General features: G+C 45.8%; 1 protein-coding gene across 1 annotated transcript; it reads left to right on the forward strand.

The window, feature by feature from the left end:
- The first annotated feature begins 30,402 nt into the window (after positions 1-30,402).
- On the forward strand, positions 30,403-31,248 carry LOC136480719 (uncharacterized mitochondrial protein AtMg00810-like). The gene is made up of 2 exons (XM_066478184.1): positions 30,403-30,798; positions 30,880-31,248. The coding sequence occupies exons 1-2, from the start codon at positions 30,403-30,405 to the stop codon at positions 31,246-31,248; spliced, it is 765 nt and encodes a 254-aa protein (XP_066334281.1).
- Positions 31,249-72,089: the final 40,841 nt, after the last annotated feature.

A 72,089-nucleotide genomic window follows, 5' to 3' on the forward strand; every position in this document is an offset into this window, starting at 1 on the left:
TGACAAAGGCTGCCAATTGATGAACGCTGCTGCTAGACGAAGACTGCTAGATGATGAAGGCTACCAACTGATGAAGGCTGCTGGCAGACGAAGGCTGCTGAATGACGAAGGCTGCCAACTGACAAAGGCTGCTGAATGACAAAGGCTACCAACTGATGGAGGCTGCTAGCAGATGAAGGCTGCTGAATGACGAAGGCTGCCAACTGATGAAGGCTGCTGAATGATGAAGGCTGCCAACTGACGAAGGCTGCTGAATGACGAAGGCTGCTGGCAGACAAAGGCTGCTGAATGATGAAGGCTGCCAACCGATGAAGGCTGCTAGCACATGGAGGTAGCTCAGAATTGCTGCTAGGGATAATCATCAGTGTTTTCAGGAAACAGAGACCAGAGTCTCTAAATAAATGTGCAGAGAAACAGAGTTTGTTGCTAGAGGAAAACAAAATTTGTTATAGTCTGGTCAATAAAATTGCACAGTACGGTTGTGCAAGTACCAGTTACTACGGTAATAAATAACCAGGATAACCAGATTCATGACAAATCCAAAAGAATGGTGTATACATAAAACTATAATAAGCTATGCTAAGTATCATAATTCATATATGTCACACCCAATTTTAAGGATAAAATTGAATGCACTAACTCATATGTGCCCAGGGATCAGTCACACACACAAGCTGACAAATTATAAAAGAGTATCATCACAGTGTATCTTATATCACGATAATAACATAACTTAGTCTTACACATCACAGCAGAAAATAAAAGATAACTCTCTCTCGTGGAACTCCATCACAGGGAAGGTCAACTGGTTGACCACAAGCCTAATAATCCTCAGGAAACTCCTCAAACACGTTGTCATCTGTTACCCATCCTGGATTTTTATCCAAAAATAGAAAGTAAACAAGCGTAAGTACTTCCCGTACTTAACAAGATAACATGGGGTTATGAAGCTCAAATAGGATGACACAGGTTTACTACAATTAGCACTTTTAGTAAGTCAAGATTTTATTATCAAGTATTATTAGGTTATGCTTAAGCTCCCATTTACCCACATAATCAGATATCACAATCATTTGCATCATATTATCATCATATACCATCATAAACGAACAACAATGAATAACCAATTATTCTGTGAGTTTTCCGGGCCGCTCGTGACCGTGAGCACGGCTGTTATAATAGTTTGTAACCCTCTGCAGAGGTGGCGCACATTCACCGCGAGTCGTGATTCCCATATGCCCGGGTTAATTACTCCTATATCACTACCAAGGTGAGTGGGCAGGGTACACTATGAAGCCATTTCATAGGTTTCTCTAACAAGTTAGGGCCGCTAGGTTTCCTCGGCAGGTAGATGTAGGAACCCCCCTTTCCTATGGCATATATCCATCATGGCTATACACATAGGAACAAAGGCAGCCCTATACCCAACGTGGCAAGCCCCTTTTGTGCCATAAAGGTAACCTCTAACAAGCTAGAAAATGTCCTATTACTGAGCTAAAGTCAGAGCCATATGACTCTCATGGTTACATTGTCAGTCCCAGCTTTTGCCGACAGATAAGTCCTTATGGAGGGCCGAGAGCAACATGATCAAAAGTCATTTGCACCATCGCCCTATGGATCAGTTGTTATAAATCATGTTTTACTTTTAGTTCCGTAGAACCATTAACCATTGTATAGACCATGTTCAGTTAGAGCACTAGCAATCTACCCATATGCAATTAACCCATAGGAGTCAAGCAAACATGTCATCCAATAACTAGGATGTCCTTATGGTTATCAAATTTAGACACATGCACATGAGTGAATGATTAAAGTGAATAGGACATCAAGGTAGGCCCATGCTATACTTGCCTTGGTTAGCAAACTCCTGCTGATCCTACTAGTCGTCGAAGAACTCTTGATCTCCAACGTTCTCCTCACCGTCTGAACACGACCAACACGATAACACACAACATTCCTGGAACATTCATGCAAAGCAAACAATCCAATAGTTAGAACAGTACACCAACAGTATAGAAAACAAGATAAAATGTTTATGAAAAGAATCTACGTCTCGCTACGATCACGTCAACGCGAAGTTCACGAAAATCGGAGCTAAAACGCGAAAGTTATGAGTTAAACGGGGTTTCCTATAGCACTTTATTTAACTAAACCTAACCATGAAATTTAAAAGTTGCAAACTTGATTAACAGTGGTACTAACACGTAGATTATGAAATTACGAAGCTAACGCAATTTGAATGGGTCAAATCAGAGCTAAAATGAAGTTTTTATGAGCAAAACAAATTAAGTGGCATTTCTGTAAATACTGAAAGCGTATTTTGGACTAAAACAATATATTTTACGTTTTCAAAATGAGAAAGCGTACTCGGGAATTTGTGCTATGGACAGTGGGTTCAAATAGGTGAAACCAGGGGGGCTCTATAGCAAATCTACCCGCGAAGGGGTATCGGACGTTCTGGGCCGTTGGATCATGGATGGGTGGCTCAGAACAGATGGGAGGGAGAGAGAAAGGGAGGCGCCGGCTAGAACAGTAACTCCGGTGGCAAGGCTCCATGGCCGGCGGCGAGGTGGTCACCGGCGCGCGCGGAACACGGCCCACGGGCCACGGTTCAAAGAACCGAGGGCACCAGGAGAAAGAGAGGGAGCAGGGGAACTCGGCCAGGCCGACACGGCCGGAGGACGCGGCCGAGGCGACGGTCGCCATGGCCGGCGGCCGGGAGCTATCGGGCGCATGCGAAACGGCTCTAAAAGCCATGAAACAAGAAATAAACTGCACGGGGAGAGAGAGGGGAGAACGGCGAAGCTCACAGCGGGGAAAACGATGTCGACGGTGGACCACGCGGAGGCGGACGGCGGATCCCGGCGCACGCGGCGGCGGTTGTTGTGGCTTCCTCGGCGCCTGGCGAACGCGAAGAAGAGAGCGGGGAGGCAGCAGGGGTGCGCGCGGGGGTCACGGCTCACTTTAAATGAGGCCGGGGAGCGAGGCAACATGCCCACGATGCTAGGAGCGGGCGGCGGTTGCGGCTTGGACCGACGCAGGCGGTTGCGGGAGGAGGGGGACGGCGCTGACGCACGGGCCCGGGCTGGCAGCGGCTGAGAGCGGGGCGAAGGGCGCATGGTGCTGGGCCGAGCAGGGCGAGGCAGTGAGCAAGGGAGAAGGCTGGGCTGGCGCGGAGGATTTGGGCTAGCAGCCAACTGGGTCAGCGGGAGGGAGAAACCGAGTGGGCCAAAAGCAAGGGAAAGAAAAGAAAAAGGAGATTTATTTCTTTTCAATTTTTCCAAAGCAATTCAAAATACAATTTCAACTCAATTTTAAATCCGACTTCAAATCAGGAATACAAAATATTGTGCAATAGCATGAATGCACACTCATTATTGTTGACCTTATATTTGGTTTTAGTTTTAATAAAATTATTATTTCCTAAATTCAAATTCCCACTAAATGCAGAATTAATCACTTTCTCCTATTTCCAAAAATATGCAAAATTTAGGGTATTACAATTCTACCCCCCTTAAGATGAATCTCGTCCTCGAGATTCGGATGATTGCTTACTCAAACAGTTGGGGATAAGACTTTCGCAATTCCTCTTCTCTTTCCCTAAGTAGCCTCATCCTCTGTATACCGATTCCACTGTACCTTGCACATCTTTATAACTCGGCTCCTTGTAACTCTTTCTGCCGTCTGTAAGATCTTTATCGGATACACTTCATATGTGAGATCTTCCTTAACAGCAAGTTCTTCTAAAGGAATTTGCTCTTCTGGTACTCGCAAACACTTCTTTAACTGAGAAACATGAAACACATCGTGTACACCTGACAAACTCTCAGGCAGTTCCAACTGATAGGCTACTTCTCCACGTCTCTCTAGGATCTTAAAAGGTCCAATATACCTCGGTGCCAACTTTCCCTTCATATTGAATCTTCTTCACACTTCTCATTGGTGACACCTTCAAGGTACACATAATCTCCAACTTCGAAAGTCAGCTCTCTTCTGCGAGTATCAGCATAACTCTTCTGTCGGGACTGAGCCACTCTCTAGTTGTCTCTAATCATTCTCACTTGTTCTTCTGCGTCTCTAAGGACATCGGGTCCAAACACTTGAGTTTCACCAGTCTGATTCTAGAACAAAGGCGTTCTACATTTACGTCCATACAGCGCCTCAAAAGGTGCCATCTTGAGACTCTTCTGGTGAACTGTTGTTGTACTGAGAACTCTGCATATGGCAGACTCTTATCCCAACTAGTACCATACTGCAGTGCATAAGCTCTCAACATATCTTCCAAAATCTGGTTGATCCTTTCAGTCTATCCATCAGTTTGTGGGTGGTAAGCCGAACTAAATTCAACTTTGTCCCCAAAGATCTATGTACTTTATGCCAGAATTGCGATGTAAACTGAGTGCCTCTATCCGACACAATTTTCTTGGGAACACCATGTAAGCACACTATCCTTTCCATGTACAACTCTGCTAGCCTTGCACCTGTATAGGTAGTCTTGACTGGTAAAAAGTGAGCAACCTTGGTGAGTCGATCCACTATTACCCATATTGAATCATAACCTCATTGAGTGCGGGGCGAACCTATGATAAAATCCATACCAACTTCTTCCCATTTCCATTCAGGAATCTTCATTGGTTGTAGCAACCCTGCAGGTCTTTGATGCTTAGCTTTCACTCTTTGACAAGTGTCACACAAGCCACATACTCTGCCACATCTCTCTTCAAACCATACCACCAATACTTCTCTTGAGATCCAAATACATCTTGGTACTTCCGGGATGTATAGGAATAGGCAGACTCATTGTGCCTCTTGCAGAATTGCATCACGGATAGCCTTCACTTCAGGTACACATATCCTTTTTCCAAACCAAAGAGTACCATTCTCATCCATCCTGAATCCTGGTGCCTTTCCAAGCACTACATTCTCCTGCTATCTCTTTAGTTTTTCATACTCCAATTGACCCTTGCGTATCTCTTGCTCCAATGTAGGCTCTATCACCAATTCCATTGCATTAGTGACAAGACTCAAGTTGAGATACTCCATTTCAGCACACAACTCTGCTGACATAAATGTCATCCTGAAGTCCATTGGCATAACTCTTCCTGCTAAGTGCATCAGCTACGACATTTGCTTTTCCCGGGATGATAATGCACTTCCAAATCATAGTCTTTGATCAATTCTAACCAACGACATTGTCTCAGATTCAGATCTGACTGGGTAAAGATATACTTCAAACTCTTGTGATCTGTATAGATATCACTCTTATGCCCAATTAGATAATGTCTCCAGATTTTCAAAGCATGAACCACAGCTGCCAATTCCAAGTCATGAGTAGGGTAGTTCAACTCATGCTTCCTCAATTGTCTAGATGCATATGCCACCACTCTTCCTTCTTGCATAAGCACACATCCAAGGCCCAAACGGGATGCATCACAATATATAGAGAAGTTCTTGCTTAAGTCGAGCAAAATCAATACTGGAGCTGTAGTCAATCTCTTCTTTAGCTCATTCAAAGTTTGCCTGGCATTTATCCGACCATACATACTTAGCATTCTTTTCCAATAGAGCTGTCATAGGCTTAGCAAGCTTGGAAAAACCTTCAATGAACCTCCTGTAGTATCCAGCCAATCCCTAAAAGCTACGAATCTCACTTACATTGATTGGTGGCTTCCAATTCAACTACATCTTGCACTTTGTCTGGATCCACTACTATTCCATCATTGGAGACAACATGACCCAGAAAAGAGACTTCCTTCAACCAAAACTCACACTTGCTCCGCTTAGCGTATAACTTATGTTCTCTAAGCTTTTGCAAGACCATCCTTATATGTTCAGCATGTTCTTCTTCGGTCTTGGAGAATATCAGTATGTCATCAATGAATACCACCACAAATTTATCGAGAAACTCCATGAACACCTTATTCATCAGATACATAAAGTATGCAGGTGCATTGGTCAATCCAAAAGACATAACGGTATACTCATACAAGCCATACCGTGTAGTGAATGTTGTCTTGGGTATGTCTGAGTTTCGAATCTTAAGCTGATGGTAACCTGAGCGAAGATCAATCTTGGAGAACACATAGGCTCCTCTCAACTGATCAAACAAATCATCAATCCTAGGCAAAGGGTATTTATTCTTGATAGTAACCTCATTAAGTGAACGGTAATCCACACACATCCGTTGACTACCATCCTTCTTATCCACAAAGATCATAGGTGCCCCCCATGGGGAAGAACTGGGGCGTATGAAACCTTTTTCTTGCAACTCTTTTAGTTGTTTCTTAAGCTCTTCTAATTCATTAACCCCCATTCTATATGGACGTTTAGCTATTGGTGCAGTTCTAGGTAATAATTCAATAATGAATTCAATGTCACGGTCAGGTGGCATACCTGGCAAGTCATCGAGGAAGACATCCGGGAACTCCTCCACAACACGATCTTGTTTATTGGCATCACCATCTAGCTGGTTCACAGTGGCTGTTGGCTGAGGCTTGCACTACCACTTCTACATAGATTCTATCTCCATTGGGTGATGTCACAACAACAGATTTCTTCCTGACACTGAATCACTGCCTGATGTTGTTTCATCCAATCCATTCCCAGAATAAGATCAATTCCCGCTGTTCTCAACACAATAGGCTTCACTTTGAAGTCTACCCCCCTTAAGGAAATGCTAGTTGAGGGACTCCAATACGAAGCGGGCATACTACCTCCCGGTGAATTTACTAGTATGGGGTTTTTCATGGCACACAAAGGTATGCTATGCATTCTAACAAAAGCTTGGGAAATAAATGAATGCGAAGCACCGGAATCAAAAAGTGTACTGTAGCAGAGATAGAGTTGACACTGAACATACCCAACATGACCTCAGGCGTCTCCTGAGCTGCATCAGATGACACATAGTTCACTTTAGCAGTGTGAGGTAGGTCGGGCGTTGAACTTCTGATTGCCATTCTGGTTCTGAGGAGCTTTGCTGGTTCTGCTTCTTTGGACACTGATGAGCATAGTGACCTACTTCTCCACAGCGGTAGCATGCATTGGGGTTATTGGGTGCACCACTCTTCACAGGAGCATTGTTGGGCATTCCCTGGCATGTTGCTGGATTGCCAGTCTATTGCGGGGGACGCTGATTACCATACTGTTGCTGGTACTGAGGGCGTTGCTGGAACTGGTTACGCTGAGGATACTGACCACGGTTTCCCTAGTGAGTTGGTCCTTGATTCCTCTGTTGAAAACCCTACTGGGGATAAGCACATGGGTGGGTGTTGCTTCCAGAAGCTTGCCCTTGAAGCCTCCTCTTCTTGGCTTCCATATCTTTGCGCTTATCGTCGATCACAATAGCGCGGTTCACCAAAGACTGAAAGTTAGGGTAGGTGTTGGACATCAGCTGGAGCTGCAGTCCATCATAGAGTCCCTTGAGGAAACGGTGTTGCTTATCCTTATCATCCGCTACATCATTTGGAGCATAGCGTGATAGTTGTGCGAACTTGTCATGATACTCCGCCACAGTCAGGGATCCTTGCTTAAGGGATCAGAATTCCTCTTGCTTCAATTCCACCAGTCGATCGGGGATATGATATGACCAGAAGTTGTCCTTGAATTCCTACCAGGTGATAGCAGGAGCATCATTGGGGCGTCCAAACTGGAAGGACTCCCACCAATCCTGAGCTGCTCCCTGGAGTTGACCAGAGGCATACAACACCTTCTCAAGATCATTGCATTGTGCTATGTTTAGTTGCTTTTCCACAGCACGCAACCAATCATCTGCCTCCAAGGGGTCTGAGGCATGGGTGAACACCGGAGGGCGACCCTTCATGAATTCTCCACGCTTGTCTCTGACTTCAACAGGCGGTGGTCCTCTTGCAGGCTCGTTATCCAAGCGTTGCATCATGGCTTGCATCAGCTGCGCTTGCATTCCCATCAACTGTTCCATAGTCACTGGTGGCGGTGGTGGTGGATTAATGAGAGCATCACGACCACGACCATGACCTCTGCCTCTTCCTCCTCTTGCAGCCATCTGCTTTCCAACAAATGCGCAAAATTTTAGAGATTTTCCAAATTATAGAGAGCTTATAAAAGATAAGAAACAATGCTGAGAATTTTCTGGACAAGATTCAAATACAGCAGTTCAGTAAATCTGTCATAACTCGAGTTTTAGAGATCTAACAGAGGTGTACCAAGAATGGTTAGAAATCTTAGGAGATCAGCTACAACTTTTATTTAGATCACTTTTACAGATTCGGACATACACATGGTCAAAAACAGAGCTAAACCGAATCTGTTCTGGGTTACTGTCTGCGCAGAAACATCAACTTGTGACAGCTAGATCTCACAAACCAGAGAAGATATTGACGTGATTCCAGAGGCATTGGAAAGATACAGAAGTCTAGCTATCTCCACAAAAATTTAGAATTTTTGGCAGCCCAGATTTCGAGACACAAGGTAAAGAACACAGACTGCTCTAGAAAACAGCACAACAGAGATAAGATAAAACAACCATCTGTATTAAGATTTCATCTAAATTTAAGGTTCCAATCTATGGAATTTGTGGACATGCCAACAAACTTCCAGCAACCAACCAAACTCCAAATCATCAAAGTTCACAATAATAAACATCTATTCACTAAAATTCACACGACAAGACAAGACTAAATATGAAACACGAACTAACCACGTCATAGCTTTAAAACAAGGCACCTAGCATCTATGGGGCGGTGTCAATCATGGTGAACGACCGGCGCTTCTTCTTGTAGATTGGTGGCAGCCCAAGTTGAGCATGAAGTTCACCCACTTGCTTCTGGAGGCGCCTCTCGGCCCTCTGCGTTGCTCACAGCTCTCCCTTGACCTCTTCATCTACCCCCTGCATGGTATGGACATGCTGCACTATTGCTTCCAGAGTTGGGTCACTTTCTGGTGGTGCCAGGACCTGCCAGTTACCCTCATGATCATTGCGAGGAAGGTACCTAAAACGATCCTCCTTCATGGCCTCAAAACGACGGTCATGGTAGTAGATGTAGGCGTCCTGCGCTGCATCTTCCATGCCATCCAATGCATGGGCCCTCCTGGCAGTGGCACGGTGGACAATCTCCACCTCATGTCCATTCTTTATATCATTCCATGCGGTGACAACCAGCTCTACCTTCCAAAAGGTTGCCTCCAAAGGATGCTGGTACTCTACACAATGATAGCTGATGGAGGCGTGCAGATCGGGGTAATAGTCATCCAGCACATGGGTGAGGAGGGTGTGGTAGTAGGCCGTATCCGGGCTGGCTTGAAGTAGTACTTGCACTTCTAGCCTATCTCCTCATCCACCACAGGGACAACTGGGGATGGCACAGGTGTAGGTGAAGTAGCTGATGACTCCTCAGGGGTAGCTACAGCAGGATAGGCAGGTGCAACAGCTGGAGTAGGAGCAGGTGCAGGTGTCGGGGTAGCCATCTCCTCATCATCGGAGATGATCACAATCTCCTTCTCCGCCTGTGGAGCACGTGGGGTGAACAAGGCATGGTAGCCTGCAGTGCTGAGGCGGGTAGTCTTCGGGTTATGAGACATCTATAGATTTAAAGTGAGATAGAATTAGAATCAACAATTTTATATAATAGATTAAGGTATAAAAGCATTAATATTTTAGTAAAATAACAAGAATGAGACAGTAAGCATGAAACCAGAGGAGCAAAGATGCTAAAACGACCATTTCTAACTAGGCTTGCGTCCTACAGTCAACACGGCTCTGATACCAATTTGTCACACCCAATTTTAAGGATAAAATTGAATGCACTAACTCATGTGTGCCTAGGGATCAGTCACACACACAAGCTTGACAAATTATAAAAGAGTATCATCACAGTGTATCTTACATCACGATAATAACATAACTTAGTCTTACACATCACAGCGGAAAATAAAAGATAACTCTCTCGTGGAACACCATCACAGGGAAGGTCAACTGGTTGACCACAAGCCTAATAATCCTCAGGAAACTCCTCATACACATTGTCATCTGTTACCCATCCGGGATTTTTATCCAAAATAGAAAGTAAACAAGCGTAAGTACTTCCCGTACTTAACAAGATAACATGGGGTTATGAAGCTCAAAAAGGATGACACAAGTTTACTGCAATTAGCACTTTTAGTAAGTCAAGATTTTATTATCAAGTATTATCAGGTTATGCTTAAGCTCCTATTTACCCACATAATCAGATATCAGAATCATTTGCATCATATTATCATCATATACCATCATAAACGAACAACAATAAATAACCAATTATTCTGTGAGTTTTCTGGGTCGCTCGTGACCGTGAGCATGGCTGTTATAACAGTTTGTAACCCTCTGCAAAGGTGGTGCACATTAACCGCGAGTCATGATTCCCATATGCCCGGGTTAATTACTCCCATATCACTGCCAAGGTGAGCGGGCAGGGTACACTATGAAGCCATTTTATAGGTTTCTCTAACAAGTTAGGGCCGCTAGGTTTCCTCGGCAGGCAGATGTAGGTACCCCCCTTTCCTATGGCACATATCCATCGCGGCTATACACATAGGAACAGAGGCAGGCCTATACCCAACGTGGCAAGCCCCTTTTGCGCCATAAAGGTAACCTCTAACAAGCTAGAAAAGGTCCTATTACTGAGCTAAAGTCAGAGCCATATGACTCTCACAGTTGCACTGTCAGTCCCAGCTTTTGCCGACAGATAAGTCCTCATGGAGGGCCAAGAGCAACATGATCAAAAGTCATTTGCACCATCGCCCTATGGATCAGTTGTTATAAATCATGTTTTACTTTTAGTTCCATAGAACCATTAACCATTGTATAGACCATGTTCAGTTAGAGCACTAGCAATCTACCCATATGCAATTAACCCATAGGAGTCAAGGAAACATGTCATCCAATAACTAGGATGTCCTTATGGTTATCAAATTTAGACACATGCATATGAGTGAATGATTAAAGTGAATAGGACATCAAGGTAGGCCCATGCTATACTTGCCTTGGTTAGCAAACTCCTGCTGATCCTATTGGTCGTTGAAGAACTCTTGATCTCCAACGTTCTCCTCACCGTCTGAACACGACCAACACGATAACACACAACATTCCAGGAACATTCATGCAAAGCAAACAATCCTACAGTTAGAACAGTACACCAACAGTATAGAAACACAAGATAAAATGTTTATGAAAAGAATCTACGTCTCGCTACGATCACGACAACGCGAAGTTCACGAAAATCGGAGCTAAAACGCGAAAGTAATGAGTTAAACGGGGTTTCCTATAGCACTTTATTTAACTAAACCTAACCATGAAATTTAAAAATTGCAAACTTGATTAACAGTGGTACTAACAAGTAGATTATGAAATTACGAAGCTAACGCAATTTGAATGGGTCAAATCGGAGCTAAAACAAAGTTTTTATGAGCAAAACAAATTAAGTGGCATTTCTGTAAATACTGAAAACGTATTTTGGACTAAAACAGTATATTTTACGTTTTCAAAAGGAGAAAGCATACTCGGGAATTTGTGCTATGGACTGCGGATTCAAATAGGTGAAACCAGGGGGGCTCTATAGCAAATCTACCCGCGAAGGAGTATCGGACGTTCTGGTCCGTCGGATCATGGATGGGTGGCTCAGAACAGATGGGAGGGAGAGAGAAAGGGAGGCGCCGGCCAGAACAGTAACTCCGGCGGCAAGGCTCCATGGCCGGAGGCGAGGTGGTCACCGGCGCGCGTGGAACACGGCCCACGTGCCATGGTTCGAAGAACCGAGGGCACCAGGAGAAAGAGAGGGAGCAGGGGAACTCGGCCAGGCCGACACGGCGACCGGAGGACGCGGCCGAGGCGACGGTCGCCATGGCCGAGGGCCGGGAGCTATCGGGCGCATGCGAAACGGCTCTAAAAGCCATGAAACAAGAAATAAACTGCACGGGGAGAGAGAGGGGAGAACGGCGAAGCTCACAGCGGGGAAAACGATGTCGACGGTGGCTCGGAGATGGCGGACCACGCGGAGGCGGACGGCGGATCCCGGCGCGCGCTGCGGCGGTTGCTGTGGCTTCCTCGGCGCCTGGCGAACGCGAGGAGGTAGCAGGGGTGCGCGCGGGGGTCACGGCTCACTTTAAATGAGGCCGGGGAGTGGGGCGATGCGCCCACGACGCCAGGAGCGGCGGCGGTTGCGGCTTGGACCGACATGGGTGGTTGCGGGAGGAGGGGGACGGCGCTGACGCGCGGGCCCGTGCTGGCAGCGGCTGAGAGCGGGGCGAAGGGCGCACGGTGCTGGGCCGAGCATGCCGAGGCAGTGAGCAAGGGAGAAGGCCAGGCTGGCGCGGAGGAGTTGGCCAGCAGCCAACTGGGTCAGCGGGAGGGAGAAACCGAGTGGGCCAAAAGCAAGGGAAAGAAAAGAAAAAGGAGATTTATTTCTTTCCAATTTTTCCAAAGCAAATCAAAATACAATTTCAACTCAATTTTAAATCCGACTTCAAATCAAGCAATACAAAATATTGTGCAACAGCATGAATGCACACTCATTGTTGTTGACCTTATATTTGGTTTTATTTTTAATAAAATTATTATTTCCTAAATTCAAATTCCCACTAAATGCAGAATTAATCACTTTCTCCTATTTCCAAAAATATGCAAAAGTTAGGGTATTACAATATATAAATATGTACTCCATCCATCCCCAAATAAATCAACTCCTGGAATATGTGTCAGTCAAACTTTTTTAAGTTTGACTAACTTAATAGAAAAAATAACAACATCTATGAAAAATGAAAACTTTATAAAAATATATTCTATACTAAATCTAATGATACTAATTTGATATCATAAATCTTGGGCCTGTTCGCTTGAACTTATCAGCCGGCTTATCAGCTAGAATCAACAGTATTTTTCTCTCACAACAAAACAGCTTCATTACTTTTTTTCTAGAAATCCGGTCAAAGTTTAAAAAGTTTGACTTAAGACAACTCTAGAAATCTATTTATTCACTGACAGAGGGAGTAATATGATCCAAGGTTTACTCTACTGTTATTCTAAAAATCTTAGTGGTCACTGATAAACAGGAATATCGGATATATCAGAAATTTATCGGCGATTCAAAAATTATTTCGGACAAAATTTATAAAAAATGGCTCATTTTGTTCAGGAAGACACATACATAATTTCTAAACCATTTTAGATTGCAAGCCAAAATAAAACTATAAAGTAAAGTACCAATTGAATGATATATGAGTCCAAATAGCCTGTTTCACCACATGTAGTCTCAAATGTTATACAAAGACACCATCCTAAATAAATATTAAACAAAGATAGAGTCTAAAATGTTATCCAAAGATGACCAAAGCCCAAATATTAAAGTCCATTCATACATAAAATAAGTCTACAGTTCCAAGTATTATATAGAGTTCATCTATAGCACCAGGCATTTGCTAGAATCGGTCCACAGGCAAACAATTGATTATGAACAGAGGGGGCGGAAAAAAACACGCACCTGTAGACTAGGAGGCAACAAGAAAATGTTGCCGAGCAGCCTACTCCCGGTCTAAGGATCTTGTTGGGGCAAAGCCTTGAGTACAAAGGGTCGCTGACCACGCCTGACCCCCTTGTTTTCAATTTAGCAGCTGCAGGTATTACAACGAAGGTGCTTGAAGAACCGCACAGGAAGTTACCACTGGAGTCCTAGGAGGGCCCTCGCGAAATCGAGAGTCAGAGCCTCCGCACCAAGGCGGTGGAGACCTACGCGCGAAGGCATTCAGGGAGCCGCACGAGGAATCACCGCTGAAGGCCCAGGAAGACCTTCGACGAGGATCGAAGATCCTTCGCACGAAGATGGCGGAGACCTTTGAGCGAAGATCGAGGACAACACGCCACGAAATCACGAGGAGCCCTCGGCGATCACGACCCGAAGGTTCTGCAAGGTTCGGAGAAGGGGGGCCCTGGGCCAGGGGTATCAAGACTAGATCGGATAATCTGATTGGCCGAGACGAGGGCTCAACTAGGGCCCAGCTGGGAAGGCGGCTGTGTATATGAAAGTCCTAAAAGCCCTCGTGATAGTGCACATTTAGATGGGGACGTGAACCCTGACGGAAGAGAAGAACACTTGGCTCGTTTCCCCTAGAAAAGTTGTTTCTCGGTAATCATGCTTGGACATGCGAAGGTCCAACCCTCGTGAATAAACCTTCAACGCAGAGAGTTCGCAGTACGCTATGTTTAACTTTGTCGGGATCCTCATATCCCAACTTTGACGCCCACAGTGCTAGGCCACGCAAAAACCCAGCATGCCACCTAAGAGAAAGGCCTCCACGTGGGGAAGGCCCCGGCGCAACACCCGGAACTCTTACGCTGCAGCACCTAACCTGCAAGAGCACCCAGAGGCCGAGGAAGAAGAGCTAGCTACACCTGCGAGAGGAGACAACGCAATGATAGGCTCAACATCACTGCCGTTTTAAGCTATGAACCAGATCACTGCCGGTTTGAGCCACCTATCACTGCCGGTTCGTGGCTTGAGCCGGCAATGATAAGGACCTTCTTTGGCGGTTCTTCAGGACCCCCAATCATTTTTGGATTTTTATGTTAGGAACCTGCAGTGAAGGATTATCACTGCCAATTCGTAAGCAACCGATAGTGGAAGGCCTGTTCCGTAGTAGTAGTGATACTGAGGCATTGGAACAAGCTATTCCATTGACCTGTCATTCTTGTGGTCACGCCGTTTCACATGGGCACACTGCTGGAAACGGTGGCCAATGTATGTACTCATTGTAAGATTCGCTCCACATTCACAAGATGTTAAGTGTTTTCCAAAATCACAATTTCCTAGGACAAGTTAGGCAACGCACTACGGGAAACACGTGATTTGTCGAGTGCCAAATTTCGGGCACTCGGCAAAGACCTGCTTTGCCGAGCGCCGCACTCGGCAAAATATGACACTCGGCAAAGGCAGACACTCGGCAAAGATTGGTAGGGCTTAACGGCATCCAGCGGCGTCCTCTTTGCCGAGTGCCAACTCTAGGGACTCGGCAAAATATTTTTTTTTTTGTTTTTTGCCACCAATTTTTTTTTGAAGCTTTAGTACAGTACCACAAACATGTTTAAATTTGGGACATTTTCATTGCCTTTTGGCATATTTCTATAGTTTATTTTGTTTTGTTGAATTTTTCCAGAAAATGTAAGTTTGAACTGCAGGTGCATCGAATAATGGATTACATTCGTTCAAAAAATGTTATCCTTGTTTCTTAGTGTAAATTTAGGCTAAATCCAGGAACTGTCTCGAAATTTCGATCAACGTGCTCACGGGGCAACGCCGCCAACCTGCGTGGGAGTGGTTTTTTAATTATATAAAATGCGAACGAATTCCGAAAATCATGAAACTTGTCGAGTTGTCGCCGTATCGTATGCGTATGCCATGGAAAAAATTTGAAAAAATTTCGAGCACGTTGTCACGTACGATGCTCACAAACCAGGACATCTCCACATTTTTGGAATTCGTTCGCATTTTATACAATTAAAAAACCACTCCCACGCAGGTTGGCGGCGTTGCCCCGTGAGCACGTTGATCGAAATTTCGAGACAGTTCCTGGATTTAGCCTAAATTTACACTAAGAAACAAGGATAACATTTTTTGAACGAATGTAATCCATTATTCGATGCACCTGCAGTTCAATTTTACATTTTCTGGAAAAATTCAACAAAACAAAATAAACTATAGAAATATGCCAAAAGGCAATGAAAATGTCCCAAATTTAAACATGTTGTTTATGGTAGTGTACTAAAGCTTCAAAAAAAATTGGTGGCAAAAAACAAAAACAAAAAAATTATTTTGCCGAGTGCCTAGGGTTGGCACTCGACAAAGTAAATTCTTTGCCGAGTGCTGCCCAGCTGGCACTCGGCAAAGAGCTGCTGAAATTTTATTAAAACTTCGCCGAGTGCCAGATCACGACACTCGGCGAAGAAAATTGACTTTGCCGAGTGCCGCCGATATGGCACTCAGCAAAGCCGCCGTTTCCTTCAACCGCGCCCGGCCGGCGGACTCTCTGTCTCGCTCTCTCATTCCTCTCTCCCTCTCACCTCTCTCTCCCTCAGCCGCCGCCGCCGGCCACCGCGCCTCCCCGCGCCGGCCACCGCGCCACCCCGCCCCGGCCACCACGCGCCACCCCACCGCGGCCACCCTAGCCCCGCCACCGCGCCACCCCGCGCCGCCCCGGCCACCGCGCCACTGCAGAAGAGAGGAGGAGGAGGTAGGGGAGAAGAGAGTAGAAGGGGAGAAGAGAGGAGGAGAAGGAGAAGGAGAGGAGAAGGAAGGTGCCGGCCTAGGCCCGTCGACCCTCACGCCGCTGCGGTCGTCCCTGCCGTCGTCGCCGACCCTCGTCGCTGCCATTCTCGTCGTGAAGGTATGCCCTACACCTGTAGTAGTCAGTAGTAGTACTTAGTAGTGTTAGTAGTAGTAGTAAGTAGTAGTAGTTAGTAGTTAGTAGTGTTAGTAGTTTTGTTAGTAGTAAGTAGTGATAGTAGTAGTGTTAGTAGTAGTAGTGTTAGTGTTGGTAGTAGTTGTAGTGGTAGTAGTACTTGTTGTTGTACTACTTCGATACTTTCATCTGCATGGAAAGAGAACTAAAGTACATGGCTCGTCTTGGTATATATATGTTTGTTGGCCTTCGTGCCTATGTTTGGTATATATGTGGTTGTTGGCCATCGCGCCTATGTTTCTTGCAGGTTTTGGAAACCTCCCCGTACAGGGGAGGTGCTGCTGAAATTTTCAATGGATTCTAACCTATTGCCTTTTTATGTAGGAGAAGGACCCGTGGGAGGGACTCGGCGACCTCGATCATCTTCGTCGGCACTATTGGTCTACCTGCACCGCATCGCCTCGCCACTTGCACCGACACGCCACTGCCCCGCTAGCCTGACTCCACCAACACCCTAGGTATAACCCCCTCCTCCTTTGCATGCATGTTTTATACGGTCACGTAGCCCAGTTAGGCGTCTCCCGTTCGAAAGAGATACGGTCGGAGGTATGCAGATCTTTGCATATCTGCGACCGTATCTCTTTCGGATTGTCCACGTATTTTGGACAGCTCGCGGATGCGTAGATGTTTTTAGTTTCCATGGTTCGCTCCGGTCCGAGACAGACTTTTGGCATCACCTCCCTGTTGTTCTCCGGATACACACTCTCCCTTGCAGGACGTGTATCGGGAGAACAGCGGGGTGGTGCTACCGAAATTCTGTCTCGGATAGGAGCGGAGCATTGAAACTGACCTCATCTACGCATCCGCGGGTGGGATTAGGACCTATCCTCACCTATTAGATGGTAGGAACGCCGTGCAGATGCAATTGCTGGTTATATTACTCGCTTATATGCCAGAGGATGGAGAACCGTGATTGGATGTACACGGGCCACGCAAGTATGACCCTAGAATGGATGACTAAGACTAATGCTTTCTTGGAGCATTCATTTGGCGAGGCTCCTAGAGGGTCGAGTCGGATGCCGTGACCCTGCAGCAAATGTGACAACCGTGTAAGAAAGAATAGGAAGAACGCGGGGGAAGATCTTTGCAAGTATGGATTCACGCCAAACTATACCTGCTGGATCCACCATGGTGAAGCCGATCGTATTAGAGATGAGGTGGTGAGACTACGCCTCGAGGCTTTTGATGGAGATGCGGGGGTAGCAGACTGGATGGATGACTTTCAGGAGGCACGATATGCTGTCTTCGGCACAAAAGCCCCTTCATGAAAAGACAATGGTTTCGCAACTGGATGCCATTGGACGCCTAATGGTGTTCAAGTTGCAGTGTAGCATGAGTCGAGACAACTTTGATGGTATGTTGGCAGTTGTTGGATCCCTGCTTCTGGAGGGTCACATTCTGCCGAAGAACTTGTACGAGTCACAGAAACTTCTTTGTGCCCTTAAGATGCCGTATGAGCACATCCATTCTTGTCCGAATGGTTGCGTCCTATTTAGGAAAGATCACGAGAAAGCAACGCACTGTCCAAAGTACAAATCCTCTAGGTATCTGGAGGTCGACACTAGTGATGGCAAGAAGGAACAGCTTGGTATCCCCGCAAAGGTCCTACGGTACCTTCCTGTCATACCGAGGATCCAACAGCTGTACATGATAGAGGAGTCCGTGAAACAGATGACATGGCACAAACATGGCAAAAGATACAATGCTGACAAGATGGTACACCCATCGGATGGCGATGCATGGACCCATTTCGATGGCATACATCATGGTAAAGCTGAGGAGGCTTGGAATGTACGTGTAGCGCTGGCAACAGATGGGTTCAACCCCTATGGATTGCTGGCGGCCCCGTACACTTGTTGGCCCGTGTTCGTGATCCCCCTCAATCTCCCCCCGGCGTCATGTTTCAACCCAAGAACGTATTCTTGTCACTGATAATTCCTGGACACCCGAGGAACAAGATGGGTTTGTTCATGGAGCCTCTCATTGATGAATTGATCCTTGCTTGGGAAAAGGGGGTACTGACATACGACCGAGCTACAAAGAAGAACTTCACAATGCATGTGTGGTACCACTACTCCCTGCATGACTTCCTGGCGTATGGCATATTCTGCGCGTGGTGTGTTCACGGGAAGTTCCCATGCCCAATATGCAAGACAGCTGTGAGGTTCACTTGGCTGAAGAGGGGTGGCAAGTTTTCTTCGTTTGACCAACATCGTCAATTCCTCCCTCTTGACCATCCATTCAGACGAGACGTCAAGAACTTTAGGAAAGGGGTTCAAGTCACCGACCCTGCACCTCAGATGATGACCGGTGCCGAGGTCCATGCTGAGATAGAGGCTCTCAAAGATGATAAAGAGAAAGGTGGTTTTATTGGATATGGTGAGGAACACCAGTGGACTCATAAATCGGGCTTCACTAGGCTCCCCTATTTCAATGACCTTCTTGTTCCACACAACATTGATGTAATGCACACAGAAAAGAATATCGCCGAGGCGCTTTTTGCAACACTCATGGACATTCCTGATACGTCAAAGGACAACGTTAAGGCTAGACTAGACCTTGCAACGATGTGCGATAGGCCAAAGCAAGTGATGAAGCCTCCCGCGCCCGACAAGAAATGGAGAAGGACTCCAGTCGATTTCGTCTTGAAAAAGGACCAAAGGAAGGAAGTACTGCAGTGGATCCAGACGTTAATGTTCTCTAATGGGCATGCGGCGAATTTGAGTAGGGGAGTGAACTTGTCCACTATGCGAGTCTTAGGGATGAAGAGTCATGACTACCACATATGGATTGAGCGGCTCCTTCCTGCGATGACCTGGGGATACGTCCCTGAGCATGTGTGGCGCGTGCTGGCAGAGTTGAGCTATTTCTTCCGCCAGCTTTGTGCCAAGGAGTTATCTCGGGGCGTGATTGATGACTTGGAGAAAGTGGCACCTGTGTTGCTCTGCAAGTTGGAGAAGATCTTCCCACCCGGCTTCTTCCTAGCGATGCAGCATCTGATTTTGCACCTACCGTATGAGGCATGAATGGGGGGGCCCGTGCAGGCCCGTTGGTGCTATACAATTGAGAGATGTCTAAAGATTCTTCGGAAAAAGTGTAGAAATAAAGCCAAAATTGAGGCTTCTGTGGCAGAGGCATTCATTCTAGAGGAGGTGTCAAACTTCACAACAGCATACTATAAGGATGGCCTTCCCAGCGTGCACAATCGTCCCCCTCGTTACAACGCGGATGAGAGTTCATCGAACCTCAGCCTTTTCAAAGGGCAACTCGGAAAGGCAAGCTCATCGGACACCAAGACCTCGCAGCATGATGAGTGGCGCACTATCATGCTGTATGTGTTGTTGATCCTTGACGAAGTGAAGCCTTATGTGTAGTAAGTTCTCAATGAGCTTGTTACATACGCCCTTGTTACTATCCTCCATCTATCGAACCCCCTTATCTCTTGTTTTTTCAGGGAATTTTTGAAAAAATACTGGAGAGGGAATAGGGCTCCTTCCCCTCAAGAAGAAGATAGTCTTCTCAAAGATGGTGTGCCCGATTTCATATCCTGGTTCGATACGAAGGTACCGTCCAATTTACCTCGTTCAATCTTTGGCATCCCACTTTGCTCCTACGAGCGAGTAATGTAACGATCTATCCGGCCTCACCTTGCAGGCCCGCAAGGATGCGGATATGGATGCTGAGTTGAAAGGGCTTGCCAAAGGCTTCGCCTACAAGGTCAAGTCATTCACCGTTTATGATGTGAATGGCTATCGCTTTCACACAAGAAACTACGAGCGTAGTCGGCCCAATCAGAAAACCACGAATACCAGAGTTCGTACGCCTGGCATCGATGAGCGCGACTACTACGGCATAGTGGAAGAAATATACGAGCTCAATTTTGAGTGTCGCAAAGCTCCTAATCAAGTCGTATTCAAATGCCATTGGTTCGATCCTAATGTCACGAGAACAGCCCCTGAGATTGGACAAGTCGAAATTCAACAGGATTCTGTCTATCAAGGAGAGGATGTCTATATTGTGGCTCAATAGGCCACGCAAGTTTATTATCTCCCATGGGCATGCCAAAAAGACCCCAATCTTATTAGTTGGTCCCGACTCTCGGACCTGTACTACGAGACGCGGCTCTAGTGCATCATCAACTACAGCGCTGACGTCCTTGGTCAGGTGGTGAGGAAGGCCGATGCCAGGACCAGGACGCTCACCAAGGAGCAGTATCTCTTGGTAAGTACGAAACATTAATACTGACTCCTTCCATGAAGAATAGGTAGGCTTCATTTCATCTTCTGACATATCAATAACTTGATGGCATGCAACAATGTCTTGATTGGTGCGCCAGGCACCGCCTCTGCTGGGAGGCCATTGTGGACAGGTGGCTCTCGGAGAAGTGGGCGGAGAAGCACAACATCCGTCGGGACTGCCACCTGCAGATGGGTGGGGCGCCACACCACCAAGGCAACCGGAGCCTCAGCGCGTACGCATAGACATGGGTAATCTTCTTTGTGATTTCATCTTTATTTATTTATTCTAACGCTCAATTCTCATTACTTGTAATCATCTTTGTGTTTTCCTCGGAGTCCCAGGCGCACCAAGGCCAGGAATGCAACGAGTTCATGGCGTACGCCCTGGCACACAAGGGCAAGGCGACGGCCCCGGAAGTCACCTACAACCCAGCGGACGGGCCCGAGGCGTACACCAGCGCGAGCGTCCACAGCAAGCTTAGCGAGTACACCTCGGCGGCCCACGAGTGCCATGGGGAGGACTTCGATCCGGCCACCCAGCCCCTAGACACAGACCTCCTGATGAGGCTGGGAGGAGGGAAGCAGCACGGCCGGTACTGGATGGCGGACAGCACAGTCGACTCCGCCTCTGTTCCCAACCTCGCCGAGATTCGAGCAAGGAGCACGAGCTCCTCCCTCCCCATACGCTCTCGGCAGCAGAGCTCACAACAGCAGATGGTGGAACTCCAGGTTAGTACTGTTTTATTCGTCGTTCATTGCTTTTACACATCTACCTTGCCTTTGCATTGTTTAAACATTGCGGGTGGAATGTTGCAGGCCGACTTGCGGAGGTTGGAGGCCCAGCAGGCGGCCCAGGCAGAGGCCCATCGGCTGGAGATGGAGGCTGTACAAGCCCAGAGGGCGGCCGAGACGTAGAGGTTGCAGGACATGTTCAGCTTCATGGCGAGCCTTCAGACCTTGCCAGGTGTGGTCGTGCCCCAGTCGCTGCTCGCTCCAGTTGTGGCTCCTCCTCCTTCTGTAGGGACTCCGGTGAGTATATATGGTTGTTTATTCCTTTAGCTTGTGCGGCCCTCCTGTAGATACTCATGAATTCGCTTCTCCTTTATGCAGCAACAGTCGGCGGGTTCGAACCTGACTCCTCAAGGTGGCCCTTCTCCACAGGCCGGGTGGACAACTGGCCCTCCTCAAGGTGGCAGTTCACACTCCGGGTGGGGAGGCTGGCAGTAGGTACCGTTTATTTGTTTCTTTTCATGTTGCATGGACTTGTGTTAGACTTAGCCTTATGTTGGACTACTACTAGAGACATATATATATTGTGATGGATATTGTCATGGATGATGCGAATGTATGATGGATTATGGACAATGGATTTATATGTGATGTATTATGGATGGTGGATGTGTATGTGATGGGTTATGGATGTGTATGTGATGGAATATGGATGTGTATGTGATATATCCTGTGCTGTGTGTTGATATATATGTGATTTCTTTGTTTGCGCTGATGGAAAGGAAAAAACAAAAAAAATAGCATTTTTCCCCTCTTTGCCGAGTGCCACACTCGGCAAAGAGGGCTTTGCCGAGTGCCGTGACCATGGCACTCGGCAAAGCTGGGAAGCAGAGACCCAATTTCCTAGCTTTGCCGAGTGCCAGAGCCATGGCACTCGGCAAAGATTTTTTTTAAAAAAAAAAAATTCTTTGCCAAGTGCAAGAGTATGGCACTCGGCAAAGAATTTTCAAAAAAAAAGAAAAATTTTTTGCCAAGTGCCGCTGAGGTGGCACTCGGCAAAGAGGCCGTCAGATTTGACGTCGGTTTTTTTTTGCCGAGTGCTGACGTGACACTCGGCAAAGGCTTTACCGAGTGCCCGATATGTGGCACTCGGCAAAGAAACCTTTGCCGACGGGTTCTTTGCCGACTGCTCTTTGCCGAGTGCGGCACTCGGCAAAGCCTTTACCGAGTGTATTTCGGGCTTTGCCGAGTGCCGCAGGCACTCGGCAAATTACCGGTTTCCAGTAGTGACGTGACTGTCAGGCATTTTAATTGGTGGCAGGGGACAATTTGAACCATATTCCTTAGGTGTGCGTTGGGTCAAAGTGAGCAAATAAAGGTGCAGGCCCGTCATCCTTATTGGCATAATTAAAGGCATGCGATTCTCTCTTTCACAATGATGAGGACGGCGAGCAAGTCTTGTGCATGTTGTGGTACTACTTTAATTTGCTGTTAGGTACTGTAAGCAATTGGCAGTCACCATCCTCCTTTTCCTTGATGGAAGAGAAAGGTCGAAACGACTTATCTTCAGTGGACTCAGCTTGTTCGAAACGCCAAAGCGACTAACCAATACCCAGTGGCACTGGTTAAATGATTCTGGGTCATCGAAGAAATCACGGTTGGATGCTTTGTTTTTCTGGGGCGAACAATGCTCTGGACAGTTGACACCAACCAAACCACAAACTAATGGGCTTGTCTTTGCTGTACCTAAATGTTATATCGCCTCACACTACAGTCCAAGCTGATAATAGCCACAAGAAGCCCAGGAGGAGCGCTAGGCCCAGGAATGCAAATCCATTCTTCTCGGGCGCACAATGGAGTAGTACCTGAAGCCCGTTAAGCTGTAATGGATTTTTTTTTAATACCTCAACCTTCGAGTACAAGTAGCAGTAAAGCTATGATGGATGTTAATAGGGAAGAGGCGAGGGAGGCTCCGCTGAACATTATACAATCTCTATCTTCTTCCTCTCCAAGAACCAGCCATTTCCTGGATACCAGGTTCGATCTACGGCCAAGATATGTTCTGGTCCTGAATGAATGACCTCCCAACTCACCCTGGCGCACCAAGTTGGCAATTGTCAGCCTTCTTTCAAGACCAAATATTATTACACAAGAGAGACAAACACATGGAGGCAGGGGGCGGTCAAGTCCGCTTGATTCCTCCATACATATAGATCTATTGATTACTCCCTGTGTTTTAAATTACTAGTAGCAAACACCAACTGAAATATGTACTCAAAAATTTGATTTGTCTTGGGAAACAATGACTTCATCGTTACTCCCTCCATGTTCTTTTTTATGGCGCACACGCATACCTAGAACTTAAAAATCTATGATCCCTCAATAATTTGGCTAACCATTTTTACCTATTAATACAAATATGATATGGCTAGATTTATAATCATATATACTATCCGGTTATCATAAGTTTATAACCCTAAACAATATAATACAAAATAAGCAAATGGTCAAACTATAATTTGGAAGACCGTGTCATGTCAACCCATGACTTATAAAAGATTATGAAGGTTGTAGCACTATACATGGCAATAAACACCAATTGCTATAGGGAGTGTGAACCAGCAGCCAGTTTTAATAAACTGATTCTCTAGTGATAATGGAATAAAAACAAGCATTTTCTGTCGACCACACTGTCTGCTGTATAAAGTTTACGTGGCCTCGTCCACGTCTTCTGCACAGTCGTGGCTGCAGCCCGGTATTAAAGATAGAGTCCGTATATATGACTTATATTATATACTCATCTTGTAGCACTAGCTGTTAGAGGCCATATATATAACATCTCATTATGTCACCATCCTACGAACCTTGCTTTCCTTGGAGAAGAGCATGGGGCTGTTTGGATGGGTGGCTTAGGGCCTATTCAGGCTCCGGCAGTGCAGGTTCTTCAAGTTGGGATGGCTGCACAAGTGATAAGCCAGGCTCAGGGAAGCCATTCAGGGAGACGGGGGCCAAGACTTCTTCCTCCACTTTGGGCCTGCGAAATGCGAATTGGGCTTGCGAGTCGTCTTAGTCTTCTCTTGTGGCCCCTATCGCTTCCCCAACTTGTAGCCCAGCCGATCATCTTGGCTTGCCCCAAGGCTGGTCTTGGCAGCAGCGGTGTCTTAAGTAGGTGTGGTGATAAGGGAAAAAAAATTTATGCGACGGCGTCGCATGAGGCACCGGTGCGACATCCAATGAGCAGCTGACGCATGTCCCCGTAGGCCTATGCCGTTCTGTGTCCCATGGTTTCATGCGTATTCTCAACTGCAAGTGAATCGCTGCACGCACACGTGTTAACCACTTAACCACCTATAGGATGTCGCACAATTGACGGTGTCGCGTAGAAAAAATTTCCGGTGACAATCATGTCCTTCTTTCACTTGTCCAACTTTCTCATCTTATAAGGTTTTCTAAGATTTGGAATTTCGCTTGACGTTCTTCAAGAGGACCATTGCGCTAAAGATTCTTCACAGCGGCTAGTATTGGGACTCAGGTGGCCCATGGGCTCTTCAGGTCATGATGACAGGTTTAAATCATGTGTATAAGCACCGTGGCAATACTCTGTTAGAGTCATATGTTGCTTATTGGCAGGCTCCGTGGTCGGCATAGTCGTTGGGTGGATAAGCTTTTCATCAGAAAAAAAACATAGGACATAAAAACGATGATAACAGGACATGAGTGTGCCTCTGCCTCCATTAATTTTGCACAACATACTATATGGAACAAACTTAATTGTAGGTACATGACCGGATAAAAACTAGCAAGCCAGCAGCTCGTCATGATCAAGTATTACTGAAGGTCTAAATTAAAGAGCAGAAGTAAACTGAAACCCAAGTGGATCTACATAGGGTTGAGAGAACATGATCGTATACACAAGAACAATGTGAGTGTAGGCATGGCCATAGAGTTGAAATGCTGGGCTTGTTGCTGAATCAACTGCAATGGATCGGACACACCAGGTGGAGGCAGTGAACAACGGGCCATTCGGGAAGATCTTACAGAGGAACTACTTGTAGTATGCTGCTAGTGGCTGAGGCCGTAGCCGGTTTGGCGGAGCTCCTCTGCAACAACGCAGAACTAGTCTGTACATCCTATACCTATAGAGACAACGGATTCCTAGAGACATATAGAGCTGGAATAAAATAGTAGGGTAAATCAGGTTATTTGTCATGCTAAGCTGGGAGTGAACTTAGGGCCGGGCCATCCATCGATATCATAGTACGCATGGCGGCATGCAGAAGATCATTAGACAGGCTACACTAAGAGGTGGTTAAAAAAGAATATTGGATTGGACAGGCTAATGAAGCAGAAAAAGGAAGAGGAGTACGTACATGCACAGCTGGATCCACTCATCATCAATTCTGATTCCAGTATCAGGATGGTTGGGGTGGACATGTGGCTCGTTCTTCAGCGTCTGTTTTAGTTTCATTGCCACCGCTTCACTGACCGTCTCCTCTCCATCAAGGCGAACCCAAACAGTCAGTCTGTAGAGACGGGAGGTGGCTTAACTCTTAAGGCCAGGTCGCCAACAGTAAATTCTCTATCGCCGTCGGTTGCATCCGATGGCCTAGCTCTTCCGCAATCTGATGGGGTTGCATTGGTGGTTGCAGCTACATCACTTTGCTGATGCGTTGTCTAAAGCTCTGCCTTTTCAAGAACTGAGATCATGAAAATTCCAGTGCCGTGTTACATACTGGACGTGCTGTACTTTACATGGGAGGTTGCATTGCATTCCTGGGATGAGCCGAGCCAGTGATACTTGCCGAGAGAGGCCGTGTTTCAGGACCGTGAATAATTGAAGTACTATGCGTACGGAAGTCTAACAATTGCAATGGTTGTCTATTTAATTAATGCAACAGCTAATTGCGCAGACTTTTTCCTGCCTGTTTTTTCGTTTCCTTTCTTATATATAAAAAATGGTCTTCTCAGTTTTATTTTCTCTTCATTCAGGTTTTTTGGCCAGCCACGAAAGCTGTGGATGGAAATCAAACAAGAATATGTGTATGTACTGGACGTGGTTGATAGATAAGCCTAGTGTCGACACTTGTATCTTACTTTTTTGTAAAGTAGGAAAGTAGAAGATGCTCTTGTAGATGCCCTCTGCCCCTTACCTATAAAAGCAGGGGCAGTGCTACTGTAAAGAATATCCAATTGCATTTTCAATTCCTACAAGCGGCCAAAGCCAAGCTGCCCTCTGGCTTTCCAGATCCGATCTAGATCTGAGATCCATCTTGTGGTATCTGGCCAACAACAGGTATCGGAGCCTAGGTTCTTTAGATTCCGGTGAGCAGTCATGTCTACCAACAGCCAAATCTTGAGAGCACACGCCGCTGCTACTGCTGTCGGTATGGTGAGGAACCCTGGCGGTGCAGCAGCAGCAGGAGCCGATGACCGCACGACGCGCCTTGCTGACGCTGAGGCAGTGGCTGCGGCTCAAGTCGCGATGGCCATGGCTGCAGCGCTACGCGCCGAGATGGAGCGGGAGCCGGTCGGCGGGTCACGAAGCCCAGCAGGGCGTCGTCCTCTGTCGCCGTCACCAGAGCGGCGCCGTGGACGCCGTGGCCGCTCGCCGGTGGCGCGGCCGGTGGTGCAGACCGTCTACCACGACTCTGGAGCAGGGACGCTGTGGCCGATGCTCACGAGGACAAACTACCATGAGTGGAGCCTATTGATGAAGGTAAAGATGCAGGCCCGACAGATCTGGGACGCGGTCAAGTTCGGAGATGTCGAGTTCCACGACGACCGGCGGGCGTTGGAGGCATTGTGCGCCGCCATGCCGCCGGAGATCGGCGCCTCCCTCGCCAACAAGGCGACGGCAAAGGAGGCCTGGGACTCCATCGCCACCACGCATTTCAGCGACCACTGCATCCGTCGAGCGATGCTACAGCGGCTCCGATAGGAGTTGGAAGTTCTCGCCTTTAACCCCGGTGAGCAAGTCGAGGACTTTGCCGTTCGCCTTTCTAGCCTGAAGGAGCAGATGGCGCGAAACGGCGACCACCGACATCATCGGCGCTCACGCGGTGGAGAAGCTCCTACGTTGCATCCCCAAGAAGTACTCCTAGACGTGCTGGCGATCGAGACGCTCCTCGACTTCAAGGCGCTCTCCATCGAGGAGGTCACTAGGAGGATCATGGCGGTGCAAGATCGCGAGGAGGTGCCTCACACCGTGCCGAGCACCGCCGGAGGCAAGCTGCTCTACATAGCTGAGTAGTGGCGTGCCTTCGACAAGAAGAAGAAGGACGAGGCTTTCGGCTCTAGTTCGCCCAGGGAGCGTCGTCGCCGACCACGCATCGGCAAGAAGAAGGAGGACAAGGGACCCCGAGGGCCGGCTGGTGCAAATGGCGGCGTCGTCACCAAGCGCAAGGCAACCCAGGACCTCAACTGCGGCAGGACTGGCCATTGGGCCAAGGACTGTCGCCTTCCTCCATGCCTCGGCGGAGAAGCCCACGTCGCGCAAGCAGAGGGGCAGGATCATTGAGCTGCGGCAAGAAACAGGGGAGAAGGAGAAAAATTCAAGCCTTCCCCTTCCCTCATCGGCAGGCTCCGCCTTGCTCCACCTTGACGAGCCGCGCACCCACGCCTTCCTCGGCACCGGGCCCAGCGATGACAAGATCGATAGCTAGTACCTCGACACCGGTGCCACCCACCATATGACTGGTCAGCGTGAGTTGTTCTCCGACTTGGACTCCGGCATCCGTCAAGTTCGGGGACGCCTCCGCCGTAGAGATCAAGGGCGTCGGCTCCGTCGTCTTCACTGCCAAGACTAGCGAGCACCGGATGGTCACCGGTGTTTAGTACATTCTCGCAATGAGGAACTCCATCATCAGCTTGGGACAACTGGATGAGAATGGCTCATGCGTGGAGATCGAGCATGGAGTACTGCGCATCTAGGATCGCCATTGCTGACTTCTCGCCAAGGTGAGCAGAGGCACAAATTGCCTTTATGTTCTCCATGTGCAGGTGGCGTAACCCGTGTGCCTTGCAGCCCGTCGCGATGATGACGCATGGCGGTGGCACGAGCGCTTCGGGCACCTCAACTTCGAGGCCCTGAAGCTGCTCGGCAACAAGGAGATGGTGCAGGGCATGCCGCTCATCGACCATGTGGAGCAGTTCTGCGACACCTGCGTCCTCACCAAGCAGTGGTGGCTCCCCTTTCCCCGCCAGATGAACTTTCCGCGCCAAGCAGAACCTGGAGCTCGTGCACGCCGACCTCTGTGGACCAGTGACACCGTCCACACCTAGAGGATGACGCTACTTCCTCCTTCTTGTCGACGATGTGTCCCGCTACATGTGGGCGGTCCTACTCGACACCAAGGCAGCAGCAGTGGATGCCATCAAGCACCACCAAGCAGCTGCCGAGAAGGAGTGCGGCCGCAAGCTCTGGGTGCTACGCATGAACAACGACGGCGAGTTCACGTTGGCTGAGTTCGCGGAGTACTGCACCGACGAGGGGGTTTAGCATCACTACTCTGCGCCGTACACACCACAGCAGAACGGCATAGTCGAGCACCACAACTAGACAGTGGTTGCCACAACCTGGGCCCTTCTCAAGCAGCGGGGCATGCCAGCGATCTACTAGGGTGAGGTGGTGATGACCGCCGTGCACCTGCTGAACTGCTCGCCGACCATGGCACTCGATGGCAAGACACCGTATGAGGCCTGGCATGGGCGCAAGCCGGCGGTCAGCTATCTGTGTGTCTTCGGCTGCCTAGCATTCATCAAGGAGCTCGGCCATATCGGCAAGCTCGACGATCGCAGCTCACCAGGGGTCTTCATCGGCTATGCTGAAGGGGTTAAGGCCTATCGTGTGTTTGACCCGGTGACGCAGCGTGTGCGAGTGGCGTGCGACATGGTGTTTGACGAAGGTCATGGCTGGGCGTGGGACAAGGCTGTGGATGATGGATCGGCGGCAGCTCTACGCGACTTCACTATCGAGTATGCGTGGGCTGGAGTCGCGCCAACCACTACACCAGCCTTGCCGACCACTCCACCAGCTTCGCTAACCACTTCATCAGCTCCGCCACGCTCGCCATCACCAAATCCGGGGGAGCTCGGCAACTCCTCGACGGCGGTCAGCAGCTCATTGGCAACCCAGTCGACCACTCATACTTCACAGTGGACCACACCGGCGCTGCAGCGGACCACATCGGCACCCACTCTGACCACCAGAGACTGGTCGGCGACCATAGGAACTTCACCAGCAGCCGATCCGACCACACCATCTTTGTCCTTGAGCGCGGCATCTCCTGCCTTGACTACTGGTTGGCAATCTGAGATCGAGTTCGTGACTCCACTAGAGGATGATGAAGACTGCCTGGATGCCTACTACGACGATGAGCCTCTGCGGTACCACACGATGGTGAACATCCTCGGCGACCAGTCTACCTCAGGCCAGGCAGAGCGGCTCTTCGCCCAGCTTCATCTGACGCACGCCAGTGAGCCGACCACTTATGCTGAAGCGTAGGGTGATCCAGCATGGCGGGCGGCGATGGAGCAGGAGCTCAAGTCCATCGAGCAGAACCACACCTGGGAGTTGGTGCCACTGCCCGACGCCCACCACCCCATCACCCTCAAATGGGTGTTCAAGCTCAAGAAGGATGAGCAGGGCGCGGTGATCAAGCATAAGGCACGGTTGGAGGTGCGCGGTTTCGTCCAGCATTAAGGGATCGACTACAACGATGCTTTCACCCCTATGGCGCACATGGAGTCAGTCCGTGTCCTCCTCGCGCTGGCGGCTCAGGAGGGGTGGCGGGTGCACCACATGGACGTCAAGTCTGCCTTCCTCAACGGCGACCTCAAGGAGGAGGTGTACGTGTGCCAGCCACCGGGCTTCGCCATCGCCGGAGAAGAAGGTAAGGTGTAGCCCCTGTGCAAGGCACTCTACCGCCTGCGGCAGGCCCCCCAAGCCTGGAACGCGAAGCTCGATGCCACGCTCAAGATGGGCTTCCAGCAGAGCGCGCATGAGGCGGTGGTGTACCGGCAGGGCAGCGGGCGCTCTGTCCTGCTCGTCGGTGTCTACGTCCATGACCTCATCATCACCGGTGCTGAAGGAGACAGAGTGGAGGCATTCAAGGCACAAATGAAGAAGGAATTCGACATGAGCGACCTTGGCCTCCTCTACTTCTACCTCGACGTTGAAGTGCGCCAAGACGCCAACGGCATCGCCCTCCGCCAAACCCACTATGCTAAGCGCATCCTCGAGCTCGACGGCATGACGGGATGCAATCTATCCCACACCCCGATGGAGGAGCGGCTCAAGCTCAGTCGGGACAGCATGGCGGAGGAGGTCGACTCCACACACTACCAGCGGCTGATCGGAAGCTTGCGCTACCTGGTCCATACTCGGCCAGACCTTGGGTTCGCCATCGGGTACGTAAGCCGGTTCATGGAGCGGCCCATAATGGAGCATCTGTAGGCCGTCAAGCGCATCCTTCGCTACGTGGCGGGAATCCTTGACTACGGTCTCCACTATGGCAGGGCCCCCAACATAGCGCGCTTCATCGGCAACTACGATAGCGACCTCGCCGGCGACGTGGACACCAGCAAGAGCACAACTGGAACATTGTTCTTCATCGGTGGTTGCTTGGTCAGCTGGCAGTCCCTCAAGCAAAAGGTGGGGGCCCTCTCGAGCTGTGAAGCAGAGTACATCGCCACCACCACTATAGCAACTGAGGCTCTCTGGCTGTGGAGGATGCTGGCAGAGCTCCTCGGCAGAAATGTGGATGTGGTTGTGCTGAAGGTGGACAACAAGTCTGCTCTATCTCTGGCCCAACTGGCACACTGATCCGCAGAGCACGTAGGCACACTAGCTGAGTCAGGTTGCCAATGCTACATGGCAATTCCAGGGTTCCAAATACATTCAAGTCCAATGTTTGTAGAAAATTCAGACCACCTATTTCTTCCGAGAGCTTCGAAATCTCTACACCTCCTATCCCTAGGTACCTCAAATGGAGTAGATTTCCAATGTGCTTAAGGCTGGCATCCTTTTCTCAATATGCAGCCCTCCAAAGCTAGCACGGGATGAGTTTTAACCTTGGATGCAAGGCCCACTCATAAATGTGACAATTCAAGACAATAAATGACCTCACTTGTGGCAGGATCACATGAGTACTATCCCGGGTGAGATCCAGTTCTCTGTTTTTGAGGACGAACCGACGGGTGTGGCTTTGTGATATATAATGTACCATCAACACTGACAAAGTTTTCCTCGTGTGACATGGAAACAATGAGATCAAGCACCATATCATGAACACGACAACCATCTATGATGCCATAGTCTTCCAAATCCACCGCCTGGATCAAGCTTCTGTTTATGAGGTCATGGAAGTATTCCTCTCCTATCTCAAATAAACCACGTCCTTGTTTCTTCTCAACAAAGCCTTCGGCTATCCACTTCCATATTAATGAATCCTTATCAATGAGACAATCTTCTTGATATACACTTAGGTACAAAAAACAAGTCTTCAGATGAGAAGGAAGGTTATAGTAACTAAGGGACAATATATGCATAGTGTTTTCCATATGACCGTCAATCTTATCTTGCCCACCTCAATCCATTCTTTTCTTGATTTACCCAATATCAAACTAGCCATTGTGATGATTGCCAACGGTACACCACCACATTTCTTTAGAATCGTATCAGATAAATCATCCGGATGATTACTTGGTCATTTGTCTTCCACCACCAGATAACCTTGTATAAAATAACTTCTTGGAGATATCATGTGAAAGTGGTTCTAGCTTGTAAACCTCATTGGCTTGTTAATTTGGCAACTTCAAATTTACGAGTAGTTATGATAATTCTACTTCCACAATTAATCTCCACAAGGGCCAATTTTATTGTTTCCCAAGATTGAGGCTCCCATATGTCATGGATAACAACAAAATACCTATATCCATACAAAAGTGCAAGAGCAATTAGAAACTAAAGTCATTATGTTCACAAGAAGCATTTAGTCTGCCAGCACCAAGAATAATAATTAAAGAAATGCTCAGGCACTAAAATAAATAATTACTTCCCAGGCGGCTCGAAATCTTTCTAAGTGGACAGCAATCAACCGATGATAATGAACAATAATATATAGAGTTCACAACGCGTCCTGAATATATGCAATGACCATCTAAGTTTAGTAGTGCGGTCGAACAATATATTTATTTGGGGGATAATATCTCCAATGAATTTGAGCCATTAATTTTTTTATAAACCTCATCTCCCCGTCTCCCAATGCCACGCCGCGGGCCTAGGACCAGGCCCTCCCGGATCCGGAAGAGATCCAAGGGAGCAACGCCGACCACTGCACTCGGGGTGCCACACCTGTCCGCTTGGGCCTTCACCGCAAAGATCTTGCGCAAGGTGCCTTCACCGCTGCTGCACAGCCAGCCAGTTGATGACGAACCAAAGCTGAAGCTGCCAACCCGAAGCAAACGACTCGCCGCACAGGCTCTGTCACGGGTACCGGCGTCAAAGCGCGGGGAGGTCCTGGTAATGAAGCGAATGGGGCTCTTCGACGGCCAGCCAAGACCATCCACAGCGTCCAAGAACGCATATGACAGCATCTTTATCGATGAACTCAATCCTTCCCTGAATGTCTTGTATTCTCAATGCTCGGAATGAACTTTGTTGATTACGCCTTCGTGCCGGCAGCAGGTACTCGAGGGGTCATACTGGTGGCGGCCAGTGGGCCGGCCATCACCCTCTCCGACGTCCATATTGGTTGTTACTCTGTCACCGTCGCAGTGCACGCGGCGCGTCAAGGCAATGCGCAGAGTGACACATCGCAGCCATGGTGGCTATCTCGGTTACTGGTTTATATATACGAAACCTGTACGTCCAAGCTCAAATAGGAGATTGATTAGGCAATCGAAAGAACAACAACTACTCCAAAGAAGCTCACCTAGGCTATTGATCAAAGGGGCTGCCATAAAACGGCAAGGCGTGTCTGGAAGGGAAGCCTGACGTAGCATAGTGCAGGATTGGAAGGTCTCGATCCCTGATTGATTGAAGCTGCGTGACTATGGCCGGCGGCTGCGACGGCAGGTCTTGGCTAATACCACGTGAGATTGGATGGGATGACAATGTAATTTATGTTTACCTTTTCAATTAGATATATTATTATGCATGATTTTCATAATGGCAGGTGGGTAATTTTGTAGAAAAGCTGAATAGATCTAATGGCTATTAAAATTAACGGCAGTCAAATTGATGGCTAGATCTTTCTAATTATTGTGAGAATTTATATGATTTATCTTTTTTTTCTAGCACGTCTGGTGAGAATTAACGTGGAGGCTTTGTTGGGGCCTCCAATTAGTAATAGTAAGACTATAGTAGAACTTACCATTATCAACATTTTCAGTTGAGCTGCTGCTGCTGTTATGCTCTCTGGTATCATGCAGAAGCAGGGAGTTGAGCTGCTGGTGCTGTTTTGCTCCTGTGGAGTTTGATAGCGAGCACCAAAGTTAGTTGCTCTTTCCACTCGATCAATTTTTCACTTTGTCTTAACAACGTCAGCCAGGTGGTGGTCCAAAGCGAGGAAAGTGTTATTTGTGGCACAACTGCAAAAATGTATGTTAGTGGATCGGCCCATTCGATCCTTCGAGCCGTAGAATGTTCTTTTTGGCCCAGGAGTCCCGGTGGCTGTGTGGAGCACAAATCTGGGCTGACAACTCATATAAACCTACTATTGTCATTATATTCCCTTGTGCTTCTCTTTTGTCTCCTTTATTATCGGAACAGCACATAGAGGACCACAGAGATGATAACAAAACACTTGTTCAATTCCTACTGCCTACATTACTTTATAGATATAGAAAGAAGAAGAAAAAATCGTTTTTCTATGTTCGCGACAGATCACGCCATATCATAGACTGTTCACGACTCTTACGGCAAAATAAAGCAGATCATCCGGCTCTACTTTGTATGTGCATGACATCATTCAGGCGGCAAATTCAGATATCAGGCTGCAAATTTAACAGCAGTATCCGCAGTATAGATCTACAACATATCGAATACCACTAGCACATTGCGTAACCTCTAGCATTCACATTCTGAACAGTGTTCAGGTTAGCACAAGCTACTGTCTTTCTTTAATGAAGTACCATGAGTTGCACCTGCAACAAGGCGATGTCCATTCAAAACACGTAAAAGCAAACGTGACTAACCAGTATCCCGTGATTGCACTCTGTGAATGATTCTGTGTCGTCGAATTTGATTCTTTGATTGTCCGTGTTGCACAAGCACTTCACTAAAGGATCATGTAAAAGAACTATACAGTACAAAGCTGGCACGTACTTGCAGTGCTGGTTGCTTGGAGCAGAAGGCTGATGCATCATCGTTGCCGGCTTTCGCATCACACGATGCACTACTGTATATCTACAAATAATTTATAGAGACACCTGACTTTTAGGGTAGAGGCGGCTCAATCAGGAGCCGCCTCTATAGTTGCGGCCCTCGGGTCCCACTAAGCTAGCTGCCTCTACAAATTCATCTTTAGTGGGGACTGGTAATGTCAACTGCCTCGGAAGATGTATATGTAGATGCGGCTGTATATAGAGTCACCTCTGATGATGCTTTTGTAGAGGCCGCTCTATATTATATACCGCCTCTACAAATGCTCTAGGTATATTTAGCAAACCCCCTTCATCATCCTGGGGGCATTTATTGTAACGCGAGGAGGAAGGAAGGGGTGGCCTTCGTCAACATCCTAAAAATTGCAAATCCAGGGGGGAGGTTTTGATTAGGATTCCTTTAGTTGAAGAGGATCTAGAAGGTAAGTAAATGTTATTCCGACTCTGCTTTGTATCTGCATGGCTGCATTGAGCTGCAAATTCAGATATCAGGCTGCAAATTTAACAGCAGTATCCGCCGCACAGATCTACAGCATATCGAATACCGCTAGCACATTGTGTAACCTGTGGCATTCACATTCTAAACAGTGTTCAGGTTAGCACAAGGTACTGTCTTACTTTAATGAAGTACCATAAGTTGCACCTGCAACAAGGCGATGTCCATTCGAAACAGAGTAAACAGAGCCTGTTCAAAAAGCAAACATAACGAACCAATATCCCGTGATTGCAACAAGGCGATGTCCATTCGAAACAGAGTAAACAGAAGGTTGATGCATTGTCATTGCCGGTTTTCACATCACACGATACACTACTGTATATCTACAAATGAGATGTAGAGATACCTGACTTTTCGGTTAGAGGCGGCTCAATTTAGGAGCCGCCTCTATAGTTGCAGTCCTCAAGTCCCACTAAGCTACCCACCTCTACAAATGCATATTTAGTGGAGATTGGTAATGTCATCTGCCTCTAAAGATCCATTTGTAAATGTGGCTGTATATACAGTCGCGTTTGATGGTGCATTTAAAGAGGCCGCTATATATATAGAGCGGTCTCTACAAATGCTCCAGGTATATGTAGCAAGCCCCCTTCATCATCCTCGAGGCATTTATTGTAACGCAAGAGGAAGGAAGGGGTGGTCTTGGGCTATGTCGTAAAAATTGCAAATCTAGGGGGAGTTTTTAAAAAGGGTTCCTAGCTTGAGTGGAAGAGGTTTTAGAAGGTAAGTAAATGTTATTTCAAGCTTATTTTTAATGCTTTAGTTGGTTATTAATGCTTAATTAGGATTTTGATTTTCTCTCCCTTGCATTATATCAAATATTTGATGGTACTAAGGTAAATTTAGTAGAGGAACAACATTCTACCCTTATTTAGTGACCATGTTTTGTTTTTAATGGTCTTTTGTTATTAGTTTTTAAGTATGGATTGGTTTGGATCCACTTCAAGAACTAGGGTTTGGGTTTAGATTTTTTATTGTCAGCATTCATATTTTTTAAAATGGAATTAACTTTATATGAAGAATAACCGGTAAAATATTAATTGCTGCTAGTTATTTTCTTTAGTTATTTATTATAGTAAAGAAAGTAAAAAATATTTGTTTAGTGGTACATTAGTTGGTATATTATGTTGTTTATTATTCTCTCTCTTTCATGAATAATATGTAGTACGTCGTATAGTGTATACGTAGTACGTATAGTTGCATAGGGACATAAAGTAGGGTCCTGGAGTCTAGGACTCCTCATTTGCACGTGGTTGTCACTAAACCCACGTGCACCCTCATGCTGCCGGAAGGTGAGGTGGCACCCTCACACCACCTCTCACGGAAATAGAACCGAGCCGCCATCCGCGAAAGGAGACCCCGTGCCACCATCCACCAAAGAGGAGTCGGGCCCGCGCCACCGCCCAGATTCACTTTGCTGCACCGAATCCAACCACGGTGCTAAGGGAGAGAGTGCATGGGAGAGGGCGGCACGCAAAGAGAGAGAGAGAGAGAGAGGCAGAGAGAGTGTGGAGAGGTGATGTGGAGGAAGAGAGAGTGCTTTCACTGATATTAATTGTGCGCTATGCCTGAATCGGCTGTTTTATCTATGTTCACGGCTGATCACGCCACAGTCGTTCACGATTCTTACGGCAAAATAACGGATTGCACATCATCCGACTCTGCTTTGTATCTGCATGACTGCATTGAGCTGCAAATTCTGATATCCGGCTGCAAATTTAACAGCAGTATCCGTCGCACAGATCTACAGCATATCGAATACCGCTAGCACATTGCGTAACCTGTGGCATTCACATTCTAAACAGTGTTCAGGTTAGCACAAGCTACTGTCTTTCTTTAATGAAGTACCATAAGTTGCACCTGCAACAAGGCGATGTGAGTAAACAGAGCCTGTTCAAAAAGCAAACATAACTAACCAATATCCCGTGATTGCAACAAGGCGATGTCCATTCGAAACAGAGTAAACAGAAGGTTGATGCATTGTCGTTGCCGGTTTTCACGTCACACGATACACTACTGTATATCTACAAATGAGATGTAGAGATACCTGACTTTTCGGTTAGAGGCGGCTCAATTTAGGAGCTGCCTCTATAGTTGCAGTCCTCAGGTCCCACTAAGCTACCCGCCTCTACAAATGCATATTTAGTGGAGACCGGTAATGTCATCAGCCTCTGAAGATCCATTTGTAAATATGGCTGTATATACAGTCGCCTTTGAAGATCCATTTATAGAGGCCGCTATATATATAGAGCGGTCTCTACAAATGCTCCAGGTATATGTAGCAACCCCCCTTCGTTATCCTCGAGGCATTTATTGTAATGCAAGAGGAAGGAAGGGGTGGTCCTGGGCTATGTCGTAAAAATTGCAAATCTAGGGGGAGTTTTTAAAAAGGGTTCCTAGCTTGAGTGGAAGAGGTTTTAGAAGGTAAGTAAATGTTATTTCAAGCATATTTTTAATGTTTTAGTTGGTTATTAATGCTTAATTAGGATTTTGATTTTCTCTCGCTTGCATTATATCAAATATTTGACGGTACTAATTAAGGTAAATTTAGTAGAGGAACAACATTCTACCCTTATTTAGTGACCATGTCTAGTTTTTAATGGTCTTTTGTTATTAGCTTTTAAGTATGGATTGGTTTGGATCCACTTCAAGAACTAGGGTTTGGGTTTAGAATTTTTATTGTCAGCATTCATATTTTTAAAAAATGGAATTAACTTTATATGAAGAATAACCGGTAAAATATTAATTGTTGCTAGTTATTTTCTTTAGTTATTTATTACAGTAAAGAAAGTAAAAAAATATTTGTTTAGTGGTACATTAGTTGGTATATTATGTTGTTTATTATTCTCTCTCTTTCATGAATAATATGTAGTACGTCGTATAGAGTATACGTAGTACGTATAGTTGCATAGGGACATAAAGTAGGGTCCTGGCGTCTAGGACTCCTCATTTGCACGTGGTTGTCACTAAGCCCACGTGCACCCTCATGCTGCCGGAAGGTGAGGTGGCACCCGCACACCTCACGGAAACAGAACCGAGCTGCCATCCGCGATAGGAGACCCGTGCCACCATCCACCAAAGAGGAGTTAGGCCCGCGCCACCGCCCAGATTCACTTTGCTGCACCGAATCCAACCATGGTGCTAAGGGAGAGAGTGCGTGGGAGAGGTCGGCACACAAAGAGAGAGAGAGAGAGGCAGAGAGAGTGTGGAGAGGCGGTGCGGAGGAAGAGAGAGTGGGAGGAGGAAGCGTCACCAGCTAAGTAAGAGACACCAATAGAAACCCTAAGTCCCTCTATATATATAAGCTTGGTAGTGAAAAATTGTTCTCCACTGACGGTTTATACTCATGGACCCACTTTTGATTTGTAGTGGCGTTTGCTTTTTATCGACTGCCAATGAAAAAAAATAGTAGCGCCAGCAAAAAATCATTTCTGTACTTGTATACCAGCTACCTCTAATAATAGAGGCTATTTCTAGAGGTGGCGACCCCGAAAATTAAGATTGGATACGTAGAGATGGGCAATCAATGTAGATTTCCACTATCCTGCCGATCAGCTTATGAAAAATATAATTCACTCCTCTCTAATAGGTGGCGCCAGCATTCTTCAAGCCAAAAGTCATCACAACCCACTCATATAAGCCGATAGCACCAGGGCATCTGAAAGCAGTTTTAGCAATATCCTCTTCCGCCATAAAAAATGATTATACCTTGCGTTGCCATCCATAAAGTTAATGACCTTGTGACCAGATGCAGCATCAACCCATAAATCTGCAATCGGCATAGGATATCCATCCATTGGTGTAACTTTATTCAAATCTCTGAAATCAATACAAACACACAATTTTTCATTTTCTTGAATACAGGGACTTTGTTAGAAATCCACTCCTCATATCGGCACGGTCGAATAAATTTAGCTTCATACAATCTTGTAATCTCCTTTTTAATCTCATCACGCATCTTTGGTTTAAACCTTCTTGGAGCTTGCTTGAATGGCCGATATCCGGGTTTAATAGGTAGCCGATGTTCAACGATCAATTGGCTTAAACTAGGCATTTCATAAATCTTCCCAAGCAAAACAATCTCGATACTCTTTTAATAATTTTATTAATTCTTGTTTAAACTCGGATCCAATTTAGCACTTACATACATTGGCCTAGGCCTATCACCTCGACCAATGTCAATCTCTTCTAACTTATCGGCCAACGTAACCCCTGTCCTAATTTCCCCTCTGTATCATCGATTGGGGAATCATTTAAAACAAACTCTCAGAGCCGATTGCTTAGATCGGCTTTTGGCCTTCATCTGAGACCTAAATAAATTCTCCTTCCTAGGCTTTACCAGGAAAGCACTCAACATCTTCAAACTCCCAAACCGCTGGATCGGCTGTAGCCAGGCCAACCGATGCATCGGCTTGGATAACTTCAACTTCATCACCCTGCCACTAGATAAGACATTGATGCATCATTGAAGGAACACAACAGTTGGCATGAATTCAGTCTCGACCAAAGAGTAAACTATATGAGTCCTTGTTGTCGATGACGAAGAAAGTAGTAGGAAGGGTCTTACTTCCAACTGTCAATTCGACATTTAATGCCCCCCTAGTATAAGACGAGTTGCCTCCAAAATCATGCAGCATCACATCAGTTTTGATCAAATCTTCGGGTCCTTTTCCAAGTTTCCGATATGTGGTGTAAGGTATCAAGTTGACAGCAGCACCTCCATCAATCAACATCTTAGTCATCGGCTTCCGATCAATAAATCCCTTCATATACAAAGGCTTCAGGCCGATACATCTCTGGCTTGTTGAATACAGCTTGCTGTGGTTGCAAGATTAACGCCTCCTCTGTTTCTTCATCAGAGTTCTCATATTTTTCATCAACATAAGCCTTGATATCTGCGGGCAAAAGAAAAACCATATGAATTCTGGCCGATGGCTTACCATCATCGACCTTCTGTCTAGTGCGCCACACATGAGGCTTGTCAGAATTCTTAGCCTGCTCTCTCTCTCTCTCTCTCTATTTCTCTACATCTCAAGTGTTGAACCCTTCTCTTCTGACTCCTTGTTAGGCCGCCTGGGCACCATTGGTCCTCTTTCCAAACATAATCATCTTCTTCCTCATAATCGGACCAATTTTGATCAGACACACGCTTACCGAGCTGATCATTTATAGATAGTCTCTCTTTTTTTATGCGTTGATCCATATCGTCTAATTGATGATTTAAACGATCATGGATGGATCGATGGTTGACTTGAGATTGCCTATATTCCCAATACTGATTGCTGCACCCTAGACAATTGTCCTTGGTTCACAACCTCAAGCCTTCATTCCAACAATGCCTAAAGAAAGGGCATCGCCAATGTGATTCTGCTTGTTCTCTTTGATACCTCTCTTCTTCCCATCGGCGCCAGTACTCTTCTTCTCCCAGCCGACGTCAGTGCTCCTTCTCTTGCTGGAGCTGCCACTTATTCAGCAAAATCCGTGATGTAATACGTTGTCGGCTAGCTCCCATCTTTGAACTCTCACCTTGTTCATGCCGGCTCTTCTGTATGTCACGGTGTTTCCTGGCTTCCTTGTACTCATCGGCTGTAAGCTGTACTCTTGGATCAAAAGCTCTAGACACTTTTGCTCTAGCCGATGTGAGCACCTTGGTCTTTCCTTTTGATAAACTGACTTCTACCATATTTTGGCCCGCAGGAAAGGGATGCTGATCTATCTTCATCATTGGCTTCTTAGCTGGTTCAAACTTGATCCTTCCTTGCTCAATAGCTGATTGAATGTGCTGACGGAAAACTTTGCAATCATTAGTATTGTGAGATACATAATTGTGAAACTTACAATACTTCTTCTTTTTAAGCTCCTCAGCCGATGGAATCGAATGATTTGGGGATAATTGGAGCTGTCCCTTTTCTAGCAACAGATCAAAGATTTGATCGGCTTTTGTGATATCAAAATCATACTTGTCTTCTGAAACCTTCACCCAAGGACAGAAAACTGGCTTTTTATTCTTGGTCCTTTCAGCTAAGCCAACTTCTTCTTCGTCACTATTAGAATCTGCGTCATATGGATTGACATTAGCAATTCTCTTCTGATATCTGTCCCTGCGCATGTCCTGGAATCGGCTTTCATGAGCCGATAGCCTCTGCACCAGATGTGCAAGACTCTCAAATTCTTGATCAGAAAACCTCTCTTTGATTGATGGCACTAATCCCTGAAAAGCCAAATCAGCAAGCTAGCCTTCGGACAGCGAAAGACTAAAGCATCAGCTCCTCACATCACGGAATCTCTGAATATAATCTGGAACCGATTCATTATTCATCTGCTTTAGATTTGTCAAATCTGTCAACCTCATCTCATGTACACCAGCAAAGAAATACTTGTGAAACTTGTTCTCCAGATCGGCCCAATTTGGAACAGAATTAGGTGGCAATGAAGCAAACCAAGAAAAAGCCGATCCAGACAGAGACAATGGGAAAAATCGAACTTTTAAAGCAGCCTCTCCACACTGTGCTAGAAATCGGCCAATATGTTCAACAGTTGACACATCATCATGGCCAAAAAACTTGGAGAAATCGGGGATCCTGTAACGTGGTGGAAGAGCCACAAGATCAAACCAATCTGGATATGGACGTTGATACCTGTAGGTTTGATTTTTAGGTTTCAAGCCAAATTGACTCTTGATCATATCGACTATCCTGTTTGCTAATTCATCAGGACTGGCACCTGCTACTGGCTGTACATACTGATTTTGACCTTGCTGAGTGCCATAATTCTGAATATTTTGATACGTACCCAGGATGTGGAGCATAATTATACTCAGCAACATTTGAAATAGTATGATAGCCTTGTGGAATTTCACCATATTGAGCCCCATGAGATGATGACCCTTGTCCATTAAAGTGAGTTGCCGATGGTGCTATCTTCTGAGTCATTGGTGTCATCATTGGATTAGCAAATCCAGTTGGCTGAGAGGATTGTGAAAACTTTGAAGGTTGCACAGGTGGTTGCTGAACTGTTGTTGTCTTGGGAGCACTATGCACCTGTTGTGTCTCTATCTGCTGTTTGCTTGTTTCAGTAGCCGATGGATTCACATTGAAGTATGCAGGTCCTGTTTGCTGTACCGGCACACCACCCATCACTGAGCACGTTCCGGAAGGTGTTTAAGAATACTATATTATGATTGGTCAGAGCTTGATTGATCCATTTGTTGATAGTGTCCACGACAAATTGTTTTTCCTGCTCTTCTTCTTCATCTCTCTGACCTGTGACCTTAATTGCTGGCAATGCGAATTTCTGAACCACTTTGCCTCGCGTCTTGCCATAAGATTCTAAACACTTCTTCTGGAAATCCTCTGTCAACCTCTCTACGAGTTGCTGCTGATCTTCAGGCAACTCCTCTAGCATGACGTTGACTGCTACCTCTTTCGATCTCACCCATCTTGATGATTGTGGTCCCACTGGGCGTGCCACAAAATGTGTCGACATAGAAATCTGGTCACCATGCAGGACACACGACAAGCCTGAAAGATCTGCTTAACTTCAATGCAGGACAAGTCAGTTTTGGATTCGTAGGCGTGCCAGTCAATTTGTCTTGTAATTGACAAGAAAACAAGATGATCAGTAATTTAAGGTGGAACGTGTCGGCTGTTATCCAGACAGTTCCAATGTCGGCTAAATAGCCCACAAGTTAGGCTATCGGCTACAGAGCCGATATCCAGCAAGTCGATCATGTAAGGCAGTGAAAATAGACATCATGAGTATATCGGAGCATGACCCATATAAAGCATTGAGCCGATGAATAAAGAATCAAAGAATCATAGCATGTAAACAATCATCTATTTTTATAAAAAGAAATCTATAAGCTATCCAGATCTAATCTATTATCGCTACCAATCGGGTCAAAGATGATGCAGCGCTGGTAAAGACAATAAAGTAAAGCTATAGAGCCAATAGATCTCACTATATCAAAACAGAGTCTTGAAAACATGATATGGACTGTGAAGGCACAAGCCAACGGCTATTGAGCCAATGGGGGCATAATGTGCAAACGACTCCTTATTTTCCTAATAAATAAATCTATAAACTAATAAAATCTAACCTAACATCAACATCAAACAGTTCGAGACGATGCAACATTGATAGTAGGCGATAAGTTAAAAGTTATTAGCCGATAGATCTATTTATAGCAAAACAAGACCTCGTAAACACGCTATGATTAACTAGAATTAAGATACATCGACTGATAAAGTACAATCTAGCGTCAAAATAGGGATTTTAGTGTAATAAGACAATGAGAAGATAGATTGATATGATAAGAGCCGATGGATCTTAATCTTAGTTAGGTAAATTGGTGATTTTACTAAATCTAGTAAAATACTAAATTTATTAAGATCGATAACAGGTGATTCTACTAAAAACAGCAAGAGATCAAAAGATGCAGCCTTACTAATCTTAACAGAATCGATAACTGGTGATTTAATATCAAATCAAGTTAGAGATCGAATGATGTAGCCTAACAAGATATAATACTAGCCGTGACGGTACTTACAAGCAAACTGGAGATCAAAAACCGATGCAGCCTTGATCACTGAAGAAGTCGCCGAGATCTACCGTACTCCTACTCTTAATGCAATGGCGTGAAAGCCGAAGAAAGTTTTGTATTGATTGTGTGTCGATGTTCAATTACAATAGCCGGGGTTTATATTTATACCCCCGGCTTGACACGAGTCCTAGTCGAATAAGACTTACAATTCTTATGAATAAAGACAATATCCTAATTTAGGTAAATTAGACTCTACGCTTCCCTTTCTGGTAGAGTCCAAAGTCTTCACGCTTCAGCCAATGATGTCTCCTTCATCGGCAGAGTCCGCCTCAACAATGCTTGATATGGCTGATGTCATGACCTTCAGGATGCCTTTAGCCGATTCCTATCTCACTCCGAATCAGCCGATTCCGTGAGTGACGCGATCTTCACAATGTCCTCCCAAATTCTGAATCCCCGCGCCCCATTCCAAAATCTGGTGTAAACAATTTTCCACCAAACTCTCCCCCATCTCGCGTGTTTGGAGCCTCCTCCGCGGAGGATGTCACAGAGCCTTCTCCACGACGGCTCTATCACGAAGCTCTCTCCGCGGAGCCATCGCATGGAACCTTCATTAACAGACCTTCATCCAGGAACCTTCGTCCCAGGACCTTCGTCCAGGAGCCTTCGTCAGGAGACCAGCCTTCATCTCTGGACCTTCGTCTAGGAGCCTTCGTCTGGAGACCTTCTCCCGCTGGCCTTCGTCGAGATGCCCTCTCCAGCTGGCCTTCACCGAGGGACCTTCTCTAGCTAGCCTCACCGAGGGGCCTTCTTCTGTCGACCCTGTTCGGGATGCTAGTCCCAACACTATTTACCATATTTTAAATCGAATTTGAATATGGATACATATATTATCGAATATGAATACAAAACGAATATCTCAAATCTAGATTTGCATTCAAATATCCACTTGAGTTTTTAAGATAACATGTAGAATTGCTTAAAAATTAATAGTGTGGATCGCATACATATTAAAAACTTAAATATATAAAAAATCACAAACATATCAATAAAATGAAGTACTTCAAATTAATATGATTAGTCATATTTAAGTTAAATAAACTTAATATTTATTTATCATTAATTATAATATTTAAATTATCATAAATATAAGTTTTTATATTATCATAAATTTAACTTTACCTTTATAATTATCCATATTAGCCAAGGAGATAACTTTAAGTAGTTTAAATGGGTTACATTAAAATAATTATCATTTACATTGCTAACTTGTCATAAATGTATGTTTTCGATGGTACTTTATGTTACGCGGGTAACGGATAATGTTGAATATTTCACTTTTTCGAATATGGATATGGAATGTGTAGATAATAGAATCAGAGTAAATGGTTTCGAATATATCAATTTAATATCCTTATTAAAATTAGATACGAATACAGATATCCATATTAATGCTTCGAATCATAATAAGTAATTAATTTCTAGGATATGTTCTCAAATCTTATATCTGTATAATACTGGGTTCATGTGCATACCTTGAATTTCGTTGCCGAAGCAATGGCCAAGATGGCAAGATCAAGGGGAGTCTGCCCTTGCCTGTTTATGATACTTAAACAGACATTCTTGTTCCTCAGTAAACGCCAAAAGATGAACTCGTCTCCTTTCTGTACAACCATATGGAGGGCTGTGTCGCCATTGAGGTCCCTCATATTGAGAATGTTGGAGAACTTGTTTTCTCTGCAGGCATATCCCACAACGTTGCTGTGTCCTTTATCAACAGCGACGTGGAGGAAGGTCTGGCCAGACGTGTTGCATGACAAAATACAATCCGGACATTTCTCCACTAGCACTCTCACGATATCAAGCCTACCCCTCGACGCGGCGACGTGTATGGGTAACCAACCCTCTGAATCTGCACAGTAACCTGTCGAACTATCCTCTTTCAATAGAAGCTCTGTAATAGCTGTATCGGTCGTACCCAAATAGTGAATTGGCGTCCGCCCCAAATTATCTCCTCTCTTTGCAAGGCTCCTGTTCCACTTGAGCAGCGAATCACAAAGGTCTAGAAATGACAATGAGAAATACAAGGTTGGTGTTGGTCACCACTTAATGTAGGAGATATAGAGACAGAGACAAAAAGTTTAGGATGAAAGATTTAGTTGTAGGCAGAGGGCATATATACGTCATGAGCGTACCAGTGCTGAGGAGAACGGCTGCATGCAGGGCAGTCCTGCCCCGAGGCCTAGCTCTGGACAGAGAATACATGTCGTTGTTGGCTGTAAAGGCCTCGACGATGTCAACCCTGCGCAATGTGATGGCCAAGTAGAGCGGGGACGTGCCGTCATGATCTAGTATTTGCAGCAGGCCAGGGCTGGTAGCGTTGCTGACTTTTGCATCTACTGCCAAGAGCAAGTCCACCTGTGATTTATTATTCCCAGCAGACCTGACGGCCTCGTGCAAGCATGTCTCCCCCATTATTTTCCTTGCTCTGAGGAACTCAGCAAACAGCATCGTACTAGCCTCAACCGTTGTATGTGTACTAGACTCACCTGCTTCTCCTCCACCTCTTCCAGTTGGATGACGCTGGTCTTCTTCCGTTCCTGCCGCCGCCACTGCTGCTTCATCATGTTCATCCAGAAGCACTCCTGCCTTTCGGAAGATGGCACGCACCTGGTCTTCACGTCCATGGCGAGCAGCAATGTGAAGCACCCCGTCGCCAGTTGGTGTGAGTCCTCGTAGGATCGTCAACTCTAGTAATCGAGGCATGAACCGCACGATGACACCTGTTTGATTCTCCCTTACATGTACCTCGCCAATCGTCGCTTGAAGGGCAGGCGGATTGATATCGATTCTTGCTTCCGTGGTAGGCGCAGTAGGGTCAGTCGCAGCTGCATTAGCGACTGCAGTAGTAGCATCTGGGGGTGGCTCTTCCCTGGCTGCCCTATCGATGCCAACGCCCCTGTACCCATTTCGAGACCCCCATGCTGCCTCTGAGTCGAGAAGCTCCTCCAATGCCATCACATTGCTCGTCATCAGCGCCTTCTGCAGCCTAAGATCCATTGGGTACCTTTCCTTCTTCCTCTCTGCACCACAAGATAATCAAATTAGAGTGAAATACACTGGCGCCCTTTAACTTGTCGGTCTATGCCAATCCGGTCCACGAACTTGCAAACGCGGAAAATAGACCCCTGAACTTGTCAAGTTATTCACCGCATGTCCATTTCCCATCCGGCGCGGCCTCCAGGCGACGTGGCAGTGCCAGCGTGGCGGACGAAGCACGTGAGCCGCACGTTTCAATGGGCCTGCCACGCTCGCTTGCCAGCAGTACGCAGTCAGCTTGCTCACCGCCGACTGCCGCCGACCGTTTTCACCACCCTCGCGCGTGCTGACACGCAGCTGCTTCGGTGACGTTCGCAAGCAGGAGCTAGAGTACCTGGAAGCCGTGTCCCCGCCGTTAAAGCACGAAGCCACCAGCCGTCTCCCTCTTTCTCCTTCCTCTACTCACCGCCGAGCTCGTCAGTTCGCCGGCCAATTCGTCGCCACCAAACCATCATCGTCTAATTCCTCTTGCTAGTCGAATCGCCTGCTCCTTACGCACCCATCCGACCCGCTCGCGCCGCCCTCGCTGCCGGAATTGGCCCGCGCGCTGTTCCCACAGCGGCTGCTCGCCATAGCCGCTGTGGACAGCTCCACCGTGGCCAGCCTCCTCCAGAACTCCTCTCGCCTCACCGTTGGTTGTTTTAGCTCCTCTTTGATGCCTCCATGCTGGCACCGCGTGCGCTCGCCTGCCAGCACCGCGTGCGCTCGGCCACGGCACCGCTCTCGCCCGCTGGCTCCGTGTGCTCGCCGCCGCATGTGCTTGCCGGAGCCGCCGCGCCGCCCGCCGGTGCTGCCACGCTCGCCCGCCGGCACCGTGTGCGCTCCTCCGCTTTGTCATTAGCACTTAGCAGATGCACTTAGCTGATGCCTCCATGCCGTAGCTGATGCACTTAGCAGATGCCTCCATGCCGTAGCTGATGCACTTAGCAGAAAGAGTTATGCCAATGGACTTTGGATGACATTTATGCTAGCAGAGTTGTGTGCTAAAATGGAGTATCTCAACTTGAGCTTTGTCATTAATGCAATGGAATTGGTGATAGAGCCTACCCTGGAGCAAGAGATACGCAAGGGTCAATTGGAGGATGAAAAACTTAAGGAGATAGCGGAGAATGTAGTGCTTGGAAAGGCACCAGGATTCAGGATGGATGAGAATGTTACTCTTTGGTTCGGGAAAAGGATATGTGTACCTGAAGTGAAGGCTATCCGTGATGAAATTCTGCAAGGGGCACATGAGTCTGCTTATTCTATACATCCCGAAAGTACCAAGATGTATTTGGATCTCAAAGAGAAGTATTGGTGGTATGGTTTGAAGAGAGATGTGGCAGAGTATGTGGCTTTGTATGACACTTGTCAAAGAGTGAAAGCTGAGCATCAAAGACCTGTAGGGTTGCTACAACCAATGAAGATTCCTGAATGAAAATGGGAAGAAGTTGGTTGGATTTTATCGTAGGTTTGTCCCGTACTCAAAGAGGTTATGATTCAATATGGGTAATAGTGGATCGACTCACCAAGGTTGCTCACTTTCTACCAGTCAAGACTACCTATACAGGTGCAAGGCTAGCAGAGTTGTATATGGAAAGGATAGTGTGCTTACATGGTGTTCCCAAGAAAATTATGTCTGATAGAGGCACTCAGTTTACGTCGCAATTCTGGCAGAAAGTACATAGATCTTTGGGGACAAAGTTGAATTTTAGCTCTGCTTACCACCCACAAACTGATGGACAGACTGAAAGGATCAACCAGATTTTGGAAGATATATTGAGAGCTTGCGCACTGCAGTATGGTACTAGATGGGATAAGAGTCTGCCATATGCTGAGTTCTCGTACAACAACAGTTACCAGAAGAGTCTCAAGATGGCACCTTTTGAGGCGCTGTATGGGCGTAAATGTATAACGCCTTTGTTCTAGAATCAGACCGGTGAAACTCAAGTATTTGGACCCGATGTCCTTAGAGACGCAGAAGAACAAGTGAGAATGATTAGAGACAACTTGAGAGTGGCTTAGTTCCGATAGAAGAGTTACGCTGATACTCGTAGAAGAGAGCTAACTTTCGAAGTTGGAGATTATGTGTACTTGAAGGTGTCACCAATGAGAAGTGTGAAAAGATTCAATATGAAGGGAAAGTTGGCACCGAGGTATATTGGACCTTTTAAGATCCTAGAGAGACGTGGAGAAGTAGCCTATCAGTTGGAACTACCTGAGAGTTTGGCAGGTGTGCACGATGTGTTTCACGTTTCTCAATTAAAGAAGTGTTTACGAGTACCAAAAGAGCAGATTCCTTTAGAAGAACTTGCTGTTAAGGAAGATCTCACATATGAAGAGTATCCGATAAAGATCTTACAGACGGCATAAAGAGTTACAAGGAGCCGAGTTATAAAAATGTGCAAGGTATAGTGGAATCGGTATACAGAGGATGAGGCTACTTGGGAAAGAGAAGAGGATTTGCGAAAGTCTTATACACAACTGTTTGAGTAAGCAATCATCCGAATCTCGAGGACGAGATTCATCTTAATGGGGGTAGAATTGTAACACCCTAAAATTTGCATTTTTTTAAAAAATAGTAAATTTGAATTATTTATGCAATTATGTGTGCATTCAAATATAGGAAAATAATAATTTTTATGAAATTAAAATCAATCATAAGGATATACACATGTTGATGCACTCATGCTGGAGCACTATATTTAATATGTTGAGTGGTTTTGATTTAAATTCAAAAGGATCCAAAAAATCATTTGGAAATAGAATTGGAAAATTTATTTGGAAAAAGAAAAGGAAATACTTTTCCCTCCCCTTCCCTTTTTCAATTTGGCCTGCTGGTCCATTCTCCTTCCCTCCTTCCTCTTTTCTTCCTGGGCTGGCCCACTCGGGCAACTGCCAGCCGCGCTGCCTTCCTCAATCGCCGCCCCACGCCTCAGCCGCTGACCGCCAGGGCCTGCGCGTCAGCGCCTTCCTCCACCTCCCGCGCGCCATGCGCCATTCAAACCACAACGGCCGCCGCGCCCCCACTTCGCATTGTGGGAGCGTCCTCCCCCGCGCCCAGCCTCTATAAAACGGCACCGAGCCCATCGCCGCCCTCCCTGCTGCCTCCCCCGCTTCCCTTTTGCACTCGCTGAGCGCAGCGGAAGCTGCAACTGTCGCACCGAAAAACGCCGAGGTCCGCCGTCCGCCCCTCCACACAGTCCGCCGTCCCCGAGCCGCCTCTGTCTCCATTTTTTTCCTGCGGTGAGACCCCCTTGCTCCCCTCGTTCTCCCCATGCCTTTAATTCCATGTTTCTTGGCCTCTAGAGCCCATTTCGCGTGCGCCCATGAGCTCCACGCCACTGGCCATGGCGACCACCACCTCGGTCGTGTCCTCCGGCCGCTTTCTCGGCCTAGGCAAGTTCCCCTTCATCTCCTCTATTCCCCGGTGCCCTCTGTCATCTTCTTTCTTGCTCACGATCACGATGTCATCGACATACGCTATGATGTTTTTCTGCAACTGAGGCCCGAAAGCTACCTTGGTCATTCTTGCAAAGGTTGAGCCTGCATTCTTGAGGCCTTCGGGCATCCTGACAAAACAATATGTGCCAAAGGCGTTGTGAAACTTGTTTTCTCTTCGTCTTCCTTATTCATCCATATTTGATGATATCCTGAGAAACAATCCAACAGGGCAAAACGCTTGCTGCCAACAACTTTATCAATGGATGCATCAATTCTTGGAAACAGGAATGGGTCCTTTTTGGGTTTCTCGGGCAGGTTTCGCCAGATGAAGCAAGTGGTTCACGTAGCACAAGGACCAAGGGAGGCAAGACAAAGATTCCTACAAGTACTCAACGTTGGAACATTGATGAGTTTGACAATGTGGGTGAGCCGGTATCGCCTGTTAAAGTGTTGGGCCCATACAAGAGTGTCATCGGGGCGCTTGTACGGGACTTCATCCCATTGAAATACAGAAAGTGGAATGGGAAAGAGGATAACCCATGGAGGGTGCCTGAAAGTGCTAAGGATCCAATTTGGGAAAAGGTGAAAGGATATTTCACTTTTCCAAGTGGCTATGATGAGAAGACAATCAAGGAATGCGCCAAACATATCATGGGCCACGCATTCAAGACTTTCAAAGGGGACATGAACAAGTTAGTCTAGGTGGGTATACAACCAAATTTTGACATAGAGTATACCAAGCAGAGGGACTTCTGGGAAGAGTTCCAGGAATACAAGCTATCTGATGAGGCCTTAGCAGCAAGCGCTAGGAATAAGGCAAACTTGCTAAATGCCACACATCATCATTGGCTCGGCTCACGAGGCTACATTAGGAAGGTGCCTGAATGGGACAAGCAACTTGAGGACATGGAGCCCCATGGGGTTACGTCTCAGACTATTGACTGGCAGCTTAGATCGGTACAACGATGACGGGACCCTTTCCGCCCCAAGTCCATCGGTGAGAAGTCTCCTCTAGAGGGTGTCCTCAATAACTAAGGAGGTGAGGCAAGCATCCTACCAGTCTGACAGGGAGAAGGACGTGCTCACCCAAGCTCTCAGAAACCCTGAACACCCTAGTCGCACAAGAGGTGCTGGTCTTGTTCCATGGAAAATAGCATTTGAGGACGAAGAGTCCTCCTATCAGAGCTGCGCGAGGCGCAAAGCGGCAGTACAAGCACAGTACAAACAAAGGTTGAAGGAAATGGAAGACCGAATGGCACAGTACGAACAAATTCTATCTAGAATGACACCGACAACACAAGTCCAACCCAATCCAACTAGCATGATCCCATTGGATAGGGGTCGCAGTAGCTACAGATCGACCCCGCTTGACTATGGGGAGGAGAATGCACCTCATCCAGTGGACAACATCACTGAGGCCATTAATGTCAAGCTATACATCCACCAGCAATGGACAACCGACAAGGTGGCTACTGGCCAGGCATGGCCTTGCCGAGATAGGAGCATCCATGGCCACGCAATTCCCCTAGGGTATGCTAGGGTTTCCATTGATACCATATGTGATAGGAGGTACAACAAGATACACATCGATTATCCCATAGAGGAAGACAGACCCTATCTTATTCAGAACAAAGGGACTCATGTGGCCTGGCGCAAACGCTTCATTAAGCTTGATGACCAGTCATCTTCGGATGAGAACAATGATGAAGAATTGACAGGCCTCAGTCCACCTAGATGTTATCTTCCTCCATCTCTCCCCATAGGAGATGACTCTCAGTATCCACCACCACCTCCTCCTCCCGCTTCGTCACCCCCTTGAAAAGAGAAGACTCCTCCTCCTCCACCACCTCCGGGAGGAAATCGGCCTTAGGCTTTCTCCACGACTTGCCGGCCCTGGGAGGCGCCATGTCCAGCTTTGGTATATCGCATAACCTCGCTTGATCCACTCTAGCCTTAACGTTATCCTTTGTCTTATCAGGAATGTCCATGATTGTACCAAAAATTTCCTCAGCGATATTCTTTTCAGTGTGCATTACATCAATGTTATGGGGAAGAAGAAGATCATCAAAATAGGGGAGGTTCCACAAGCATGACTTCTAAGTCCAAGCATGTTGCTCGCCATATCCCCCAAAACCACCTTCTTGTTTATTGACCTCAAGAGCGTCTAACTGAGCATGAACCGCGGCTCCTGTCATCATCTGCGGTGCAGGGTCTATAACTACGACATCTTTCATAAAGTTCTTGATGTCTAGTCTAAATGGATGGTGAGGAGGGAGGAATTGTCGATGTTTGTCGAACGAAGAATACTTGCCACCCTTCATCAACCAAATGAACATCAGAGAAGCCTTGCATACTAGGCATGGGAACCTCCCGTGAACACACAAGCAGAAGAAAATCCCATATGCCGGCAAGTCATGCAGGGAGTACTGGTACCAAACATGCATTTTAAAGTTTGTCTTTGTAGCTCAATCGTATGTCCATACCCCTTCCTCCCAAGCACGGACCAAATCATCAATCAGAGGCTCCATGTACACACTCATATTATTCCCCGGGTGTTCTGGAATTATCAACGACAAAAATATGTTCTGTCGTTGAAAGAGGACGCTAGGGGGAGATTGAGGGGGATAACGAACATATGCCAACAGGTGTATGGAGCAGCCGCCATTCCGTAAGGATTGAACCCATTTGTTGCCAGCGCAACACGTACATTAAGAGCCTCTAGAGCTTTCTCACGATGAATCTCATCAAACCTTGTCCAGGCTTCACCATCGGATGGGTGTACCATCTTCTCAGGATTGTATTGATGTCCGTTTTTGTGCCATGTCATCTGTTTTGTGGATTCCTCAGTCATATAAAGTCGTTGGATCCTTGGTATGAAAGGAAGGTACCGTAGGATCTTCACGAGGATTGCGAGCTGCCTCTTCTGACCATCACCAGAGTCTACCTCTAGGAACCTAGACGATTCGCACTTCACACAGTACTTTTCTTCCGCATACTCTTTCCTAAATAAGATGCACCCCTTCGGACATGCATGTATCTGCTCGTATGGCATCTTAAGTGCACGAAGGAGTTTCTGTGCCTCATACATGCTCTTTGGCAAGATGTGACCATCCGGGAGCAGGCTGCCAACAACTGTGAGCATAACATTGAAGGCGTCTCGACTCAAGCTAAACTAGGACTTCACGACCATTAGGCGTGCAATGGCATCCAGTTGAGAAACCTTGGAATGCCCGTGAAGGGGTTGCTGTGCCGCAGACAACATGTCGTAATACGCCTTTGCGGTAGCCTCTGGCTCCTCCTCCCTACGTCCTTCATCGAAGTGTGCTTCATGACAGTCATTTAACATGTCTCCTACCCCGACATCCCCATCATATTCCTCGATGCGTTGTCTCACGACCTCGTCTCTCCCACGATATGCTTCACCATGGTATATCCATCTGGTATAGTCTGTCGTAAATCCATTCTTGCAAAGATGTTTACCCATGACCACCTTGGTTTGCCGACGCGTGTTTGCACATTTGCTGTAGGGACACCAAGTGACACTAGCTCCTTTAACCCTTGCAAATGCCCATTCCAAGAAAGCATCGGTCTTGTCAATCCATTCAGCGGTCAACGAAGTCTGACTAGAGCGGCCCGTGTACATCCACTCACGGTCATCCATCCTCTAGCATATCAACGAGTAATATAAAAAATCACGTTGCATCTACATGTTCCTATACTATCTAATAGGTGAAGATAGGTCCTAATCCCACCCGAGGATGTATAGATGGGGTTAGTTTCCATCTCTACTCCTATCCGAGATAGAATTTCGGCAGCACATCCCCGTTGTTCTTCAAATACACGTCTTGGAAGGGAGATTGTGTATCCGGAGAAGAACAGGGAGATGCTGCCGAAACTCTATCACGGATCGGAGTAGAGCATGGAAACTAACCGCATCTACACATCCTCGGGCTGTCCAAAAAACGTGGACAATTCGAAACAGATACGGTTATAGATATGCAAAAATCTGCATATTTCCAACCGTATCTCTTTCGAACGGGAGACGTCTAGCTATGTTACGTGATATACGAACATGATACGGAAAGAAGGGTCTTTTATGCCTCACCTTGCTGTCCCGCAAAGTGACGAGTCGAGGGCAAGGCGGAACCAGGCGGCAGGGCGGGGCAGGGAGCGGCGGCAAAAACCTGCAAGTTGATATGTGGTTGTAAGATTCAAGCAAGAAGTGTTTAGAAAAACCCATGAAAAAGGTGCCAACACAGTAGCGAATTCATGCAACTCTTTAATTTGTTGTAAAATATTTTCTTCATATATATAACCGCCTAAAATTGCTGAACATGTATAAATTGCATGTACTGTAATAGGTTAATAGTAGCAGACCACAAAAAAACTGCAAGGGGTGATGATGAGAGAAAAATCAAAGACTAAAAAAAGAAACATCCATGCAGTACTACTACTAGCTAGTAAAATAAATAGATGGAGAAAAACTGCAAGGGGTGAAAAGTTCATTCAGAAATGAATAAAGGAGTGAAGCGAAAGGAACCTGCAGGCCAGGGAATACAAAACAAAACAAAAGCTCAGATTCCTCTCCAAACAGGTCCTATCCCTTTTCCTCTCCAAACAGGGTGATGATGAGAGGAGGAGGAGGACAAGCAAAGCTACCGGCCAGACAGCAGCTATAGCCCTAAAGATTGACCTGACCTGATGAGATGAGATTGCACAATAAGTAAGGGAATATATTTGAAAGATGGCTGCTGGATCCTAGCTACATCCCTCTCTATCTATCCCTAGCTACCGTGCTCTCAGTTCTCTTTAATTTGGTTCTGCCAGTAGAATGCTAGCTGTATTTATGCACGGGAGTCTTTGACGAATTCATGCAATTCGATCTCTTTTTTTTTAATACAAAATCACTGGTAATTATGTCTGCAACCACAAAATTATTGAACAGTGGGGGATTAGTCGGAGATCATGAGAGGTACAACGCTGCCACATCTTTACTGTCAAAAGGATTAGAGGAGGGGCCTGCAGCTTACAATTTCTATGGCCATGGACATGGTGGTGAGGAGATCCAGACATCGGGGACCAACAGTAAGGACACATAGAAAGGAGACAGTGAAGACAAACAGTCCAGCAAAGACACCAGCAAGCACACCCACTATATATGAACAGAAAATGACATGTTCAAAAAATTCAGAATAATATATACTCCACCTCTTGCTCGTACAGCCAAGATATGACCTAGAACCCTGCTAGGTGCTCACTAAAGCAGTATTCTAAAATGCACAGAGCTGCACCTAACCCCCTAATAGCTAATTAGGCAGGTAAAGTAGTGTTGGAATCATATCTATGAGGCAGTTAGCCATAAGCAAGAGCTGCTGATTGCAAGATGCTAGCACAGTTCTGAAACAAACTAAGTGATAGCTTCAACGATAAGTTTTGTTCATAAAAAACATACAACCTTGGTTTATGAAACATCAATGGCTGATGGTCAATGCTATCGACATCAAAATTAGTTTCCCTGATGCTGATTAATATGAACGTGAGTTTGAAGATTTAAATACCAAAGTTTTGAGATTGTTGGATCAATTTAAGATTTTACTAAACGACTGGATGGGGTTGGATTGGATACCATCTTGTATTGACTTTAGGTTGGATGTGGATTTTTGTTTTTAATTGGATTTCAATTACAGTAGTACACAATTGATGAGTAAATCAGCCTGGGTCAGTATCAAAATTGATGCGATGGTATGAACCAAAACAGAAACGTTTCTTTCAACTAAAATAGGGTGTTATTACAAATACAAAATGGTAATGGATCCAAATGATCATGTCAGATATCAAGCTAGTTGATGTTCACCAACATGACCAATGCTGACAATGTCACCTATATCTAAATGTACCTTCTCTAAAAAAAAGTACAGATCAGATGGCGTCTATCTAGATATAGATATTTTAACTCGGAAAGAGACCTACTCATCAGATGCATGCTTGGGTTCCTACTGAATACGAAAAAATAACACAGCAAAAACAACAGCACTGACAGGAATAATCCAGGATGCAACCAAAGAAAACAGCAAGTGGTGGTTGTTTGGCCATTGTCCCCATCTGAAAATATCTAACATCTAAAAAAAAATCTAACTTATCCAGAGAATCAAACGGAAAAGCTGTATAAAAACCACCAGCCTCCGCATCACTTCTTCCTCCCTCCCTCCCAAGAACTCGGAAGCAGAGCAAGCCGCAAGGGATGGATAGCAAGCGGGTGGGAATTGTCGGTGCAGGCGTGAGCGGCCTAGCAGCCTGCAAGCATGCCCTCGACAAGGGGTTCAGGCCAGTGGTGTTTGAGGCTGACGGAACCATCGGCGGAGTGTGGGCACACACCTTGGAGTCGACGAGGCTTCAGGCACCAACAACGGAGTATGGCGCAGCAGACTTGTACAGGCAAATCGGATAGGAGAAAACAAGCTATTACTTCAAAGATGAACAGAAATAGGCTGGCAGACCGGTAACAGGCAAGATACATTACACCTTAGGATTTATTTACAGCAAAAGGTAGATCTTCAAACGAGCTTCTCACTCAACAAAGTAAGCTATTTCCCAATCATTATCCCCCAGTCAAGCCAGCGAGGTAAATCAATACACTTGCCCCCTTGTGGCCTTGGTTAAGGTTTGAACACAAACACAGCAGGCGCGGCCCAGTAAAGGACATGGGTGTATACATACACTACACCAGATAATTTTTTGAAACATAATCGAATTAGTAGGCATAACACATGTATACTCCTGTAATTATATCAGATCCGAATACAAATAGGTTAAGCTAGGGTTTGGATGCTCAGTTTCGCGTAGCAGGAAGGGAAGAGAAGGGGTGGGCGTACTCATCGCCGGCGAAGGGCCCGAAGAAGACCTGGCGAAGGGTGGCGGCAGCGGTCGTCCAGTCATAGCCACGAGAGAGAGCTTCGCACGCGGGGCGCCGGGGGCGGGACGCGCCGGGGGCGGGCGGCGCCGGTGGCGGGGCGGGGCACCGAGGGCGGGCGGCGCTGGGGGCGGGACGCGCCGGGGGCGGGCGGCGCCGTGGGCGGGGCGGGGCGGGGCGCCGAGGGCGGGCAGCGCTGTGGGTGGGAAGCGCCGGGGCGGGGCAGTGATGCCGCGCCGGTGGTGGGGCGCGGTGGGGCGGGGGTTGGCGGCGTGCGGTTGTGTGCGGTGCGGCGTGTTGTGTGCGCAAGGGTGAGGGCCGAGGGTGCTAACCGCTGGGGTATGAAGGAGTATGCCGAGTGCTAGGATCTGGGGCACTCGGCATTGTTTTTTTTATAATTTTCATTATGGCCCGATACTGTGCAGTGGGGCCGAGTCGACGAATTTGCCGAGTGTCCCCTATATGACACTCGGCAAATACTATTTTCGCCGAGTGTCAGGTACAATACACTCGGCAAAATAAATTGATATTTCATGCCCACCCATCCTCCTTCATAACGTGTTTTACTAAATTTGTTACGATGTAATTTAAAAATACCCTGTCAAATTCACTCAACAATGCATATTTGATTTTTCTACGAATATTAATCCATTATTTCATGCAGTTATAGCGCAAATTTAATATATATCAATAAAAATACTATAATTGCAGTTAATAAATTAAAATTATCAAACGGATCCGAAAAATTACCAAAATTTGACGTGAACCAATCTATGTTGTCTATTGCCTATACAAAAAGTTTTGAAGTCAAACCCCATTTCAACCATCACTTTGACTCCAAATCTTACCGTATCCTTCTAAACGCTACGATTCTTCTTCGGAGATGCTTCAGTTTGTAAAGGTCATACATGACAAATTATGCGAAACCTTCTCAATTTTTTTTCCACAGTCTCCACATATGATACCAGGAGATCTTGACAAATCTCGTAATTTTCAGACTTCGTTTGTTTTTTTAGAATTTAAAAATCATTTGGCCACACGTTCGTAGTCGTGTTTCCTGAACAAAATATTCAAAAATTCTTTTCATTTCCGGAGTAAGGCACCAAAATGGACTCAATAACATGAATATGATTTCTCCACTCAATTTATTCCATTATTTGTATCACTTGCAGTTCAAATTTGACTTAAACCGAAAAACTCCTCTAAATGCAATAAATTACTTAAATATAGCAAATAGATGGAGAAATATACCAAATTTTAACATGTAGTACCACATGTTGTATGTGGAGAGTAGAAAAAGTTTAGAGGGCAGGAGAGAAAAAAAATTATTATTTTGCTGAGTGCCATTAAAAAACACTCGGCAAAAACATTACTTTGCCGATTGTAAACAAAAAACACTCGGCAAAAATATTAGTTTGCCGAGTGTCAAGGAAAAACACACGGCATACCTTGTCTTTGCCGAGTGTCTCTAACGGACACTCGGCAAAGTTCTAACGGCAGGGCGACGCACCCAACGGTCGTCAGATGGCCGCCGCACGCCCAGCGCATGTGACCCCATTTTGCCGAGTGTCCGTGTTTGTCGAGAGTTTTCTTGTATTTTGCCGAGTGTTTTATATTAGGCACTCGGCAAAGTTATCTTTTGCCGAGTGCTATATGTTTGCCAAGTGTTTCATTAAATACACTCGGTAACTTATATGTTTGCCGAGTGCCCGATGGAATGCACTCGGCAAACCCTAAGGCACTCGGCAATTCTACTGTTTCCGGTAGTGACTCTAAATGATCTCAGATACAAAAATTCTTAACTGTAAAGTTGTAGATCCCATCGAGTAATACAATTATAATGTTTACTTTGTTTCCATTTATTTGACATTGCTAACCATCTCAAATCGGATCCAAGCACTTATATTGAGTATTTCAACAAGTAAACCACCTCAAATTAAAAGTTATCAAGTACAAAAGTTTTAGATCTCTATAAACTCTACAATTTGATATAAAGTCTATCTTGATCCAACCTCATATGAAAATTGTTATGATTATTTTTTGTGAAAAACAACCTATCATTAGTAGTTCAAGCCACGAACCCGCAGTGATACGTGGACTATTACTGCCGTTTTGTGGTTACAGCTAGTTGATGTCCTGGGGTAGTGCTTATTTATTAGCATAAGTCAAAAAATGGAAGGGAAAGATTTGGTGCAGCTACTCTTACTAAGGGCCTATTTGGCACAGCTCACAACAGCTCATGAAGCTGTTGTGAGCTATTTTGTGCCAAACATCCATTTCCAAAATAGTTTCATGGGTTAAGCTGTTTTTCTTCTCCTCCCACAAGGGAATAGGATGGGAGAGAGCTGAAAAAGTAGTTTATCCAAGCTTTACCTAACACATGTGGGGCCCAGCATGAAAAAAAGACTACTGTTATCCAAGGAAAGAGAGAGAGCATGCTCGGGGGAGGGAGGCGCGGCTGTTGGGGCATATCTCACCTGGGCACGGCCGCTGGGCCGTGTCCCGTCGGGCACACGACCTCCGGGGCGTAGCCCACCAACGCAGGCTCGCGGTCGCCGAGGGATGCGCGGGGAGGTGTGGGCGGCATCGCCTCCAAGCCCACCAGGGGAGCTGGAGCCGAGCTCGCGAGCGCAGAACAAGGGAACCCGAGCCACCGGGACGTTGTGGGCGTGGCCACCGAGGAAGCTACTGGTGCGGCTGCCGGAGGCGCTCGCAGGCAAAGCGTTGGGCGGGCAGGCCACGGGGAGGGGAGCGGACCGCCAGGAGCCTGGCGTGGGGGGCGAACTACCGAGAGGGGTGCCGCCATGGGGGCACGGGCCAGCTAGGAGAGGTGCCGCCACTAGGGCGCGGGCCACCGGGATGGGCGCCGCCGTGGTGGGGCGTGGGCCGCCAGGAGAGGTCGTCGTGGGGGCACGAACTGCCTGGAGGGGCGCCACCATGGGGGCGTGGGCCACCGGGAGGGGCGCCACCGCTCGGGCATAGGCCACCAGGATGGGCGCCGCCATGGTGGCTCATCGAGGCCACCATTGCAATGCGTAGGAAGAAGACAAGAAAAAAGAAAAAGAAAAAGCCAAGGGTATTATAGTAATTGTTCCTAGTGAAGCTGTTTTGGTCTACTGTAGCACATGGTTTTAAGAACAAAACCAGATACACACCATATGTGTGCCAGGAAGTCAAATCTCACATATAGCTACAAATAAGGGTAATATCAAAAGACAATGCTTAAATACATAGCGTATTAGTATAAAGGTTTAACCTTAGATTATAGATAGCAGAAAGACAACTCCGATCTTCAGGCGAAGACTCTAAATCCACAGGGACAACTGACTGGTTGATCACAAGCCTAACTCCTTCAGACTAGCAATCTAGTACACATCCGAGATTTTTCGAAAGATTTAAAAAGTAAAGCAAGCGTAAGTACATGTCGTACTCAACAAATATAACATGGGGTTCATGGGGCTCAAAAGGCTGACACTGGTTTAACTGCGATTAGCTTTTAATTGTCACAATTTTAGCAAAGGAGTAGCAACAAGTTTATCACAAGCCCATAAACACATGATCAGGTAAACATGAATAATGAATAGCATAAACAGTAATCATTAGTGAGCATTTTCATCATCAGGATCATCTATGTTCATCATCTATTCCGTAAATGTTCCAAGGCCGCTCGTGACCGTGAGCACGGCTAATATACCAGTTTTACACTCTTCAGAGTTTGTACACTTTCACTGGGAGTCGTGATTTACCCTTTCGCCCGAGGTGATCAGCCTCTTGACCCACTACCAAGGAAGCTCGGCAGGGTTCACTATGAAGCCTTTCAAAGGTTCATCTAACAAGTTAGGGCCATTAGATTCACTTGGCAAACATATATAGAGCCCCCCTTCCCGATGGCACAATGATGCGTAGCCTATACTCAAGGGGACAGAGGCCGCACTATACCTAATTCGGCAAGGCATTCTTATGCCAACAAAGGTAACCACTAACAAGCTAGAAAAGGTCCTCATACTAAGCTAAAGCCAGAGCCATGTAGCCCTCACAGCTGTAATGTAAGTCTCGGATGATCACTTACAGATAAGTCCTTAGGGAGAGGAATCTAGAGCACTATAAAAATAGCCCAATGCTCTAGCCCCCTTGTTCCATGTTGCTAAAAAGAATCTTTTAATGTTTATTGCATATTCCATTAGTCAAGTTACAAGATCATGGCTTTAGTTGAGCACTAGCATCACACTATCCTATGCAATACCCCATAGGAATCAAGGTACACGGTAACAAACTATTAGGAAATCCTTAGTGGCAGTGAAGGTAGACATATGAAGTATGAATTAAGTGATTAAAGGTGTATAGGACAACAAGAAAGATCCCATGCTATACTTGCCTTAAACACCGATCCTTTGGTAAGCTTTAATATTCAACATTCTTCTTCTTCTTCTTCTTGATCACCACGTATATCTCACCGACTGGACGAAATCATAAAGCACCACACAAGCATCCATACAATCATACACGAAGCAAACAATAGATCTAAATTAGAACAGTACACCAACCATAGAAAAATAAGTGAGAGTTTGAAACATGATTCTATGCATCGCTACGAACACACAGTCGCGAGAAGCACTCTAATCGGAGCTACGGTTGAAAAGATACAACTACCGAGAGATCTACTCATAAAACTATTAGCTTCATGTGTTTTAATGATAAAAACATATATAAGATATTTTATAGATAATATAATTCAAGTCAAATTTAGGTTTAAAATATAATACTAAAGTAAAACAAATCATATTTTATTTATAAAACTCAGTTGCATAATTATTATTCAAATTAGAATTTAAACCATGAAATTCCAAAAATAGCGACATGGTAACCATTGTTACTACACGTAGATCTCGTCGCTATGAATCTAACGCAACTTGAATGGGCTAAAACGGAGTTAAAACGTAGAAGATATGATTTAAACCAGATTTCCTTTATTAAAGTAATAGATTAAATCTAACCTCGAATTTTAAAAGTTGAAAACATATATAACAGTAGTATGAACATGTAGGTTATAAAATTCCGAACCTAACGCAAGTTGAACGGGTCAATTCGAAGTTAAAACGGAGATTTTGTGGCTAAAACAAATCTAGTGGCAAAACTGTAAATAGCTGAAAACGTATTTTCAATCTAACCAAACCAAAGTACGCTTTCAGAATAAGAAAACGGAATCCAGAAAGGAGCTAGGGACGGCGGGTTCTAAAATTAAAAACCCGAGCGGCCTTTTTGTAAAATGGCCAGCCGAAACGGTATCATTGAATATGGGTCGTTGGATTTCCATCTAACGCGTCAAAACAAATCAAGGGGAAAAGAAGACGGCGGCGGCTGCCGGAATAGCACATGCCATGGATGGCACGCCGAAGCTCTCGGTTAGGGGGATACCGCGCTCGTTTTTTCAAATGGAGAAGCCCGGGGGAGAGCTAAGGAGATGGGGAACTCATCGGACCCAAAAGCAAAGAGCAGGAGGCAATAGAGGTGGCACGGCGCTCGGCGGACGGCGGCTGTCGCGGCGGTGCTAGGGCGAGGCGTGGCTGCGGCTTGCGTGGGCGAAAAAACTTGCGGCAGATGGGATAGGGAGGCGGTGGAGGTGGCTATTTATGGGGGTGGGGTTAGTTGAGAGGCAAGGCGCGGCTCGTGCGGAGGCGGACACGGTGTCGGCGCGGGGAAGATTCTGGCCCGGTACGTGCGGAGAAGAAGAACGCCTGACAACTGGGCCCGGGCAGTCAGCGGGCGGAGGAAAGAGGAGCGCGGGTCAGCGGGCGTGCGGAGCTGGGCCGGCACCTTGCTGGGCCGTGCGAAAGAGTGGCGTGGGAGAAAGCCGGGCCGCTGCGGGAAGGAAGTGAAGTGGGCCGGCGCAGAGAAGAAAAAAAATAGGCCCGTGCAGGAAAAGAAAGGCAGGTCGCGCGGGTGGACTAGGCCAGCAGGCCGGAAGCGGGGAAGGAGGAAAGAAATTCATTTTTCTCCTTTTCTAATTTTTCGAAAGAAATTTCAAAATGAAATTTCAACTCAATTTGAAACCCGACATCAAACCAAGCTATACAAAATATTATGCAACAGCATGAATGCACACTCATGGTCGTTGACCTATATTTGTTTTCAATTTAATAAAATTTATTATTTTTCCTAAGTTCAAGTTCCCACAAAAATGCATAATTAAATATTTTCTCTTATTTCAAAAATATGTAAATTTTTAGGGTGTTACAATTCTACCCCCCTTAAGATGAATCTCGTCCTCGAGATTCAGAAGACGTCGACTAAGAGATAGGAAGACTCTGTCTTTAGACTCTTCTTTACTTCCTCGTGCAGTTATATCGTCTTGATAAGGATCCGACTTTACTTTGGGTACCCGTTAATCTTACTCCAAATAACTTGTCAAACTGATTCCAAGATTTTGACAGGTACTCCAAACAATACTCAGGTAATTCCAATCACTATGCCACTTTTTCCTTTTTAGTTCATTATATCAATTTTCTTTCTTAAAATATTCACCTTCCAACAAAGCCTGACAAATTTCTTGGTCAGAAGCGGATTCTACTACCAATCTTCATAACATTAATGATTCCGATCAAGTTGCTCGAACTTGGAATACACTTCTTAGTCCTTGGTGTCACCCGAACCTTCTTAGAATGACTCTCCATTGCTAAGAGCATCGGCTATGACTTTTGCTTCTCCAAGTGATAGCACTTTTCCAAGTCATAATCAATTTTATTCTAACGAGGATATCACAAGCTTAAGACCAACTTAGTGAAGATGTCCTGTAGATTCTCGTGATCCTCCTAAATGTCACTTTTACTTCTAAGAAGATATTACTTCCATGCTCCACAATGAATAACTCCAGATAACATGTTAGGTAGTTTAACTCACGCTTCCTTAATTGACTTAATGCACAAGCCACTACTTTTCTTCATGCATAAGGACACATTCCACACCCTTGCAAGGTGCATCATTGTAGACATGAAGCTCTTGTCCGGATCTGGCAAAGCTAATACTTACGTTTTACTCCAACATCTTCTTGGGCTCCTTCAACCTTTTACCTGAGGTTTTTTGATCCAAACTAACTTAAAACCTCTTTCAGTAGCATTATCAATATCTTTATAATCTTGACTAAACCTCCCTTGAACCTTTAATCAAACTTCATTGAGACTCTAAGTTTCTCTCACATCTTTGGGTACCACCACGCTTCCGCTGCGCAAACTAGAACGTATGACACTTCATCTTACAAATTCTTCAACTTGGCTACCCACCTTAAGAAAAGATAAACTAGGGGACACCAAAGTATAGCTTACACATTCTTTTAGATGAGCTAACTAGTATGAAGTCATTCTGACATCCCGATGGTACTCTTGTATATGGGCAAGGACAAGAAATCTGAAATTCCTCTTGAGCAGAAAAACAGCAGCGCAGTAAAACAGCTGTAACTCTCATTCTTTTAATCCAATGGAGTTGTAGATTATACCGTTGGAAAGCATATAAAATTCTCCACAACTTACTTATAGAACACTTTTCCAAATTCTACAGTTAACTTGGTCAAAAACAGTGCACAACAGAAACTACTTCAGATTCCAAACAGCAAAGATGCATCGCCTAGTGATTTTCATAGCTCCATAACGAAAACAGCTATCAAGGTGATTCTTGCGCTCAGAGAAAGATATTGAAGTCTACTATTGTCCAGAATTTTTCCCATGATTTTTTTTGTTGTCCAAGAATAGAGGTATAAGCCAAAGAGTGCAGACTGCTCCGAAAAGACGGGATAGGGAAAACAGAAGAAAACCATAACCCAACTATTTATTGCACTAATCCTTATACCTTAGACCTATAAACTAAATGAAATTGTGGGAACACCCAACAAGATCATTGCAGTCATTACAAAGATGCAAAACAATCATAAGCATAATGACAAATCAACAAAGCAATAAAGATGCACAATTCAATCATTAACTCAACTTGCGATACTATCGTCCTAATTATGCTAGGGGTAACAATCCTAAGACTTATCTTCAGATTACGCAAGAAGGTGATGAGAGACAGTTCTAAAAGCATATCAAACCAAGGAGTGAAGATGAGAACAAAGGCTTAAACCAAGCATCAAGGAGGAGATAAATATCAAGGATTGATATAGTAGAGAAGAAAATATCAAGATTTATAGAACAAGGATTTTATAGCAATTTCAAAACCTTAAGACGGCCAATTTCTAACTAGGCTTGCGTCCTACAGTCAGCATTGCTCTGATATCACTTTGTAGCACCCGATTTTAAGAACAAAACCAGATACACACCATATGTGAGCCCAGGAAGTCAAATCTCACATATAGCTACAAATAAGGGTAATATCAAAAGACAATGCTTAAATACATAGCGTATTAGCATAAAGGTTTAACCTTAGAGTATAGATAGCAGAAAGACAACTCCGATCTTTAGGCGAAGACTCTAAATCCACAGGGACAACTGACTGGTTGATCACAAGCCTAACTCCTTCAGACTAGCAATCTGGTACCCATCCGGGATTTTCCAAAGATTTAAAAAGTAAAGCAAGCGTAAGTATATGTCGCACTCAACAAATATAACATGGGGTTCATGGGGCTCAAAAGGCTGACACTGGTTTAACTACGATTAGCTTTTAATTGTCACAATTTTAGCAAAGGAGTAGCAACAAGTTTATCACAAGCCCATAAACACATGATCAGGTAAACATGAATAATGAATAGCATAAACAGTAATCATTAGTGAGCATTTTCATCATCAGGATCATCTATGTTCATCTTCTATTTCGTAAATGTTCCAAGGCCGCTCGTGACCGTGAGCACGGCTGATATACCAGTTTTACACTCTTCAGAGGTTGTACACTTTCACTGGGAGTCGTGATTTACCCTTTCGCCCGAGGTGATCAGCCTCTTGACCCACTACCAAGGAAGCTCGGCAGGGTTCACTATGAAGCCTTTCAAAGGTTCGTCTAACAAGTTAGGGCCATTAGATTCACTCGGCAAACAGATATAGAGCCCCCCTTCCCGATGGCACAATGACGCGCAGCCTATACTCAAGGGGACAGAGGCTGCACTATACCTAATTCGGCAAGGCATTCTTATGCCAACAAAGGTAACCACTAACAAGCTAGAAAAGGTCCTCATACTAAGCTAAAGCCAGAGCCATGTAGCCCTCACTACTGTACTGTAAGTCTCGGATGATTACTTACAGATAAGTCCTTAGGGAGAGGAATCTAGAGCACTATAAAAATAGCCCAATGCTCTAGCCCCCTTGTTCCATGTTGCTAAAAAGAATCTTTTAATGTTTATTGCATATTCCATTAGTCAAGTTACAAGATCATGGCTTTACTTGAGCACTAGCATCACACTATCCAATGCAATACCCCATAGGAATTAAGGTACACGGTAACAAAGTACTAGGAAATCCTTAGTGGCAGTCAAGGTAGACATATGAAGTATGAATTAAGTGATTAAAGGTGTATAGGACAACAAGAAAGATCCCATGCTATACTTGCCTTAAACACCGATCCTTCGGTAAGCTTTAATCTTCAACGTTCTTCTTCTTCTTCTTCTTGATCACCACGTATATCTCACCGACTGGACGAAATCATAAAGCACCACACAAGCATCCATACAATCATACACGAAGCAAACAATAGATCTAAATTAGAACAGTACACCAACCATAGAAAAATAAGTGAAAGAGTTTGAAACATGATTCTATGCATCGCTACGAACACACAGTCGCGAGAAGCACTCTAATCAGAGCTACGGTTGAAAAGATACAACTACCGAGAGATCTACTCATAAAACTATTAGCTTCATGTGTTTTAATTATAAAAACATATATAAGATATTTTATAGATAATATAATTCAAGTCAAATTTAGGTTTAATATATAATACTAAAGTAAAACAAATCATATTTTATTTATAAAACTCAGTTGCATAATTATTATTCAAATTAGAATTTAAACCATGAAATTCCAGAAATAGCGACATGGTAACCACTATTACTACACGTAGATCTCGTCGCTATGAATCTAACGCAACTTGAATGGGCTAAAACGGAGTTAAAACATAGAAGATATGATTTAAACCAGATTTCCTTTATTAAAGTAATAGATTAAATCTAACCTCGAATTTTAAAAGTTGAAAACATATATAACAGTAGTATGAACATGTAGGTTATAAAATTACGAACCTAACGCAAGTTGAACGGGTCAATTCGAAGTTAAAACGGAGATTTTGTGCCTAAAACAAATCTAGTGGCAAAACTGTAAATAGCTGAAAACGTATTTTCAATCTAACCAAACCAAAGTACGCTTTCAGAATAAGAAAACGGAATCCAGAAAGGCGCTAGGGACGGCGGGTTCTAAAATTAAAAACCCGAGCGTCCTTTTTGTAAAATGGCCAGCCGAAACGGTATCATTGAATATGGGTCGTTGGATTTCGATCTAACGCGTCAAAACAAATCAAGGGGAAAAGAAGACGACGGCGGCTGCCGGAATAGCACAGGCGCGGTGGCGCCATGGATGGCACGCCGGAGCTCTCGGTTAGGGGGATACCGCGCTCGGTTTTTCAAACGGAGAAGCCCGGGGGAGAGCGGAGGAGATGGGGAACTCACCGGACCCAAAAGCAAAGAGCGGGAGGCAGTAGGGGCGGCGCGGTGCTCGGCGGACGGCGGTTGTCGCAGCGGTGCTAGGGCGAGGCGCGGTTGCGGCTTGCGTGGGCGAAAAAGCTTGTGGCAGATGGGATAGGGAGGCGGCGGAGGCGGCTATTTATGGGGTGGGGTTACTTGAGAGGCACTGCGCGGCTCGTGGCGGAGGCGGACACGGCGTCGGCGCGTGGAAGAATCCAGCCCGGTATATGCGGGGAAGAAGAACGCCTGACAACTGGGCCCGGGCGGTCAGCGGGCGGAGGAAAGAGGAGCGCGGGTCAGCGGGCGTGCGGAGCTGGGCCAGCGCCTTGCTGGGCCGCGCAAAAGAGTGGCGTGGGAGAAAGCCGAGCTGGGCCGCTGTGGGAAGGAAGTGAAGCGGGCCGGCGCAGAGAAGGAAAAAAAACAGGCCCGTGCGGGAAAAGAAAGGCAGGCCACGCAGGTGGACTGGGCCAACAGGCCGGAAGCGGGAAAGGAGGAAAGAAATTCATTTTTTTCCTTTTCTAATTTTTCGAAAGAAATTTCAAAATGAAATTTTAACTCAATTTGAAACCCGACTTCAAACCAAGCAATACAAAATATTATGCAACAGCATGAATGCACACTCATGGTCGTTGACCTATATTTGTTTTCAATTTAATAAAATTTATTATTTTTCCTAAGTTCAAGTTCCCACAAAAATGCATAATTAAACAATTTCTCTTATAGTATTGTGTCAAGTGCCAACCACACCTGATTATTCGTGGACATCTGACCTAACTTGTTATACTATTCAAGACTCAGGCTTGTTCAGTCTCCTGTATATAGTATTGTGTCAAATAAAAAAAACGGAGCAGCCGGTCTGTAGATGTCAGCTCGATCTAGGATAGATTTTGAAGAGCGGGTCTGCAAGCAAACTGTTCATTCTTATTGGTCAGAAGTCTAGGTTCAGTGTTCGTGTGAGGGATGTGTCATTTGTTCGCAAGTTGTACTCCCTTCAATCCAAAATAAATGCAAATCTTGTTTCTAGAGGAGTCAACTTTTTTCGTTTAACTAAATATATAAAAAAAGTATTATTACTGATGATGTGTAATAAATATTATTAGATTGATCTTGGGTGTGGCATGGAATGGGGTTGTTTCCGAACTGTGTAGTAGGTGATGCCGCGAGTCGCCAGGCCATGGCCTACAAAGCTTGGCGGTCGGACAAGGCTGTCTGGGCAGTTCGTTTGGGCCAGATGCCCAGATGCATGCACATGCAACGCTTCTTACGTTGTCGACTACCGATTGCAGGGCAGCTGGACATGTCGGTCACCGTGTTACTTAAAATGCGATTTCTAGGGACAGGCGGTCCACAAGCTACAGTGCAGCAAAAATAAGTATAGATCATTTACTACATCAACCGCCAATCAACAACTATGTAATAGTATACTAGAGCTTTCACGTGATTCACCTATCATATAGCATCAATTTCACGTTTGTGTACCTGATCACCACATAACGGGAGATAGCCAGATCTAGATGGAGAAACCGAGAAAGTGTGTGTGTGACAAAAAAAATATTTCCTTCACTATGCTAGATTTGCCCATCACTGCCGGGTCCAAACCCGGTATCACTGTTAGACCCGGCAGTGATCAGACAATATGTGTTTTCAAGATTTTGGTTGAATAGGAACGACATGGTGTTTAATAAGGCTAAGGCTAATACTTTCATGCAGGTAATTTTTAGGGCGACGTTCTGGATCCGTTAGTGGTCCATGCTGCATAAGGAGGAGGAACGCCCGTTTTTTTAAGGAAGGAGGCGGAAGATGGGAGACATTGATTATGTCTGTCTTTGTGAAGTTTGGTTGGAACTTCACAGACCGTATTGGCGTTTAGACTTTTCCTTTTCGTGTCAAGCTCACTAGTTGAGCTGAACTCTGTTTTGTTTCCTATTTGGATTGTTCGCTTTATGGCGCTTTTGTATCGTGACACTCAGTTGTGTACCATTCATGAATGGCAGAGGCTAGAACTTTGTTCCCTTATCTAAAAAATTTGTGTTTTCAAGATTTAAACTCGAGACCTCAACATTCATGTTTTCTAGAGCATCCATACTAGTTAAGTTACACAACACATGTGACTATTCTATTGATGCAATTTTTTAACTACACAATTTTAATCTACCTTCAGACGTATGTTGCAACTGTTCTATTTCAATATTTCAAAAGTAGATTCGGTGTTGCATCTCTCCTTGCCACCTTCTGCTACATCGTCTCTCTCGGTGCCGACAGGTATCCATACAAAGCTACGGCCGGGCCCTTCCAAATCGGAAGCGTCGCGTGCCCTTCCCGTCTTGTTGCTCAGGGTGGCTCAGGCCCTGCGAGGAGCGCGAAACGGAGGTCCTAAAATGAACGCCAGGTCCTAAAATGTTCTAACGAAAAATGACTCTCTCGTGGGGCTTCATCACAGGGAAGGTCAACTGGTTGACCACAAGCCTAAAAATCCTTAGGAAATTCCTCATACCCGTTGTCATCTGTTACCCATCCGGGATTTTTATCCAAATAAAGAAAATAAACAAGCTAAGTACATCCCGTACTTAACAAGTTAACATGGGGTTATGAAGCTAAAAAAGATTGACACTGGTTTACTGCAGTTAGCATTTTTAGTAAGTCAAGCTTTTACTCTCAGGTATTATCAAATTATGCTTAAGCTCCCATTTAATCACATATGAACATATATCAGGGTCAAATGTATCATATATCATCATAGAACAACTTAAATGATCATCAACAAGTAACCAGTTATTCTGTGAGTTTTCCAGGCCGCTCGTGACCTTGAGCACGGCTATTATAACAGTTTATTACCCTCTACAGAGGTGGTGCACATTCACCGCGAGTCGTGATTCCCATATGCCCGGGTTAATTACTCCCATGTCACTGCCAAGGTGAGTGGGCAGGGTACACTATGAAGCCATTTCATAGGTTTCTCTAACAAGTTAGGGCCGCTAGGTTTCCTTGGCAGGCATATGTAGGAACCCCCTTTCCTATGGCACATATCCATCGCGCCTATACACATAGGAACAGAGGCAGCCCTATACCCAACGTGGCAAGCCCCTTTTGCGCCATAAAGGTAACCTCTAACTAGCTAGAAAAGGTCCTATTACTGAGCTAAAGTCAGAGCCATATGACTCTCCCGGTTGCACTGTCAGTCCCAGCTTTTGCCGACAGATAAGTCCTTATGGAGGGCCGGGAGCAACATGATCAACAATCATTTGCCCCTTTGCCCTATGGATCAGTTGTTATAAATCATGTTATACTTTTGGTTCCATAGAACCATTCATCATCATGTAGATCATGTTCAGATAGAGCACTAGCAATCTACCCATATGCAATTACCCCATAGGAGTCAAGGGAACAAGTCATCAACTGTCTAGAATGTCCTTAGGGTTATCAAAATTAGACACATGCACATGAGTAATTGATTAAAGTGAAATAGGACATCAAGGTAGGCCCATGCTATACTTGCCTTGGTTCACAAACTCTTGCTGGTTCTGCTGGTCGTCGAAGAATTCTTGGTCTCCAACGTTCTCCTCACCGTCTGAACGCGACCAACACGGCAACATACAACATTCCAAAAGCATTCATGCAAAGAAAACATTCCTATAATTAGAACAGTACACCAACAGTATAGAAAACAAGATAAAATATTTATGAAAATAATCTACGTCTCGCTACGATCACGTCAACGCGAAGTTCACAAAAAACGGAGCTAGAATGCGAAAGTTATGATTTAAACGGGATTTCCTATAGCAATATATTTAATTAAATCTAACCATGAAATTTAAAAGTTCCAAACTTGACTAACAGTGGTTCTAACATGTAGATTATGAAATTACGAAGCTAACGCGATTTGAACGGATCAATTCGGAGCTAAAACGACGATTTTATAAACAAAACAGTTCAAATGGCATTTTTGTAAATACTGAAAACGTACTTTGAACTAAAACAGTTAACTTTACGCTTTCAAAACGAGAAAGCGTACACAGGGAAATATGCTAAGGACGGCGGGTTCAAAACAGTTCAACTGTTGTATTTCAATATTTCAAAAGTAGATTGGGTGTTGCATCTCTCCTTGTCACCTTCTGCTGCATCGTCTCTCTCGGTGCCGACAGGTATCCATACAAAGC

This window comes from Miscanthus floridulus, chromosome 9 (assembly GCF_019320115.1).
Source record: "Miscanthus floridulus cultivar M001 chromosome 9, ASM1932011v1, whole genome shotgun sequence".
NCBI lineage: Eukaryota > Viridiplantae > Streptophyta > Magnoliopsida > Poales > Poaceae > Miscanthus > Miscanthus floridulus.

Excerpts from the sequence above, each read along its gene's own strand:
- LOC136480719 (XM_066478184.1), top strand. The coding sequence starts at position 30,403 with ATGGGCTTCCAGCAGAGCGCGCATGAGGCGGTGGTGTACCGGCAGGGC. Across the intron at positions 30,799-30,879 it reads TCGGAAGCTTGCGCTACCTG|GCCGTCAAGCGCATCCTTCG; the intron begins GTCCATACTCGG and ends GAGCATCTGTAG.